The 72,089-nt window shown below is 41.1% G+C and overlaps 1 protein-coding gene across 1 annotated transcript; it reads left to right on the plus strand.

Moving 5' to 3' along the window:
- Positions 1 to 3,977: 3,977 nt before the first annotated feature.
- On the plus strand, positions 3,978 to 38,299 carry C9H8orf48 (chromosome 9 C8orf48 homolog). The gene is given in 7 exon segments (XM_050901689.1): positions 3,978 to 4,114; positions 6,504 to 6,765; positions 9,052 to 9,174; positions 15,921 to 16,153; positions 18,696 to 18,848; positions 19,995 to 20,089; positions 38,104 to 38,299. Coding segments are annotated over 7 exon segments (933 nt in total). The 5' UTR covers positions 3,978 to 4,096; the 3' UTR covers positions 38,153 to 38,299.
- Positions 38,300 to 72,089: the final 33,790 nt, after the last annotated feature.

The following is a 72,089-nucleotide window of genomic DNA, read 5'->3' on the forward strand; positions in this document are numbered from 1 at the left end:
CTTCCCACAGCTGTGTCTGTTCTCCAACAGGCCTTTATGTCTCTGGTGAGGAGTTCAGATGCTTCCATATAAATGGAAATGTATATGTATGTACATATATGAATAGATATTTTATAATGCTGGCTAATGGAACTTTATTGCATTTTCAGATGTTTTCCCATAAGGTTACTGCAATTTCTTGCTATTGTAAGGAGAAAGGACTCGCAAGGAAATCTGCAATCTATGTGTGCAGTTTGCATTGAAATGCACCCAAACATGGGAAGGTAGATGTTTGCTATTTACCACCACGTTAGGACACACAGTGAGTAAGAATATTTATCCAGCTGAAAGCGCAAAGCAAAATTAGGAAGGTAGAGCGTAGTTATGCTAACTGGAATCTAGCCTATGCACTGAGGCTAATACCAAACCTTGGAAATGCAGCCACGGCTCCTTCACAATCACAAGTGGCAATTTCTTTTTTGCGTCTCATCCTAAGGACAACCTTTTCCTCAGGTTACACTGGGGAAAGTGTACAACGCTCTCCAGCAACTCACAGAAGCAACACATTGTACAAAAGCTTGGCATAAAAAGACACTTGTCACGCTCTTCACAACCAGGATCTTCACTGGATATTTCTCCCCAGTGCGGTTACCAAGTCTGACAAAGATGACAGTACACCTGCCTGCAGAGATGCTACTGTGACCAAGGACAAGATCATAAGAGACAGTTTATCTTTTTTTCACAAAAGATTTTTAGTCCTCTTTTCTTCACCATGAAGCCTAGCGAAAACGCAGCTATTGTGGTTTCCTACTACCAACTGAAGCATAATTAACAACAGCTACCTACAAATACAGGTCTACATTTTTTCTGTCTCAAACTCGGGACACTTTTAACATTTAATTTGTATGCGCACTTCTGATCTGCCATGGACACCAGCCAGTCTCTAGCAACTTTAAGCAAAGATCAATCCATTTCCTAATTACAGATGTGAATTAATGGAAACTGAAACGACCATTTTAAATACGGCAGGGCCTAAACAATGACTTCCTGAGATGCTGCATGCCCTAGAGCATTTCCTTTTAGTACTTTCAAACTACCCACTCTCATCAATGATTTATGGTGTCTAGGTGCTACTTGGCAGTACTTGCAATGTCTGTGCTGATAAAGAAGAAAACCTTTATTCTATCTTGAACTGTCAATAAATGCTTTTGAAATTTCATAAGAGTTCTTGCATTTGTCCTTCTTATTTCCAGACCAACCAACCTCAAACTACCTGCGTTTTCATATAGAGTAATGCTTATGAGCGTCTCATTGATGAGTCACATTAACTTTCCCCACCATCCGAATATGCTTAATTCCATTGGCCTCACACCATAATTCTCCAACTGGGTACTGAACTTTGTTGTGACAGCCCAATTAGTTCTGCTGGCAACATTAATGAGATTATCATTATTTGACAAACATACCTAGCAAGTATGAATTTTTATGCAGCCCTCTGGTTAAAAGGGATATTACAACTTTAATAGAAGGAGACATCAAAAAGCATTTACCCACACAAAGGAATTCAACAATTGTGTTTAAATTTAATATAACATATGATAAAGAGACGAGCCGGAGTAAAAGTCTGTCACTGCTTCTCACACAATATTATTTATGGCTCTATATAGGACCAACTCCATGACATTAGCAGACGGAAATCTTAATACCTTCTGACACAACTGGGTTGAGCCATCTATTATCACCCACATATCCTTTAAAAACAAATACTGGTTCAAATAATTATGCCGTTCAACATATTAACTTCCTAGACACCGACAAGGGGAACCACAGTGATAAAATGACCTGTTTTAGGGAAGACCAGTGAAAAGAATTATCTGTATCCTGGGCTTCAGATCAAAAGCCTTTAATATTAGGATCACACTCTCCACTGAATAAATGTCAGAGAAATAAACTTGATAGAACAATGTATTTTCCATGCTCTAAAATCATGAATTTTAAAAAGGACCAAGAACATGAAACTACAAAGTCTTTGACCTCTAGGGAATAAATTCAAATACCAACCAGGTCAGTAATAATCTAATGTCAACTGTTACCATAAAAAAAAGGACGATGATAAATAATGAAGTATCAAGCTGCCAGAGAGGTATTTAGTGGGAACTCTGAGGATCTGTGTCATTCTTAGTTATTCTGTGTTATTCTGTGTGTATCTTGATTAGAATTTTAAAGAAAAGATAATGTTTCTCCCAACCTTATTTCACCACCATTTATAACCCAGAGCATGAAGACTATCAGCCTACCTCTTAGATTCTTCCAGATACTGATCTTATTCAGCTCGGGTGCTTGCTAGCTTGTTTGCAACATTACTTTCCTGAAAAGGAAAATACAACATAGAGCAATCAGTGAAAGGTGAATCTTTGGGTTGGAGAGGTTTAGTACACAATGCAGATTTTGCTGATCTAAATGGCATATATTTTCTTAATTACATTTTTCTCCCTCTGCAGTGTTGACAGCCTAAGTCTCATTGGTATTCAGCTGACTCCCACTTCCTGCAGTACGGATAATTGCCCCTTCCATTCGCAGTTGCACACCTCTCTGATCACTACTATAATTTGTATCGATGGAAAATGTAAAAGAAATGTTTAGCACGTGTAAATTATTTTAATTTCTTGTAGCAAGCTAGATGAAAATGAAAAGGGCCAGCACCAAGCAGTCCACTCTCTGCAGAAAGCAGCGAATGACTGAATCTTAAAGCATTTGAACAACATGTAGGCAGACCTGTTTATTCCACTTTGCTTTACACTCCACTGCATCAATGCATTTATTTACTCTTCTGCAACACTATGGATCTATCTCATTATGCTGGCCAAACTTTATATTATAGGTATAGTTGCAGCACACAGAGTTCTCTCTTTCAAGAGAAACAAGATCACTCGAGCTGCTAACATCATGTGCTGCACTTAATCAAACATGAGAGAAGACAAGGTCTCTGTCCTAAAGATCTCAGCCAAGCTGAGACCTTGGCAAGTCAGTCCAAATACAGCACAAGGTGCTTAGGAGGATAAAATACCTCAGGGACTTATATGTGACACATAACACGCTGTGCATCCCAGAATTGAAGAATAAGCTTTTCTCGATAATTACTTCCCTAGAAAAAAAAAAAGTGGTATTACTTAACCTGAAATAGCAATATTAAACCAAAATCCCAGTACACAGAAGAACTGCTTTTATCACGATGTACCTACTGAAATTGGACCTCAAGCTACAGGTAGATTTCATCGCCTGAAATACAAACTTCTTGCACCTTATTTCCATGACAGTGTCGCACCCAAGGCTGTAGCTACACTACAACTAGCAGAAACAGGTAGGCACCAGGCTGCCCACAAAGTCCTTGGCACCCCAAGCCAACGGCCTGGCTCTGCCATTACTCACACCAGCACCCGGCCTGGCTGCAGCTCGCTCGGCTATGTCCCGCCACACCGTGCTGCCTGCCTCAGCCGGCACCTCCGAGGCCGCGCCTTCAATATAAAAAGAACAACTCTATAAAACCAAGAACTATTTTAACGAAAGGTTATCTCTACCCCTGGCCGCGTAAGGGGCAGAGAGGACATGAGGCAGATGGAGGTAGGGCCAGCGCCGGGAGCACTGCCAGGCCGGCCCCTCACGCCGCCCCACAGCACCCTTCTCACACCGCCCCTTCGCCGTGACAAACCCCTTCGCCCGCTCCCGGCCCCGCCGCCCCCTCAGCGGCCCCGGCCCCTCGCCGGCTGCTGCCGCCCCGCCGCGGGGAGACGGGGCGGGAGGGGGCGGAGCCCCGCGAGAAGGGAACCGGCCTTCCCGCCCACCGCCGGCGCCTCAGGCGCAGCGCGGCGAGATGGCGGCGGGCCCGGGGTCCCTGCCCCGCTCCCCGCTCCGTGGGGCCGGGGTGAGTCGCGGGGAGCGTGAGGCGCCGCGCACGCCCAGGCCGCCCTGCGGGGCCTCGGCCTGCCAACGGGGCCGGTCCCGTCAGCGCCGGTCCGGGCTCAGCGGCCCATTCTCTGACGCCGCGGCTCGTAGCGCAAGGCCCCGGGGCACCTTTCTGTGGTGAAGCGGGGTCGGTGTGGCAGGCTGCCGGTTCTCGATGTGCTGGTGGGCCTGGGTAAGGAGCCCCGTCTCTGGCGGCGGTGTGAGGAGAGGTGGGCGCCTTCTGAGAGCCCGCGTTTGCCCGGAGGGGAAGGTGCCGGGTGTCCGGGGGGCCTCAGGGGGAGCAGGGAGCCGGAGGAGGCCAGACACGGATCTGGGTCCCTTCTGTGTGACAAGTTACTTACCTTGCGAGCAAAACTCTGGGTCACAGCTTGAGCAAGTTAATGTGCTGGGGGGGGCCTCGTCCCTGGGGTCGAGCTTGTGAGGTTGTAGGAGGGCCTGATGTCGGTGCTAGCAGTGTAGTGAAAGGTAGCCTAAGCATCTGGTTCACCTTAGGGTTTTCTAAAAAGGAATTTGTAAATTAAAGTGTATGTTAAATAGTTTTGAAAAATTCATGTTTTCAGCCTGGAAATGCAGGATTGTGAAACTAAAAAAAAAAAACCCACAAACCAACACCCCATCTCTGTTGCCTTTGGGTTTTAACTAGAAAGTGCATGGAGAAGAGTTTAACTGGCTATTACTTGGTGGAAGTGCAGGTTTTTCATGAGTGTGGTGTGTTGCAATCAAATTTTTGCCTACTGAGAGGACAGAGCTTTGTTCCCTCAGGTTTTCTTCTAACATGCTTCGCATTTTCAGTGACACTATATCACAGCAATCTCTTCTCAGTGGTGAGTGAAGGTTTTGTCGCCATGTCTGTAAGACAAAGTGATTCTTAGAAAAGTAATTCAAACAGTTCTGTGGCTTCTCTTTTTCAGAACCCTTAGTGAAGCACTAAGCTTGCTTTCTGCCAGTCTGTTAAGGTGGATATTACCTCAGCCTTGTGAGGAATAAAAGCTGTATGATAGCAGATGCAACTTTAAGTCTGTAAACGTGTTTTATTTGCTAATTATAATTATACTTGGGGCTCCTAAGTTATTTATCTGCTGATGTTGTAACAAATACCTATTTTTCCACTGTGAAAATTAGCTGATATCGGTCATATCTGATGTTATGAAGCATTTCTAGTTGAGCCAGTCGTGTTACTTGCTGAAATTCATCTTCTCGCTCCTTAACTATCCATGTGCTGCTTGTGCAGCTGCAACTTCTTAGGTCAGCTGTGGGCTGGAGAACTAATTGACTCTCTGTTTGCATTTCCTATTGTTTTTCTTCAGTAGACCTGATCTTAATAACCAATCTGCAGCCTGAATCAGTGGTGGTATAACGAACAAAAGAATTACTTAGTGTTGATTAATATTTAAAGTTTAGATCAGAACAAATCTTTAATTTTGGGGGCCGTGTTAAAACAAAAAGAAAACCTTTGGACCTAGAAATTTGGCAGTACTGATTACTTTTGGAATTCTAGCCTTGGGAAAGAAGTCTTTAATTTGTTTTAGGGGCACAGGGTCTTTACATAGTGCGCAGAAAGACTTTGGCAGTAATGTGGCACGTAAAACAGGCAGCAGAGCATATTCAGTAGGGAAATGGCCAAAGTCAGCACCTTTAAAACGAAGTTGCCTAAACCCCAGTAACAAACACCAAGTACAGTGGCATACCTGAATTTCAGGCATGACAGAAAGTGCCTTCGTCTACCCACTGTTATCACGCTGGGCTTCCCATCCTTCTGATGAAGGAGCCGTGACTGACTGCTGCAAGCATCTTTCCAGAGGAATGTTGCCCATACATTTACTCTCCTTACTTTATGAGAGTAGGGAAGAAATTGGAGCAAAAGTATCCAGGACAAAGTTATTTAGGTCCTTAGATTCAAAGGAAGAAGGGGTATTGCATCATTCTAATAAAAAAGGGTAAAATAAGTAAGAACAAAGCTTTAAAATAAATCCGTTACATGATAGGTAACTATCTGAGGTGTGTTTCGTTCCTGGAGCTTGAATTTGGAGAACTTTATTTCTCTTTTTCACATTGGGAGCATGACTCCTCATTTGAGACCATCAGCAGGCTGATGCTTGTTATGTTTTCTTCTTAATTTTCTAGACAAAATCTAAGCAGAACAAGGAGGTTTTGCATTTCTGAGTGGTGAGAGGCTTAATAATCTGAAGGCAACCCCCCCCCGTTTTTTTAAATTATTTTTTTGTTTTCATGAATGATTTTATTCAAGCGTTACTGTAATTCACTACAAATTTGAAAGGAATGCTGCTCAGAGTTCACTGCTAATGTTCAATGATAATTGTTATTGTGCGCTTACCCAGTGGATCTTAATGTGCACTACTTTGATCAGCAGTAGTGCTTTGAAGGGTTTTGCCTTGATCCAGTGCACTGATTAAGTACTTATTTCATCCCCTTGTTGTGGTAGCTAAATTGGGTGTGAGCTGAGCTGTAATAGTCCTCCATATGTCCCCCATTGCTATAAGTAAGCCAGTCATTCTTCCTGTATAATTGAACCTGTTATGTGTTTTTGCTTTTGTTTGCAGGGCTGCACCATGACGACTGCCTCAGCAGATAGCTCTGGTAACTATGAAAAGTGGCGGACAGAATTGAGCCAGAGTTACAGTAGCTCTGGTTTGGACTATTCAGAAGATACCTTTGAGCCCTTCAGCGAGGAGGAAGAAGCCTGTTGGCAGTGAGGGAGTGACCCATCTGAACTGTATTATTGTTCCACAGAGGATTTAGAGGGGTCTGCTGTGTCAGATGTGTTGGAAAGCATGTCACGGTTGGCAGGCCAAAATCATGCAGGTATGCAGAGCTTACCATGCTTGAGACCTGTCTTTCACAGCTTTAAGTCAGTGCAGTGGAGACTTGAATCAGAAATAAAAATGTAAAAATTGCATACAGTGTTCTTGCTGTGCAAAGCAGCAGAACCTCAGTATGCTGACTAGATCTGTGTTTTGCACTCTCAGGATTTGCCGACAGCTACATGCAGCAGGGTATGATTTGGCCATGGAAACCTTTCCCTAATAATCTCGTGATGCTGAAATTCTGTTGCCATGTTAAAAAAAAAAAAAATTCTGCAAGATACCTTGACTGAGTTACCGTGTATGAAAAGTAGCTGGGCTGTAAAATCATTTCTCTGAGGGCACAGGGAAAGTTCCAGGACTTGAAATACTTAAGAGGGCTAGATAGTACCTTAAAGCTGCATCAGATGAGTGATAAAGAAGCAGGCAGCAGGACATAAGCTAAATGCCTTAGTGTCTTGTTAGGTTTTCTTCTGTCTCTGTGGGGTTCTCTGTCATTCTTCTACATTCTCCTTTTCTCCAGGTTTGGTCTGATAAGTATTGTGAGTACTTGGAGATGAATTTTTTTTTTAAATCTCTTTTTAGTTTAGGAGCTTGTCAGCATATATAAACGTTATAGCTTTAAAGATTAGCTACAACACTTTTAATATATTTTTAAAAGTGTAGACATAAAATATATTTTAATGTTTATTAGCTGTTACTCTTGTAATCTGATTCTACTCAGTTCAACTTGATCAGCTGGCATATACCAATATATAATTAACCTTGTCTATACTTTAAAATTGGCAAGCTGTTTCTTTTCCTACTATAGACAAGTCCAGTAGAGATGTTCCTCCTGTCCGTCATCCATCCAACATTTTACTGTGGGTTGGGTTTTTTTTCCACTCTACAGTAATAACCAGCACCATTATCATTAGGAATCCTTTTTAAATACTGTTTAGGCATGAAATCCCAACAATGCAGGACAAAATATGCTGTCAGATATGTATACATGACTGTAAACCTTTTTTATCGTAGCACAGAATATAGCATTAGATATCAGTGCTTCAAAAATCTGAATAAAGAGATGATCATTGCCTTGGTGTCAGTTCATGCTACATTGATATAATTGAACAGTGTCTAATAGATGTAACCGTTTTGCTTAAAATTTTTGGTTTTTACAAATGATAGGTTTTAATAAATCTTTTTTTTCTGGAGATAAACCAAGGTTTTTTTTTAAATTATTCCACGTCTAACCATTGAAATCCTTATTTCAGGCATCAAGGAGTACATGCTAGGAGGAAGTCTTGCTGTGTGTGTAGAGGTTTTTTTAATAAGTGTTACCACTTTTTATCTTTACAAGGTTAATGTTTCATAAAATTATGGAGTCTTCTGAATACTACCAGTTAAATGAGAAACTAGGGAATAATTCATAGAAAAATACTTCAGGAAATTGATCGCCTTCTGTGGTATATATCTTACAGAGAACAGCATACATAAACAATAAAAACTATAGAAAACCTGTCATGCTGGTGTCCCCGTAGGGACACATTATTTCCTTGTATAAGCCCACTGAATTTGCTATTAGTACCCTGAAAACAGAGTAGAGAAGTCAGGCGCTTCCTGAGCGTGCTCAGTATTTTGAACTGGGACCACGCCGTATGCATCTTGCTGTCAGTGGCAGTGACTTTTCAGACCTCTTAAGTCTTTTGTCTTTTACCAGCTATTCGCTTTCACATCTTTGTTTCCTCAGTCTCTGCAGAACTGGAGTTGTACTGGAACAAGCTGGAGAACAGGGAGCTAACACAGATTTATTTTTTTTTTTTTTTTTTTATTTTCCCTGTCCCACATTATTTTTCACTTGGATCAATACCTTGAGACAGTTCACCTGAGCTCCCGAGAGTACTTGTACTGCCACAAATGAAGAGCCTATACAGGGCTGAAAATAAGTGATGGGGCTGAATGAGGGAGGAGGTAGATTGAGGTTAAGTTAGCATTACAGGTAAAATTGAATGTGTCAACAAGCTCTAAGCAGTAATCTCTGTTTTTCTCAGTGTATCCTATATATGTCATTCAGTGGGGTGATTAGAAATGAGCAATGTGAGATACTTTGTGGGACAGGAGCTTGCTCAGCATTTCACCCTGAAATCACTGATATCATCTGTATAGTCCTGTGGCTTGGGGTTTCTTTTCCCTTAACAGGGAAAACCGTCACATTCAAGTGGAGGATTATTTGCCTCCCACTTTGTTTTTCCTCAGTCCTGCTTTCTTTACAATGTATGTTCAAAGCTACCTTTTTTCATTGTAGATGAGCGGTCTGAAGTAGTGGATTCTGCAGCTATAGAAAGAAATGTCATGGGAAAATGGATTGATCTGAAAAATAAAGAAGGTGGCATTAAGCAAGACAAATCTGTCATCCAAACTCATGTTGGTGAGTTCAGTAACTTTAGTAGAGGTTATAATTCTTGTTTCTTTTGAAAGGGGATGTAAACTTTTAACTAGACTTAAATTTTATATACAAGCTATTAAAGTTAAGCCAGGTAATTAATTACGAAGTTTCTCTTTTATGCTTTCCTGGAAAGCAGTTTGTCTCCCATATCACACATGGCTTTGACGCTCCTGATGTAGTGACGTTATCCTAGTGATGCATTATCACAAGATCTGCATAAATACATTAAAAAATGTATCCACATTTTAAATTTAACTGTAGTCCTCAAAATTTTACGGGACTGTTTAGTTTTTCTCTTTTTCTTTCGAGCTGTACAGATACTAGGAGTGTCATTTTTTTCCCTCCAAAATAAACATGACTTCAGAATTTGTTGTGTGAAATGTTTTTCCTCCTGTTAATCAGTTGTGTTCATTATTGAATTACTTGTTTGCCATGTTTTAGTTCCTTTCCCAAGCTGAGAGAGGCAGCAGGGCACCAATTTTGGCAAGAACAATGGAGCAGCTTTAACCAACACAATGATCTAGTGTATGGAGGAGGAGAGGGGAAGGGAGGAAGGAAGGATGCTGCTTGCATGTACTGGTTATGCAAGCAACTGTGAGCAGATGGTGGGATGCAAGTCCTGCTTAAGTCTTTCTGAAAAGTGGGTCAGAGATACTATTTTTAATTAAAAAAAAGGCAAGAAAGCTGTAGTTGAGCAAAAAATAATTGAAGCAGAAGCGGGATCTTCCTCCGTCTGTATGTACATGAAAAGTGAACAAACTCAAAGTTTTGTAGGTCACCTATAAGACTGATCAACCAGGGAGATCCTCCTGCCTAGGTACTTCATGGCATTGCATTTGCATACAAGCATCCTCAAACCGTCCATGTAGGACGTCCATAGGAAAACATGACCTAAGATCATTTTTAGGCTATTCTTAATTGTATAGCTCATTCACAACAGTGGTGAGGCAATGTTATGAGTTCCGGACTCATCTTCAGCATTTATCTTTCTATTACTGGTTTTCCAAGACTGCCATGCATTCAAGTGAGAAGACAGTTAATGTAGATCATCTCATCTATAGTAGAGAGGCTTCTCCTGGTGAGCTCCTCTGAGACAGTCTTCCTAAAATGCATCAGAATCTTGTGACCATGTGATTCACAGAGAAATTGAAAAGGACCTGATGAGTTCAGATTCATTGAATGAACGATAAACAACAGTATAACGCTGAGGAAGTTTTCCATCTCTACAGAGCTTTCCCTTGAAAGTTGCACTTGGGAAGATTTTATCCTCTTAATCAAGTTCAGATTTTTGTAGTTCTGCACAAGGTAACATTCTGCCTTTGGTTTATGGACTTTGATAGGCAAGGAGAGTCAGAGTGGTCACTCAGTCTTGAGTAGCAAGTTCTGTTTTGTTAGCGTGCACTGATGTATGAAGTGACGCATTGTCTTCTCTCTGCCTGTCCTGTGGCTTGTTGTCTTAGTAGCTAAGTGCTTTTCAGGTACATTGTTACAGTGCTTCCAACCACTATCAATATGAAGAGCACAGAATAAGGTTCATGCTTATGCTTCTTTCATGCAAACACAGTATGCTGTCATGTGATTGACAAGTTATCTCCAAATTCATCAGCATTGATCGTACTTAGCGGTGTACTACATTTTTATTGCAGAATATTAACATATAAACAAAATAAGCACAGCAACTTCTGTATGCTGACATCCATAAATGCCTGCTTCTCCTTGACTTAATAATTCAGTACTCGGTAGCCCCCAAGCCTCTTATTATTTTATCAACTTGGAGATTTTTTTTTTTAAATACAGTAGAAGATGAGCTCACCTAGAACTAGATTGCTGCACAGTTAGTCCCCTCAGTAAAGTCAGCAAAAGGAATGATGTGTGCACTGAGCATGCATGGTACTTTCGAATTTGTCTTCGGGTAATGAAACAAAAATTGTTTTTATTGTCTTAGTACTGATAGGGTTAAATGTGGGAGACAAAAAAAAAAATCCTGGTTTGCATATGGGAATGCCCTGGAATGTGATTCTTATTTTTCATAGTTTTCTGTGTGGGCTGAAAGAAGCAAAACCTAGATGCTGGCCTCAAGAAAAGTGAGAAATTTTTGTCATAGTTGTCTTTATCTTCCTCTTCTCTGGCCGTCTACCCCAGTGTTGTAGCAACTAGCTGTTGTTAGACAAATGCATCACAAAATGACTGAGTCCCCAATTCCATATAGATTATTCCAAAGACCATTAATCATCTTTAAAATTTACTACAGGAAACTGCAGTTCTTCAACTTAGATGTATCTGAAAGTTCAAGTGGGGCTTTTTAAAGCTCTGACTTGTACTGTATTCAGAAGTTTGCTCTCATCTTTGTTTGTAACGTGTCTACGTTAAATGTTTTGCTCATTTATTTTTCTGCAGTGTTACTACTGCGCTATTGCTGGCAAAAGTGAGAGAGCTTTAGTTGTTTATGTTATTTAGAAGCATGGAAATGTTTGAGCAGCATCAGACGTTTTATGGCTGAAATACAGTTCAGTCAGTATTACCAATTTAACCATTATTGTTATTGTGATGGTGGTGTCAATGATGGGAAGTCTAAAAGTAAAAAAGCCAGTGTAGATACAGGCAAATAAATACCTGCGGCTCGTGGTGTTAAGTTGAAAGGCACTGGCATGTGCACGTAGACATGTGTGCACTGAGGGAAGTATAAGTGTTTATTTTTCTACATCAGATTTTTTCCAGCTTGTCCAGAGTATTTCTGAATAGATCTAGTTTATGTTCACTTTGTGAACAAATTTTCATATGTCCAAGCATTTAATTATTGACTTACCAAATAGGAGTAGTAGTTTATTAAAAGTATTTATTAAAAGTAGCAGTAGTCTATTTATGAGAATTGAGAAAACATCCTACTGCTCTGTTTGGAGAAGGGAGCAGGTATCCAATAGTCTATACTGGCTCTCTTTCCTATTCCTGAGCTTTTCAGCACCCAAGCTTACTGCTTGATAACATGCACAAGGTTGTGGGATTCCTGCAGACCTAGTTAGGTCCTGAGGTTCCAGACTTCTCTGCTGATTCTGTAGTAAAATAGTATTAATGTAGGCTAGACGGGGAAATTCCAACCAGCAACATCTAAATGGAAACCCCTGCTTCTAAAGAAAGTTTGAGTTCATTAATGCCTTTGTGGAAGTGGGAAAGAATGAGTTTCTTCTGAAAGACATGGATTCTGCAAGGTTCTTACTGTTGTCTCCTCTCACTAATGTTGGTGGAAACTGAGGGTATCCTTCACCATGCTGGAGGAACTTTACTTGCTTTAAATTCATATTTGTAATAAATAGCCTGATATTTCAGACTGTTTATATCAGTTCTGTGTTATCTGCACAAATCTTTCAAGCGCTATGTTTGCTCATTGGGCTATCGGCATGTTAAGTCTGAACTGCTGCACTCAATTGTACAGATGTGATTTAGATAATTCTGAAAATGTTATCTTGAGATGCAGAGTTAAAATCTTTCTGAAGAGCAGTTGTCAGTTACTGCCTTTCACAATTATCTCTCCTTTAACTGTTTTACATTTTTTCCTCTTAAAATAGAGTATTAGTAGAGCATAATAACAACAAAATGGCTGCCTATTTTCCTATTAAATCAAAGTTAGACATCCAAGGAAAAGGAAACTCAATAAAGATTTTCTTTATTTTTCTCCCTCCACTCATACAGATTTAAAATGTCATACTTAAAGATGTAGTTGCATACAGAAAGCAAAAACTATGTAGGTCACTTAGTTATAAACCACACAGCAGGATTTAGAATATAGACATGGAGATTAGCTTATCTCCGTTGGTACACACCGAGTGCTTCTGTAATCAGAGCAGCTTCTTGGTCCAGTTTGTTGTGCTTTACTCTCTAAATATTCTGTGCTTTGTGACCCTACTGCTGTATGATACATGGCTCTGACTTGATGTCTGTTCTGGTGTCTGGTTTTGCTGCTCTTGTCACCTGTTCCTGCCTTCTTCCTCTCCAACGAAGAGGATGTGGGAATGCAGGATTCGGGGCAACCAAGCATCAGCAAAATGTACGTCTGGAACAGTAATTGGCACTGGCAGGGATTCTCTGTAGACAGATGTGCAGTGACATTTAAGTCTGCGGCCGCAAATGGAGATTGAGTGTTCAAGCGTGTCTAGTTCAAAGATGGAAAGGAGGGAATATGTGAAAGACACAAGAAATAAAACCAACCACCAAAGCAAGTGCATAGATCCTCTTGTATGCTTATCTTTTCCTTCAGCTGAAGGACAGGTGAACCTTGTGTACCTAGAAGAAAATCTGAAAGTGTCAATAGTCACTGTGCAGTTAAAAGACTAACTTTTCAGAATTTAACTGTGCGCTGAGTTTTCTCATCATTTTTTGTTCTTGTTTCAGTAAAATTATAGTCCTTGATCCTTGATAGTTTTTATTCTTTCTGAGCTTATTTACTGTTAAGCATGAATTAATATTAAACAAGTAACTTCTTGAAATTGGTTGTGCAGTCAGGTTTAAAAATTGCTGTTCTCTTTGCTAGTGTTTCTTCTAATATCTGTAGGTGCAAATGAGCAAATGGGTGGGTGTATGGCAGCACACAATTCATGCACTTTTAGAAACCAATTCTTCGTTAAAATGCGCTTCTATATGTCAGGAGAAGCTGAAGTGAATTAATTAGGCTGGTATTAAATTGTCACAAAATGTTCAGCAGACCCCATGTGTTATGCATTTGAGTACTCAACTTAGTATATGTAAATGCTTTGTTCTAGGGTTTTTTCCCCCACAGTAGTAACTTCTTAATCTTTTTATTCATTCTACGTGCAGCATAAATGAATATGCCACTATTTTATTAGTGCAATTAAACCTAGTAGTGGCACATGATTTACACTGTTTGACAGGGATTCTACATTGCAATTGTAAGGAAAATGACCTGATGACTGAAATGGTGGTTTCCACTCAAATGTTTATGATCCTACCCAAGAAAAATTTTTCGTTAAATTGCATTTTAAAGTATCGTTAATTCTTATTCATCTGCCTATAAACTGTCACTATGTCTTTGTCTTTAGCCAATTTGATACATCCTCTTCTAAGGAGGAATAAATTGCTTTACGATGCTTGATGCCGAACTGTGGTAGTTGCATTTAAATTATGTCTTTTCCTTGTTGTCCATAAAGCAAAGCTCACTGATTTCTGCTTTGCTTAGTCTTAACTATAGATCCACTTATCCTTTATACAGATCGACTGCATTTCTGAAGAGATACTCAGTTTCCTTGCAAAATGCCACAGCTCTATCTTGCGTGCTTGCCTAAATAGGCTGCGATGAACTTAGTCTCAAAGTTTTACATTCATATTGTTCAGTGTTTTAAGGATTTGTGTTGTGGTTATGCCGAGGTACCCCACAGGACTGGAATGCCAATGCACTAGTTGTCAGCAAGCACCCTGAAATATGCAGTGCAATATGCAGTGCCTGTCTAGAAAAAGTAAAACTGAATTTAATCACTGAAAATGAGTAAAACAGACAATATGGAGGGATTGTTTAAGTTACATAATCATACTTCCCAGCTAAATGGGCAGTATAATTTGTTTCTGAATACTTTGAGTTAAAACAAACTGACCATAGCTTACCTCTGTAGTCATTATCAGTTGTCTGACTTTTTTTGGCTGTCAGAGTGGAGTCCTGAGAAGGGAACGCTGTGTTAGCGTTAGCTATATGCAAAGGTATTCACAAGACTTCTAGTAATGCTTACTGTAATGATTTGTCTTCTCACTTCTCCTTTAATTACACACATTAAAGTGTTTAGTTGGGCTTCAGTAGTTGCATAAAAGCGAAGTCTGTGTAATAAAGGTAGAGAGGTACTCTCCCCTGATTAAATAGTTGAAAACAGTGGTATCTCTTAAGGCCATGTAGTACTACACAGCATCATGATAGGCTGATGCTTCTGAAATATTGTATTGATTGGCTGTGTTTAAGCCTGTGGAAAATCTCCCACTAAGCATTGAATGAAGTTGTAAATCCATCCTTACCTGCCCATCTAAAGTATAATCTCTCAGTTTTTATTTATTATTACATGCCACTGGGAAGGATAAGAGAAGATGAAAGAGTGAAAGATATTATTTAAACAAGGTCATATAAAAAATTTAGGAAGTTACTGAAGCTTTAGGGGAAAGTATTTTCTAATATAATTGCATTTCCTAAAAAAAAAAAAAAGCCTAACTATAGGTTGTAGAATATATTTGAGGTGTTTTCCAGAGTTAGAAATAGACACTGCCTCTAACTTTTCAGTGTCTTATGAATTGCTCCTTAGTTACTAGATGAGTCGCTCTCTTTAAATGTTAATTCATTTTGTTTTAGCAAGTTGCAGTTTCAGGTAGGAAGAAGCTAAATCTGTATTAGGCAGTCATTGAAACTCAGTTTACTTAATGTCATAGTATTTAAGTACTTGCTTTACTAATATATTTGTGCTGTATCATTAAGTAGTCTAATTCTTTAGGGTTCTTATCCCCTCCCCTCTTTGGAGACTATTCATAGAGACGTTTATTGTGCAAGTTCCTACAGTTATCATCCAGATTTTTATTTAAATTCTGCACTGCTCTTATTACAGTCATTGCCTCTAGGCTTGACATTGGGTTTGGGTTTTTTATTAAATAGATAATACGAGGTTGCACAGATGTAAGACCAGTAGTTCTTCTTTTTCCCTGATACAGTAATTGACACTTTTGTTTTGTTGATTTATGCCTGACAGAAATTACTGAATTATTAGATGGAGAACTGGATGCTCTCCGGTCTTTTTGCACCATGAAGATAAGCAAGATGCGTCAGCAGCTGATCTCTAAGCAGGCAAACGGTGGCAAGTCAAGAAAGCTGCAGCATGGATTCACAGCAAAGAAACCGGAGACAAGTGACTTGAACAGCATTGTTCCTGATCAGCTAATGAACAGAATCCGCCTGAAAAATATCAGAGAGACTGTTAAACAGGTACTGCAAGGAAGAAAAAAATTTAGATTTTGCCTACGCTTTTGGGAGAACCACTGGGAAAAAAAAAAAAAGCCATACTATAAGGATCAAATCAGGCAGACCTTAATGATGCCACGCTCAGGCCTCTGAAAGGGATTTTTGCTTGCTATCTCAAGATTTACCTTTCTCGTTTTTTTGTTAGACACTACTGCAGAACTGTTGCTAGTAAATTATCAAATCATTATAAAATATTGTCTAGTGATAAAATAATGATTTGTGTGATTGAGCAAGGCTGGGATGGTCAGTTATTGCAGTCCACAATAAGCCTGGATCAACTGAAGAAAAGAACCTTGTTTTCTGGTTACATTTGTACCCGTTATTTATAGAAGTATTCTGCATATTATTTGATTGTGGAGTCTTTGTGACTCCAGTATTAAAAGTATTCCAAAGGCAAAACCTCACCCCTGCTCCCAGCTTTCTGAGGCATTAGGTAATATTAAGAATTAAAGCATGTCCAATAGAATCTTGGTGACATCAGTTCCTTTGTTAAGAAGCATGTGTATCATCTTCACACAATTCAAAGTGCTTTTCTTTTTCACCAGCCCAGTGTTTTTTCCCCACCATAGGATAGGCATTCTGACACAGCTCCTCCTTCAGCTCTGCACCTAATAGTCTCAAGACCGGTATTTTTTTTTTTTTTGGCCAATGATACTTGCATTCTTGCTTTGGGCTTGCGAATGGGTTTGAATATGTGGTTATATGGATTTGAGTAGTGACCATTACCTACAGATGCCTTTACCCATAAATCTGAACCTTGGCAAATGTCTATACTTTGTTTGAAATTGGTACAGAATGTCTGCATCTGGGAAAGTATTTCTGATAAAACAAAAAATGAGCTTTGAATAGTAATTACAGTCATTTATTTTGTTTTATCTCTGTCACATTTGCTGGCTTTAACTTATTGCCATATAGCATAGTAAAAGTGATAACATATTCCTCTGCAAAGCCTGTGCCAGGTAAGCAGGGAGTAATACTTTTAAAGTCAGTTATTGCGTGATGATTATTACAGGCTTCTTGTTTGTTTAAATTGGTTTGAAATGTCAGCAGTCTGCATTCTTTCATTGTATTAATGTTAACCAACCCACCATCCAAATTTTGTAGAGTTTTTACTGCCTCTTTATTTGTCTTGCAGTGTCGTAATACATTTTCTAAGAAAAGTAACTTTGACTGCTACGTCTATTTGCTTCTGTTTTTACCTCCACATAATAACATTTTTATGCAGAGGAGAAGAAATCAAGGAAGAAGACGACAGAGGCTTAAGACATGACTTTCTAGGATTGATTCCACTGCTTTTGTAGCAACTTATTGTGTTTATGTAACCAGATGGAATCTGTGTAAATTAAATCAGATAAAATTATTGATATTTCATAAATGCACAAATACTGGGATTTATGTAATGCTATTAAATATGCTTAAGATTTCATGGTGGATAAACTAACATTGGAATTAATAAGTAGTGCTGTTTATCTTACATAGAAAACGATAGAATTTTGTTTGTATTCTCAGCTGCATATAGATACTTGAACTAATTGCTTCAGAGTTTATTTACCTCTTAGAATTTGTAAAGATAATCATAACCTCTTAAAATTTGTAAAGATAGTCATAACGTCTATGGTTGGTATTTAAGGCCTTATGTATACTGTCAGCATAGGAATGCTGCTGTTCCGATAGCCTCATTACAGACAAGCAGTTATATATGGTGGAATTGTTGCTGATTAACAATTGCTGTTACTGAGTTGCGATGATCAAGTATTTGAAACGTGGAGTAAAACATGTTAATTTAACTTAATCAAGCCTTCAGGAATTAGTGTATTTGCTGTTGTGGAAGACTGGTTAGCATGCACAGGCTGGCTTCCTGGAACATCAGGTACTCATTAAGCAAGAGTAACTAAAGGCTGGTGGTGCTCTGAACATATTTAACACTAGTAAACTATGTCTAGATTTACATTGGCAAAACTGTAATTTGTACTGAGCATCCACCCAGGGTCAAATGAGTTATACTAATAAAAACAAATATTTTGCCAGTATAACTGTATCCTGACAGTTGGTATTGGCTGGTCACCGATGTGTTGCTTGGCAATCACATGACTTCTTTTTTTTTTTTTTTTTTTTTTTTTGACCATTACAATTTCTGTGGAAGAAGTCAGTAATGTCCATGCAACCTCAAGCATCAGGGAAACTTTGCCTATTAGAAGAAGAAATAGTGTATTACAGATCAGTGCTGTGGTTCTGAGATACAAGTAGATAATTTTAATGAAACTAAGTTATCAGTGCTGGAAGGGGTAATATGTGGGGAAAAGCAAATATATTTAGTGTGAAAACATTGACAGACACATCAAGATGATACTGTGACAAAGATTATGAAATAATTTGCAACTGCCTACAAAAGCAAATTTTTGTCTTTAGACAGTATCTGTGTCTGTATTTTTATTGATTGTTCTGAATGGAGTGGCCATCTTGCTAGGACAGACATTGCTCATTGCATCAAAGTCTCATCTTTCAGGTGACACAAGCGCAAATCCACGAATCTTCAGTGTGCCCTGACTGTCAGAAGAAGGAAGCAGAGCTAGCCAAGATTACCTTTCTCAGAAGAAAGAAGATTCGAATGGAAAGTGCTTTAATCCAAGAGAAACTGGAAGAACAGATTTACTCCAGAGTAAGCAAATGTTGTTAAAAAAAAAAAAATTGTGGTACATCTTATACATACTGTAACTAAAGAATCTGTAAGCCAGATTTCCCTCTGATTTATGGCAATGAGATCAGATTGACCTGAATGCAGTGCAAGTCAAAATAGAATTTGGCTCCATATCATTAATAAAATGCTTGGGACTAACATACTGATCAAGTCATTTGAGCTTGCCTGATTTATATAAGCTGAAGGTCTTTCCCAGGATGTCCTAGAATTGTTTTGGGTACATCTTGATTATTTCTCCACAGTTTGTTTTCTGATGGGCTATCCAAGACAAAATGGTAAATAACAAAATGATGTGATAGTAGGTAACTATGCCCATACTAGTCTTCCTTACTCATCCTTTGGTGTAGGAGTCTCAGAATAGGACACTGCAACATGTTATGGAGGCTGAGGCCCCTCAGATGCACTGAGGTTTCCTTGTGGAAGAACTGTCTTCTGTCTGTGTCTGCTGTCACAAAGTTTCAACCTTTATTGTTAGGAAATACCTCTGGAACAGATGGTAGGCAATGTAAGCTGACACTTACAGAATTCCTTGGGTCTTCTGTGGCCGTTCCTCAGGATGATCATCTTCCTGAAGGCAGAACTCTTCTCTCCCTTTTTGAAAGGGAGTCAGATTGAAAGCAGGTTGTTTCTGAGCAATGAACAAGTAGTGCTTCCTGAAGCCCCGAGATCTGTCTTTCTGTGTTTGTGAGCAGGGTGGGAATCTGTGCGCTGTAACACACATTCTTTTTTCACCTAATAGTGCCAGTCTCCTGATTTTTGACTGTCATTCACTCCATACCTAAGATTTGAGAACTTCAGTCTCAAGTGAGGCTTCACTTTTTTTCCCTCTTGTTTTTCTCCCAGCTTCCCTGAAAAGGCCAGCTGCTTTTTCTGTGCCCTCCTTAGGGAAGAAACCTGCTTTATGGGGCAGATCACTGGCCACACTGTTCAACAAAGTTTTTAAACAGAATGCTTTAAAAATCCAGCAAAATTGTGCTGATGAGTGCTGCCTACCTAGTTGCTTTTGAGGGACTGGATGTAGCTGCCAATAGTAGACCTGTGATACAGGACATGAGAAATGGCAGGAATACAAACCCAAGTAATTTCCATGTTTCCTTTTTATTTCAGGATGTGCTTACACTTATAGGAGAAGCACTCAGAAGCCTTCCCAAACCTTCAGAGGATCCCCAGAACTTATGGCAAAGGCTGAAAGGTCAGAAAATGTAAGGCCTGAAAGTAGTAAACATAACTCAAGGACATAAGAACTGGGAGAGTCTTCTGTGGGCAGTCACGTACTGAATGCCAACGATTGTGGATTTAACCTGTTTTGTCAGTGATGAATTGGGTGGTGGTTTAATGTTCTTGCAGGTGGAACCAGATATGCTGGCGTCTGGGTTATGATTCAACTCTTCCTTCTTCCTAAATGCAAATGTTGCAATATATTGTAATCAAGCTATATAAGTTTTTCAAATTACGGAAGCCAACACTGTCTGTTATTAATTTGACAAGTAATAAGCATTGTGTTTTGTGGGATTGCTTGTGGGATTTCAGAGCAGCTCACAGCTGCTTCTGTCCATAAGAAAAATAAATGATTCTGTTTTTCAGGGCAGGGAGGTGTAATTACTGGATTTCAGCTCAATCTTAGCCCACTGTCTCATGTTAAATTGAAAGTGAGAGCCCCAGGTAGAGGAGAAAAAGAAGGTTGCAAAGTTACTATAGAAAGGAGTAAAATGAAATGGGGTATTTATAGAACTGAAATAATGAGACTATAACAGAAATTAATCAGCAAGACTGAGGATGCCAACAGGACAAGAAATGATAATAAATTATAGAACGTGTATAGGATAGGTGTCTAGGAAGAGAAAAAACAACATAGATTAAAACTGGAATAAGATGCCAAATAATATTTTTGACCGTTTTTTGAATATACTTTGGAATTTATTGTAACTTTCTGTGACTTTTCAAGATGGCAAAGTCACTATCTTTCAAAGAATGTATCTGGGTGAAAGATTGGTATTCAGTACACATCCAAATAAAATGGCGTTATGCTGGGGATCTCAGTGGGTTAGGCAATGAAATCATCTTCATTGTAGCCTCAAAAGATGTATGCTGGTCTGTGGGCACAAATGCTGCCCACCTTTCTGATTATTGCTGACAGCAAGAGCTCATTGCATTGCTCTTGCAGCGACCTCGTGGCTGTTGGACTCAGTGAGTCATAAAGTTACTGACTCTCACCAGTCTCCAGTTTCCTGACTTCTGTGCATTTAGGTCTCTGAAGGCTGTGGAAATCTTGAAGGAATATCCTTATCTATGAACTCTTACTGAATTTGTGTTAGAAAGCAAATAGGATTAAATCTTACTGTTGCATTTTGTTTTCCCATTTTGGGACAGGAATATGTATTGTTGAAGTTGGTTTTGTATTTTGTACCCATGTAGTTATTTTCTTTTGTATTCTATATATCATTTATTAGAGTGCTTGAGGGGTGTTTAGCCACTTGTTTTCACTTTCCACAAATCAATGGAAAACCTGAAAAGAAATGCTAGGATATAGAGGTAGATAGGCCCACCTATGTCAGCAGCTATCTACCTTTTGGTGCTGAAAAACCTACCTTGAATGATTTCACTGGGAGTTGATCCTGAGTAGGTCAAGCCCCAAGTGAAAACATAATGGAGCCCTAAGTTGTTCAAAGCTAGTTGTCCTCACGGCTTCATTGGCAGTTTATTCTGGTTTCTTGTAAACAGCAGCTTTAATAGTCCATCGAAAATACTCCCTTAAGCCTGGCTTTAACTTTTCAGTTGTCACTGCAGATTACATAGCTACCTATATAATGAATAAAATGCTGCTTGTTTCTTCCCATTACTCTGTAATCCTTAGAAATGTTTAAATCCCTTAAATCTCCTACCTTCGAATCTTACAAACCTTTTCTTTTTAGATACTCCATCTCTGTTCCTTATTTGCTTTGGACTACACTCCCTGTTTCTCTCAAGTCTTTCGAAGTCTCTAGCAATCTGCCCCACACTAGGCGAAGGATGCCCATTATTCCATGTGAAGTCTCATAAGGGCTGTCAGGTATAGAAGGTTATGATCAGGCATTGAATCCTTTGAAACTGTAATTTTGTTGTTATTGCCAATGAACACAGGTTTCAGCCCTTACAAAAAACACAGAAAGTGAGTTCCAGGACTCTAAATATAGATTGGTTATTTTTTTAAGTAAAAGAAGACATTTTGATATTTTTGCTTTCAGTACATAGATGCTTTCTAGAAGTACTGAAATATTTCTTTGCAACTCATGTCAAGCCTTTATATAAATACATTGAACTATGAGCGATTTGGGTTAGGCATCTGACAATATTTGTCTGTAAAATAGTATTCATACTCGCGTGGCACAGTGGCTGTATGGTTCTTGTTTGTTTGCATAAATGTTACAAAGACAATTCAGATAGCTCCTCTGAAAAATCAAAGCATATTTTGCTTATGTCTGTTGCATGCGTTTTCCTACTGCTCACTACAGTTCTTTCCCTTTTTATCAAGAATGACTCTGAGATCTGAGTGTTTGTCTTCTGCTTTCATGTAGCAGATATTAGGGATGTACAATGGAATGAATGATCTGAGTCTCTAAATAATTTATTTTATAATCCTGCAGTGTTGGAGACTAGAGATCCAGACATTCTGACATGGAGGACGTAGGGGGGAAAAAAAAAAGTAGATCATGTCTCTTCCTTTTTCCCCCTCACAGGAGCTTTCCCCCCGCCCCCTTCCTCAGCAGCAGATTTTTCTTTTGATCCAAAAAACCACTCTAAAACTATGATCAAGAGATTTATTCATCTGCTGCCTTGTTTGTGCTTGCTGGGGCATAAAAGGAGCGAGGTGGATCAAGGGTGATTCGTATGGTAAGCAGCCGTAGTACTGAACCAAATCAATCTGCCTATTGAAAGTACTTAGGAGCTTTTGCTTTCTAGCTTTCATGCTACACATAGTTGCATTATTTACGCTTCTGAATGATTTGTGATGTAGTAGAGTTTATTGCTCTGAACTTTGTGCAAATACAGAAGGGGTTTTCGTATATACATTGTTTTATATTATGTGTATGCTGATAACGCTTTTGTGATGTTATACTTTATAATTGACCCTTTGGATAAAATTACATTCCTCAAATTGTCATTGAAATCAGTTTCCTGTGGACTGCAGCAATGTAATTTCCACTTTCATTTGCCCTAGCTTTCTCTATAAAAAAAATTATCCTGGCTTCCAGGCTCAGTCATTCCTTAGTCTTGTTTCGAACCATCTGTTGGGCCATGGGACTTTGTATTCGTTTCTCCTCTAGGATAACTTTCCATCTCATTCACAATAGGCTACTGGCACGTGTTTGAATGGGAATGAAGTTTTAGTGCAATTCACTTGCCTGGATATGAACTGGGAACAAAGATAAGCACATTTGACTATTGATTCCCAGCTACTTGTGAAATATGTAATCACAGAATGGTGGAGGTTGGAAGGGACGTCTGGAGGTCATCTAGTCCAACCCTCTGCTCGAGCGAGGTCACCTAGAGCCAGGTGGGACCTGGTCCCACTGGTCCAGTGGTCCTTACGTTAACCTTGAATCTTTTTTCTGAAGCTATACTAAAAACTGAAATGCTTCAGGCCCCCTTGGGGCCACTGCCTTTTCATAAATCCATCTCCCAGTCATGGCTTTGTGTGGCAAGAGTCACGTTTTTTTTGGGGGGGGGGGGGGGTGTTTTTTGGTTGGTTTTTTTTTTTTTTTAACCATAGCCAGTTTGATCAGCTTCCAAGAAGAGAAGCTGAACCCATTTATTCAAATTGAGAGCTTGACAAAAATTTTAAACTGGTGGCACTGATGACAAGGTTTTGCTGCTGGAAGGGATCATGTTCCCCTGCGAAATTGTTAGCTGACACAGCGCCCAGATGCTTCTTCAGTATAAACCTGAATTGTAGCTTTCAGTGCAGTTATTCCAAATCATACAGGCATACTCCAGCAAGAGCTGGAGTGCTTCCAGCTATGTATTTTTAAAGCATTTTGAAATATACTTGCATTCTTCAAATTGTAATTTTATTACCATTCAGTATGATTTTCAGAGAATGACTTTTTATTGTCTCTACTCAGAGCTAACCTAGACACTACGTGCAAATTGTTACTGCCTGCAACAGAGTTGGTATTCTAAATGCCGCTGTGTTTAAAAAATGTTTTTTTAATTTTGTGAATACATATATTAATCTTATGAATACTACATTTGCAGTGTTTTTATGCAACTAGCTAACTGTTCCTTTTTCCTCCACAACTGATTCTGAAGATCTTTGCCTGCACTGACAGCAGCATGATCTGTATGGGGGGAGGCTGGGAAACGAGGGGGAGTGTATACCTTCTGTCAGTAAGGTACTAGGTCCTCTGTCTTTCAAATTACCTATAGAATTGATCAGGGTACCTTAAAAAAGCATTTTCCAGCTTCTGGGCATGGATATTCACTGCTTATTTATTCATTTATTTTGTAATAAAATAGTACTGTTTGTTCTCACATAGACTAGTATGTATGATCCATAAATACGTTTGTAAAATATATCTGTAGCATGTAACAGAATCCTTTAGAATATTCTGTGAAAATTCATATTTTTAGTTGATAGCACTTTAAGAACATTTACATCCTTCATCTTGACATTTTTAAATAGAACATTTCTTGCCTACAGAAGTAAGTTTACAGCATCATCACAGTATTATAGCTTGTTTAAAAATATATACAGCATTAATGGTAATTGCAAGCAAGCTATATACTTGAGCAGGGTTTTTGTTTGTAATTTTACGTTTTCTACTTTTTAAAACAATTACGTATATTAATATTACATCCATCACTTTGTTAGAAAATATTACTTATATATGCTACTCACAATAGATTTGTCATTTTTCTGTGACATAATATTACAGGCTATGAAAATAGAAACACACCATTGTATGGTTGGCTTAAAAATAATTACAAGCCTAGTTTAAAAAGTGCATTAGGCTTGCTCTTTCCTTGGTAAGTTAGGTTCCACTAACGTTGGATGTCCTTAATCCACTTATGGTTGGAATGCCAGTAGCACCTCTTGGCACTGAACCTTACGTGAAAGAAATACTGACTTACCACCTCCTGACAAATTTAGGGCTTGATCCTGCATGCTTTCTGCATGGAACTGTTGCTGAAGACATGAAGAGTTCTTCAGCTACAGGTTTTCAGGACCAGGCTGCTACTGCTGAGTATCTGTGAATCTGATTCACTTAAGACTCCAGTTGGATTTCAAAATCTTCAGCCAGATGATTAGATCAGTGCAAGACAGCACAACTCCACTGATCCTTATCGGCTGTGTTGGTTTGCATTAGCCAAAATCTGACCTTTTGCTTTCCACGGGCCAGTGGATTTTTGAAAGAGTGCGAGCAAGAGATTTAAACTTACTGTTTTAGTAATACAATAGAGATTAAAAATACATGATTGTGTTGGTTTTACTTTGCACAAATGAGACTAAATATATAAATATATATGTATGTATAATAAAGCTGTAGGAAATCTCCAAACTGCTAACAACTCTTAGAAATGAGATAAAACAAGGATATATTTACTTGGAAATTTCATAGTTGCCGTTCTTTTATTATTCATTTTCAGGTAATGCAAGAGTATTTCATGGTGGATCCTTTTTTTTTTTTTTTTTTTTTATGAAACAAGTCCAGGCGTGCTTTGAAAAACGCTCTTTTCGTGGTCTTTCTGATACTCCTCTTGTGCTTTCTGCAGTTTTTTACCTCTCAGTTTCCACTTGTGAAAACAGTAGGTTACTAGGGATGTCATTATCAAAGAGAAAATAATAATCAGCACTATTATCAGTGCAATAGTGGATGAGAGGGACCCCTCTAGCTGCTTAGTTTCAGTGTCTCTTGTTGTGTTTAGTTTAGCAAAGTTTTCATAGTCTGTTGAGGCCAAAAGTGTGGGTACAGGAACTTCTTTGAACTTGGGCCTCATTGGGATTCAGTAGTTGTTCTCACTCAGTCAAATTTCTGAAGAAGCAAGAACTATGATTCCCTTGTCACCTGTGTCATTCGTAAGACAGTTTTCTCCTCGGGTTCTCCAGGCATAGATGAGGCTCAGAAGCTTTGTTTGTTTATGAAGCCAGGGACCGTAGGAATAACAGTGTGTGTCACAAAGTTTACACCACGGGTCATCTACATCCCAAGTTGTGTAAGTCAGAAACGTGTGTGCACTGTTGTCGTCTTTATCGAGGGGTGGGGGAAAGCTGCTTAGCTGACTGCCAGTTTGTGATTCTTTGTTTTCTTGAAGAGATAATTGAAGAAAATCAAATCAATTTTCCAGTAACATTGTGGTGGCAGGGCTTATCCTCAGGCTTAAAAGAAAAACAAGCACTGCAACAAGTGTAGTTTATACCTTATGAATTTGTTCAGTGAGAGGTTTTTTTTTCTTCCCCCAAATATTCCCAGAAGAGAGTGAAATCAAAGGCATATTTTTTTACTGAGGGGCAGGCTTGGTTTTGCTAACATCATAGGCATTAACAAAATCAGCTACAAAACAGGAGCTCTCATGTTAACGAAGGGTTTTTATTTTCCCCTCTTCTTTGATATTTGCTCTCAGACTTGGCTTGTCTGGAGAGGATTTTGATTTGGGGTTTTTGTCCTCGTTATACTGGAGTTTAGGAGATGTCCTCACTGATTGCAAATCTGGAATCTGGAAAAATGACCTGGGTGAAAAATGACACAGGATTATTTAAGAGGTGAGCTCCCCTAAAGGCAGTGAGCTGTAATCTAGAATTTAAAACCCTTACTCTTTCCTAATTCTGATAGAATTTCAAATACATGTAAGTCATTTGGCTTTGATACGTGCTGTGTGTGACAAATCCTAAAAAATTGACTCATCTGAGCAGTTCTGAAGTTAAGAGCTGGTCTGGAAAAGGTGAAGAGCTGGTCTGCCCTCCCCCTTCCCTCTCCTGTTCCAAATCTCATCTTAGAGTTAAATCTGACGAGGAACAGGGCTGGTCTGCTCTTACTGATTTCTGCTTCCACTGAGGACAGTAGGATCTGGCCCCGGGATATTTTACTTTGAGGAGCTGTAAGCACTTTCAGAGCTATTTATTTCAAATAACAGATTGCTCTAAACCCCCTCCACCCTACTCCCAGATGCTTTGAGGCCAAAATTAGGTTTCAGAGATCTTGCAGCATGACTATTGGTTCGGAGATGCTCTGTTTGATAGGATGCAATTGTAATTCATCCTCTTTATAGAAATCTGTGGTTCGTCCCACTCAGGCTAGCAGAGAACTGAGGGTCTCTCTTACTAATTAACAGCACGTCCTTGTTTGTAATAAAGACTGTTTACTATAGATTAGCATTCTGTTGATGTTAAGATGTAAATGAGCAGTTCTTGCCAGTTTGGAACAATATGTTCACATAGTCAAAAATAAGTGTTGATTTTAAAGAAAGTTTAAGAGCCAGATTTTACTGTAGTTTAGGACAAAAAAAATATGTGTTTGTAAAGCTGATTGAAAGTTCATTTCACATAAGGGAACAAGTGCAACATACCGCATCTTTGATGAATGTCTACGTGTTGCACTACTGGCAAGTCGTATATCAGGAGGTTATGACAACAGAATATTGTAGTGCTACTTGGCTATGTATTCAACATTTTTCTCAAGTAGCCTAAAGAAAGAAACTGCAATAAAAGAACTTAAGAAACTGAGAAATGCCCTTCTGATTTATGGAGTAGCTAAGTGTCCACCACCCACGTGAAAGTCCAGGAGGGTGGAATGTCTCAGCACTAATGAAAATCAGATCTTGTCATACTTGCCTGAACCTGTATCTCATCTCATCTGTATCCACAGCTATCAGATTCCTATGGGGAATATAAAATATAAGATATAAAATCATTAGGCATCTGGTACTGTACGGTACTGTTCCAAGAAGGTGAGTGGGTGTTATTTGTAACTCCATTTCACCATCAGTTCAGGTATGTGTATTTTCAAAACCAAAACAGGAATGCTTTTAAAATCTTAAGTCTGCAAAGTACTGCTTGTGCTTCAGCTGCATTTTGGGAGAAGGAGACTGCTTTTATGGACAAATCCCTGCCCTTCAAAACAATGTCTGAGGGTTCTGTTCATGGCTCTGCTGCAGACTCTTGAGTGACTATGACCAAACCCCTCAGTGTCTGTGGGTAATACGGCAATGCTACCGCCACTTTCTAGTCTGCCTTGCTTTTAAGCTTCTTGAGGGCAAAGACTGCTTCTTCCTGTTGCTTGTGAATGAATTGGTGAACCAGGTTGGCAAGCAAAGGGTGCAGGGTGATGTGGATGAGAGAAACCTCAAAAATTGCAAAACACTGCTGAAGGGGGCCCACCTCAAATGTCTGCACAGAAATAAGCAAGTGCCAAGAAGAAGGTTTATGGGAGAAGCTCTTGCTTTTTCCTGGGAATCAACATGACTGGGTGTCGATCTGAAGTGCCTGCACACTAATGCATGGAGTGTGGAGAAGAAACAAGAGGAGGAATTAGAGGCCTTCATGAAGTTGCAAGGTGATGATCTCACTGGGATCACAGACATGGCTCACACAACCAGAGTGCTGCCATGGAAGCTCAAGAGAGCAGACCTTGGCCTTTTCAGGAACCTGCTTGGAAGACTGTCATGTAGGACACTCTTGGAGAGGAGAGGGGTCCAGGAGATCTGGTTGATTTCCAGGGATCGCCTCCTCCAAACTCAGGAATGGTCCATCCCAATGTGCAGGAAAACAAGTGATGGTGGCAGGAGGTCTGCATGGATGAACGAGGAGCTCCTGACAAACATAAAAAGGAAGCATGCAGGAAGCATGCAGGTCACGGACAGGTGACCCAGGAGGAATAGAGTGACGCTGAGCATGCAGGGATGGGATTAGGAAAGCCAAAGCCCATTGGGAGATGAGTATTGCAAGGAACATAAATGGAACAGGAAGGGCTTCTATAGGTATATCTGCAGCAAAAGAAAGGCTAGGGCAAATGTGGACCTGAATGGGGCAGGGGACGTGATGACCAAGGACGTAGAAGAGGCCAAAGCGCTCAATACCTTCTTCACTTGGGTCTTTACTGGTCAGATTTGCCCTCAGCAATCCGAGCCCCCTAAGACCAGTAGAAGAGTGTGGCACAGTGAGGACTTACCCTTGATACGAGAGTATCGAGTTAGGGAATGCTTAAAGAAACTACTGAACATTCACAAACCCATGGGAGCTGTTGGGATACACCCATGAAGTGCTGAGGAAGCTGGATGGTGTCATTGCAAGGCTGTTCTCAATAAGTTTTTAAAGGTCATGGTGGACTTCAGAGGACTGGAAGCAAGTAAATTTCATTCCTATCTTCACGAAGGGCAAGGAGGAGTATCTGGGGAAGTACAGGCTGATCAGCCTCACTTCAGTCCCTTGGGAAGGTAACATAGCAAATCTTGGAAACCATTTCCAAACATATTAAGGACAAGAAGGTAATTGGGTGTAGTCAGCATGGATGTATGAAAGGGAAAATAACCTTGACCAACCTGGTATTATTCTACAATGAAATGATTAGCCCAGTGGATGAAGGAGAGCGGTGGATGCTGTTTATCTTGACTTTGGAGAGGCTTTTTACACTGTCTCCCAGACTATTTCATAGACAAACTGATGAAATATGGACTGGATAAATGGACAGTGAGGTGGATTTAAAACTGGCTGAGCTGCTGGTCTCAAAGGGTTGAGATCAGCAGCACAAAGTCCACTTGGAGGCAAGTCAGTAGTGGAGTACCCTAGGGGTTGTTATTGGGGCCAGTGCTGTTCAGTATCGTCATTGATGACTTAGATGATGAGATAGAGTGCACACTCAGCAGGTTTGCAAATGATACAAATCTAGGAGGAGTGGCTGCTAAACCAGATAGTTGTGCTGCCATTCAGAGGGCCCTCAACAGGCTGGAGAAGTGGACAGAGAGGAACCTCATAAAGTGCAACAAGGGGAAATGTAAAGATCTGCCCCTGGAGAGGAGCAGCCTCATGCACAAGTACATGCTGGGGGCCAACTGGCTGGAAAGAAGCTTTGCAGAAAAGGACCTGGGGGTCCTGGTGGGCACCAGGCTCAACGTGAGCCAGCATGGTGCTCTTGTAAAGTCCAGTGGCATCCTCGCCTGCATTAGAGTGTTGTCAGCCAGTTGAGGGAAGGGATTATTCACCTCTACTCAGGACTGGTGAGACCACAGTAGTAGTAGAGGTAAATGTCTTAGGATCAGCTCGTATTGCAACATCCTACTGAGATTTCAGTTTTTGAGAAAGAGTTGGACCTCTAGTACTCTGCTTAAATTTCAAGAAGACTGTTCATGTTATCTGTAATCACTGTATTAAGTATACACTCATACACACGCACAAAGCACACATTTCAAGTTGAGTCAGGTTCCATCTACTGAAGTTTCAACGTCAACACATTCTCATGAGGAAAGTTTCCATTAAAAAACCCCAAAACATTCTTCATTGTCCATGCTCTAATTTAATTCAAACAGTAGAGAATAAATTATTCTTACATTGTTTTGTTGGTTTTGTGTGAGTCATAAGTCTTCAGTATATTTTGTCTGAGCATTACGAACATGCCAACTAGTATCTCAGGACTGCACACATTTACTTCCCATTAACATTTAATAAAATATATTAGAAAGGTTCGGGTATTTACAAAAATAATTTGAGTGATTTTTTTTTTTTTTTTTGGTCTGGAAACACTGATTTGTTGGAAGAAACTTTTCATGAAAGCATATTAGAATATCTGTAGGCTGAATACATTTCTAAACCTTTTAATGAAATAGTAATGTTCCACTTTGATACTTACATAAGCATAGGCTATTGATGTAGTACATGTCCTTACCTAGAGATGGACTTTGCTACCGTGGCTCATGTTTTCATCTATTTCTGTTTAAGTACTCTAATGTTTAAAGTACAACTCAGTATAAGATGGGGAGGACAAAATCTGCTCCTTGTTTTGTAATATCCTTAGGAGAGGCATTGTCTTTCCTTTTGTTCTTCAAGCTTGACCTCTGTGCCTCTAAGTAGAGTACTCCAACAAAGTAGAGACAAATGTATTTTTGAGGTTTTGTGTAGTTTTTGAGGGTGGAAAGTAGGAGCAGGTTGGATGCAATTTATATGAGAGGAACAAAGGAAATTACAGTAACAAAAATCAGTGTCTCAAATATTAATTCAGGTTATTGGCATCTGTCAAATACTGAATTACTGAAAAGAGATAAGAATGTTGATCAACAGCTTTTTGATTTCACTGAGACTCCTCCCTTTTTATAAGGGCAAAACTTGCCTCTCTTTGCTAGTGGCTTGGTAATAATGACGTTATGAGTGTTATATTACAAAGAGTAACGATGATTTGCATTGAATCCTTAATAAGTAAATTAAAAAGTTAAAATGCCAGGTGGGAGACCAGACTTGTATGAAGTTTTAATTGGCTATGGTTTGTTGGTTTTTTTATTGTTAGGACGACTCTGTTTTCTGACTCTCTGTCTCAGTTAAAGGAAGGACCGAGTTTGGTGAATGTCTGAAATCTTCAGCTTCATCGGAAGGATGAAGGCCAGAAATTATACGTGAGCTACTGCAGTTTTGTTGTTTTAATAGGAAGCTGATTGTACATACCTGACCCTTAGGCTAACTCAAACTTCCTTTGCCTTCCTGATGATACTGATTGAGTAAAAATGGTTGATAAGGACATATAAACCAGCAGCAAGTGAGGAAAATGTATAATGCTGTTCTCAGATGAACACAAAAACACCTTTCCAAAGTAAAGACGACTGACCTGAAAATATAAACCTGCTCCTTGTGCATTAATATAAAAAAGCTCTTCGATTTCAGTAGTAGGAGAATCTTTGGTTTCTATCTTTGTGTGTGTCTCTCTCATGTACTCATCCATACGTACACTGTGCATTTTCCAATGTTGAATTACTTCCAGTGTTTCTATCATCTTAAATATCTATTTGCTTTTTAATATAGTTTCAGGCTTGCTTGCTGGCTTGCTGCCTTCAGCTTGCTTGTAAATTTCCCTGCTGCCTTTCAAATTGTCCCTTCCGTTTTTATTGCATTACGGAAGAATGTGCCTCCTTTTTCTAAATTTGCATCTTTTTGATGTAAAAATTTTTGTATGAAATGTATCCATCATGTTGTAAGCCTGATGTGTAAATGATTCTTTTCTCCTCCTCCAGAGCCAGTGTAGCAAGACATCTACTAATACACTTGTGCACAAAATTGCAGATGAAAGCCAGAGTGGGAGTGAGAGCAAATGAAAAAAGGGACAAGGAGGAGGGAGGGAAAGGAGGAAGGAATGGGAGAAGGAGAGAAGGCAGGAAAGGCTTCAAAAAGCACGTATGAGATGTTTTAGCCTTGCTACTTATTTTTCACTCTATCTTCTATAAACTCATGTGTAAGAACAAAGGGCCAGATTTTAGGAATATTTTAAATATGTACATAAGACCACCTTTGCCATTTTCAAAACCCATGTACATACTAGTACACATCTGTCTTTATCTTTGGATGCTTAAAATACTTTTGGAAATCTTAAGGTTTCAAGTCTACAAAGTGCTGATCAGCTTTCAGCTGAGAGCCAGCGAGGCTTCCTGCTTCCCAGTAGGTTCTGTGTACTTTAGGGGAATGGGCTTAAATAATAAACATCGAGTTGTTACAGCACGACACTTTAGGTATGTTTGTAGTGTCACTGGGTTTGTAGGTGTTAAACACCATAGATTTATCTGAGAAGGCCTAAAATCAAACCACCTCTTTCTGCCTTTGTCTTCCGTATTGCTAATCTCAAAACAAAATAGAAAAAATGATCTATATTAGATTTTTACACCTTGTCATCCTTAGAAACTTAATTTGTGTAAAACCCTTGTGATTACATTCAGTGATATAACTGGTAACTTAGATAACGATTTAAGCAAGTCAATCTTTTAATTAAGTGTATAAAATTCTAGCCCTAGTCTCTCAGAGTGCTTTACACTATTTTTATCCTAGTGAGCAAGAAAATTCTGCTTTTAGCAGTTGTTCAGCCTGTTCTGTCTTCATTATACCTGAGGTTTTCTCCTCCCTTATGCAAGAAGAGAAAAAGACAGCACGTTTTGGAAGCAGTTGTAATAACTCATTCCAGCATTGGTGAGATCCGTAAGCCAACGGAAAGTTCAGTGTTGTTCCTATAAAAGGAACAATATCTAGTGGGATCCTGATTCTCCTTAAAGCTGCAGCGGGCTTGGATAACTTTGAGGGACAGTCTATATATGAGAAAACCAAGTAATTTTAGAGCAGAACCTGATACCATCTTACCTCTGCATTGAGAGCTGCTGAGCAAAACAGCTCCCGTTGATTCAGATGGAAGTTGCAGGCTGTGTGACTGCTCAGGACATCTGCTTTTATGTTCCAGAAGAACTCGTGTGGGCAGGTGTCTGTGCTTAGTGTGGACCATAAATGTAATGTACTGTTTTCCTGGGCATTTAGTTTATAGACAACCCATATGGAGCTAATTCTGGTTTTTAAGGTTTTAATTTTAATTAAGTAATCCCTGAAGTGTAGAGTAATTGAAGCAACAGACCTGTTGTGTTGTAGATTTAGACTCTCTCTGAAATTGATATTCATCCCACTGATTTTATTGGTGACTTCTCGTGATAGTATAAACATGTTAATTTAGTATAACTGTGATTTGATAAACATCAGCAGCTTTTTAGGTGTGACTACAGCCTTCTTGTAACTGCCTGTTTTGGCAAATACTATCTTTTGTCTGTACGAAGTCCGAATCCTTGTGGAAGTTGCTGGTGCCTGTTACCAGGATCAAACTACACCTAAGTCATGCTATAGACTGAGCGCTTGACGAATTCCCTCCTTAAACCAGCGTTACTAAAATGTACCTGTGATACATATTTTAGCCTTCTTGTCTATATAGTGGTGTGAGGAAAGTTTATCATCCCGATCAATGAAATCCTTGTATGACATTTTTAGGGTAGCTTTGAAACTGTATATTAAATGCTCCCCATAGGTGTGCTGACTGAGGCTTAGGCATGCTGTAATAAAACATGTTAGGAAGAGACATTGAGTCTTATTCCTTTCACGTGCTTATATTTGGGCAAGGGTTTGGATTTTTTTCTCTTTTAAACTTGGAAAACAGTGCTGTATCAAAGTGCTATTCTCTAAACAGTTGAACAGATCTGTTCCTTCATGATGTTCACTTCGAAATAGGCTTCACTGCATTTCAAAAACTATGAGATTGTTTTTCTCGAAACAGCACACACTATTCCTCTTTTCAGAGGGCAGGTTTTCCTGATAAGCCATTCTTTGTTTTTCCTACTAAAGGAACATTCTTATATCATCAGCTAAAAAATGTACCCCAGAAAATGTGGATTCTTTTTTCCCTTTGAAATTGTCTTTCATGGTTAACTTTTTGCTAATTTAGTTCATATTCATTTCTTTTGCACAACATTCTATGCTGTTCTTCCCACACACCGTTCAAAATCAGGGGCAATTTGTGTGATTACAGAGGCAGCCTGTGAATTTTTCTATTAGTCTATATTTTAAATGTTATTCTGTGAAAACACAAATCCTGGAGCGCAAACAATTCCCTAGCCTACACTGATGCTTAAACTTGCTCAGCAATTTTTTCCATTTGCCTGTTTCTAGGATCAGTTTGTCCTAATGCTCTGTTACGTGTTTTTTGGAGTCAGAAGTAGTACTTACCAGTCCAGGTACAAGTGGATGTTTAATTGTTCTCTTGAGTTATAGGATAAGTGAAAACTGAAAGCTCTTTAGAGCTGAATTCAAATGAACAAAACCAAAACCTAAGAACCTTCATAAAATAAGATCTTAAGACAATCAGTGGCCTTTTCATTAAATTCTCATTTTCTTTGCAGGTGAAGGAGGGTTCTGATTCTGGGCTAATCGGTTCTGAAAGGGAGATGAACAAATGAGATCTGCTTTCGTATCCCCCTCCCTTTTTTAGTCTCTCCTCTCCTTTTTTCTCCTTCCCTACTGCTAGCAAGGGAAGTAATTACGGATGGGACGCTTTGCAGCCTTTCTCTCGGATCTAAAATCTGCCAAGATTGAAACTCCTGCAGGGATAACTTTTTTTTTTAAATGTGCCAAAGAGCAAAAGATTGTTTGAACATTCAAGTATTCATCCAACTCATTTAAAAAGAAAACTCTTCTCCTTCCAGCCAGTGTGCCTGTTCTTGATGAATAGTTACAATCTAGGACTACAATATATTCAATACTCAGGGAATTTCACCTTTAAAATTGTGCAAGAAAAGTAATAAGTTAAAGGGTGGGAGGGAGCAGGGGGCCGAGAGGGGGAGTGATGAATGTCATTTTAGATGCAGCTACTTTGTGTCTGCACATTTTTGGAATAAGATCACATTTCTTTTCCCACAGCATGGACTGGGGACGGTCTCTGTCTAATTTGAGAATTCTAGGTAAGCGGAAAGCACCCTTCCTTCCTCCTCACTGCCCTCCTCTCCCAATCTTAAAGCCCAGGTAGCTTGTCTCTGGGGTGGGTAGAACTGATGTGCAGTAAGCTGGTCCCAGCACTGAGGCTAAAGGAGTAGGCAAGGAGGGAGAAGGGAATAAAGATTTTCTTTAAGCATTCAGTGCTTACTGGTCAGCGTTGACTTTCCTTTTAGCTCCAAATCACATTCCAAATGGGAAAAGTTATGTGAAATGCATTTCAGATCAGTTAATGTGTTAGAGATCAGTGGGTTACATGGCAGGTGCCTGTGCACTGCTTTAGCCATGGGTGGAAGGGGATGAGAGGCATGTCACCTTCCCCCTGTTGTGGGTTGAGGGGTTCAGCCTTCATGCATAGGTAGCAAGACATACTGACCAGGGGTATGTATGGAGGGGAGGAAGGGGTGTGCTACTTTTGTGGGTGAACAAAGGGGACAAGTAACGTCGGTAACTGGGGACGGGGGGGCTTATATGCATGTGGAGAAGCGGGTGCATGATGAGTGGGAAAGGGTGAGGGGTCCCTGGGGCCCCGGTGCGGATGGAGAGGAGGATGCACATCGCGTGACAGGAGGAGAGTGTGTTTGTAGGGGTGTTCGGCGCACCTTTGTGCTATGAGGGAGGAGGTTACATATGTGTTTGTGAAGGGTGAGGGTGTGGTGGGTGTATGCATGGAAAGCTGCTGGTACCCAGGGGAGGACAGCCATGCCTCTGACTAGAGCTGGATAAGCCCCAGTGGGGGCCGCGAGTGGCCCTGGGCTGGGCCAGGGGCAGTGGGGTGAGCAGTGCAGCCCTGGATGCTGCTCTGCTCCGCGCTGTGCCGTGCCAGTCCCGCATGCTGGTACCGCGCTGCCCGGTGCGGTGCTGTGCCACGCCAGCCTGCGTGCTGGTACCGCGCTGTGCAGTGCTATGCCGTGCCAGCCTTGCACACTGGGTATCGCGGTGCCGTGCCGTGCCGACCCTGCACGCCGGGTGCCAGCCATGCCGTGCCAGCCCCGCACACCAGGTGCTGCGACGCCCGGTGCCATGCCAGCCCCGCACGCCGGGTACCGCACCGTGCCGTGTCCCCGGTTGGGAGGCTGCGGAGGGCTGGAGCAGGATGCAGCGGGAGCAGCCCTCTGAGCTGCTCCCGGCAAGGCACCTGCCTGCCCAGCCGGACAAACGGCACGTCTGCAGCAGGCGGTTTCCGATGTTTGGGCTTTTTGCTGCTGCGCTCTGCGCCCCGCGCCAGGAAAATGAGCTTTGTCGGGAAATCAGCTCATTAGGCAGATTCCCTCTGAAAGGGGCACATGTGCCCTTTGCATAATGGGGAAGGAAAGGAAGCTTTTGACTGTGTCCATTTAAAAAATTGCGACCGCTGCCCCCTCCCTCCTCCACTTTCTAATGAGCCTCCGGTTCCACACAAAGGATTCATCATAGCCATGCAGCACTCACCTTCTCCGGCCACATCTTCCTCGGCTCGCTGGGCTACTTTCAAAAGGGGAGAGTGATCAGGGAATGGCAAGGCTGGGAGCCTGTGCTGAAGCCTGACCATGGAGGTAGCCTGAGACCTTGCTAACTGGCCCGTCTCGTCCCCCCTTGGTCTTTAAAACCGAGAGGCAGATAGTGCTGAACAGGCGTGTTATTTGTGCTGCAGATGCGAGGAGGGTGGAATAGCTCCACACACCCGCTACCTCAGCAGCACTCACTGATCCCAGCCAAATTTTTCAACTTTATTTAGGGGGAAGAATAGATCACATGGGGAGCTTCACCAAACTGGGAGGAGCATGTTAGTGCAGAATCAGGTCACTAACATAAAAACCCAGGAGTTAGTCACAGACACAAAGATTAATAGTGTTAGCATAATCCAGGCATAAAAGCAGGCTGAGACAAAGACAAGAGATGCTTATGGGAATTAAATGCTTCTGTTTTCTTCTCTTATCTGTGTCATTAAGCAGGGTAATTTCTTGCTCCTTTTATCAGGTGAGTTTTCCTAATTGAGTAAGAAATAGAGCAGAATGTAAAAGAAATGTTTTCAGCTTCCAAGTGCTTTTGAGAACATTCTTCTTGACTGTCAACCTAGCATTTCTACAGGCTTTTTTTTTTTTTTTTATATTTCTGAAATGCAGTCTGTCTCTGTCCTGCCGTGTTGTATCGATTCAGTCCCAGACAAATAGATGCTACAGACCCATTCCAAAACATACACATGCCCGCATAAAATAGTCTAGGTTGAATAATTGCCTCTGACTCCAATCTTTAATTTGCATCTCCTGCTCAGACAAAGGCAAGAAGGCTGCTGGCTGATCCCTTATTGTCCCACTGGCTGAGAAATCATTGTGGAATTAAGTTTCTACAGCGCCTTTTTCTAATCTCTGTCTTTCATTCATTAATAGATGGCAAAGCTCCCAACAGGAGCATAGGTAATACAAAAGCTGTCCCCGAGTGCCGAAGAGCTGATTGCTGCCAGGACCGCAGCGTGATTCTTACGCCTTTTAATATCTTTGTTTATTTAATCAACTGCACATTCCAAAAAAAACTGTGATGGATTTAGGTTATTTAGAGGCCAAAACGCAAATGCGGATGCCTAAATATGGGTACCTAAATACATACATATCTTGTGAAGAAGTGGGCCTGACTTTTATAGGTGCTAAGCAACTGTTCTTCTGCATTTCCATCTGCTTTTAAGTCACATCCCACCCTCTGCCACTTTCCTCATGTCCACACTTTGAAAAAGAAATTAGCTTTGAAAAGTAGGCTATCTTGTTCCTTTGCTTACAGAAGCATCCTGCCCAAAAGAAGCTCCATCCTAAAACATGATACCAGATGAAGGGGGAATCGGTAACCAGGTGGATTGCCACAACAAAGCCAAGAAGCCTGATGTGTCCGGTTAGTATAAAACTACAGGAGAGCTTGTCTGCTGCTCACCCAAAAATGACTCAAACAGTCATCGAAGAAGTTGCACCTGCCTACAGAGTGACTGTCCTTCCTTCAGTTTGCAGAAAAATTAACCAGCTTTGGCAGTTAAAGGCTGAAACAGTCAAAATGTTGATTCTTGGCAACTTCTTAATGAAGTGCCTCTGGATTAGAGATGATATCAATCAGGATATCGCATCAAGAAAAGCAACCTTCACATTAGTGTAGATCAAAATATGTAACTCTGAGTCCTTTGGTGTGCAGTGCAGTTCTCTGCTGCGTTATCTGTGGAGTATAACTTTATGCTCCTTGCTTTCATTTCCCCAGCCTGGGGTGCAAAGGGGTAACCTGTGCCTACTGCAGGCTCCCTGCTTCCTGCGGGTCTCTTAAAGGAACCGGGGGAGTGCAGCTGCTTACACTGGAGGGGAGAAGAATTGCAATTGCAATCGGTTCTTTTTATAGGGCAAATCAATGGAGTGGAGAAAAAGCACTTTACATCTTTACTACAATACAGGCATGCTGAAAACACAGCTAGAACCTGTCCCTGTGCTTTAAACTTGAAAATGGTGTATTGCTGAGCTAGTCTTGAAGAGAACCTGAGTTTTATTACCTGGAGATTGACCTTTATGTGTAACTTCAATTTCAAGTGTGCAGAGGCCTGATTTTCGACAGAGATGCCATCCATTCCTCTGTAGGTATAGTTTGAGATATTTTCTTTGGTTTTATTTTTTAATACTTTCTCTGTATTGCCAGCTAGCAATGGAAGATAAGATAACAAGCCTAACAAAGGCTTTTACGGTCTGGTTAGCCCTTATTTGTATTTTCATCCCCAAGTTCTTTTTTTCTTACTGACTGAAGTTTTCTGTCTTATGCATTTCATAAAACTTCCTTTTATATTTCTTTTTATACACAGCTTCTTACTGAAGTATCTTACGTCAACTGAAAAAGCTATATATAATGTGTATGTATACATACATATTTATATATATGCATACATATGCAAAGACCTGGGAATACAAATTTCTACCGGTTTGTATTAGTGCAAGGGTAGTTTTTCCTTCATTTTTATTTATATTTAACTCTCCCCAACATTTTGCCTATGAACTCATAAGTAAGCCAATAAGGAATGTCTGAAAATGTTCTAATATATTTTTATGCTACATTGAATCTTTTTTCCAAATACTTGTTCTTAATCCTGTATGACTAATACACTAAAATTTCTCATGCACTCAAATTTGCCACTTCCTGAATCTTCTCTATTTCAGGGCTCGTAACTGGTCAGAAACTGTACCAGTCAGTTTGAAGATTATGGCTGTGCCAGAGGACTGTTGACCAACTACAGGAACAGTATTTATATAGTATAGTCCTATCTCCTCCAGGAAAACTTATACTTCCCAGAAAATCAGTAAATACTTGATATCATGGTTAAGCCCACAGATCCGAATCAGCAGTGGCATACAAATGCCCAACTCCCATTGATTTCAATAGGACTTAGACCAAAGTATCTTTGTGCTGGTGATCTCTTGACAATGAATGCTCTTCGAAGTTCATGGGAGCCATTAGAAAGACCACAGTATGTTCTGACAGTAATTGAAGGGCTAGAAGAAAAATGAACATTTGTAACTCCTTGAGAAGTTCTTCAAGCTTGAAAAATGGCCCAAAGCTTCTCTCCCAGTCTGCAGTGAAATGTTCCTTATTCATCATTGCAAAAATCTCTGATGTCCCGGTCAGATTGTTGACATTTCCGTTGCTGCTTCTATTTTAAATGTTATAATTAGTAATTTTTCACACTTCCAAATTGTCCTTTCTCTTAGAAATTTAAACTACAAACAATGACAGATTAAAGCACATCAGATACCACTGTAAGGTAGGTATGCGATACAAGGAGATTACTCCCAAGGTAATGTTTTCTTCTCTTCTGCCTTCAATGGCTATGTTGTTGTCAAGGTGCTATTCTCGTTATGCAGAGATTGAAACAAGTCCATTACGTGTAATGGGTCACCATTTCACCTTGGTGCAGTGAGAAAGGAATATGGCTTTCCTGATTTAGAACTGAGCAGGCATGCATTAAAAAAAGAATTATTAAAAGCAAAGTTTCTTGTCAAAGCCAGGCCATCAAATTCCTCTTCATTGGATAAAGTTATAAATATTGACTGTAGGGGAAGAGCAAAATTTATAGCCAAACATAATGAAATGAAATCACGTTACGCAAAAAGTTTCAGTGCTTGTGTGTTGTTCTTCTCTTCAATCCTAACCAGAAGGTTTGATTTTATTAGGAGAGAGAAAATTTACTTAATAAAAAAAATCAGTTAACAGTCTATTCCTGGATGAGCACATAATGTAAAAATGGCTTACCCTAGTACTGCTGCTGCATCTATCAGTATCACTAATTTTAATTGAATGCAGCCTGATCATAAAATGTGGAATGAGTTTCGAGATTTCAGAGGTATTGTTGGTGGGAATTATCAGACAGTTCCACCAGCGTTGTACATGGGTATGTATGAAATGGCTCCTGAAGAAGACTGACAGTCCCTGAATTCTTTATTCCAGAAAGAAGGCAGGCAAGAGGGGGTATGGTAGGAGTGTATAAAATACATAAAACTGTGGAAGTAAGTCAGAAATTCCTAATTAATCTCTGCCATTTTTTGAGAGTAAGGAGAAATTCAATGAAATTGAAAGGCATTACAGATAATATTAATGGAAGGAAATGCTTCTGTACATAGCACAATATTCTCCTGTAGAATTCATTTCTGCAAGTGTGCACTGAGGTTGAAAGCCTTGAAGGATTTCAATAAAGGTGTCAGTGTTCATGTGGGAATGAGAGCATCCATAATTGTAAGCAGTACCTTTTTATTGTGGCCTGCGGTTGTAAGACAGACACTACTCAGCACATGTAAAGAGGAAATTCCCTTTTGGGCAGATTTCCTGTATTAATTTTTCTCTGTAAGCGTAAAACCATTTTTAAAAGCATCTGGGACTGACCAGTGTCAGAATCCTGGGCTACATAGACAACTTGTTTGATCTTGTATAGGTCTTTTGTTTTCTTACCGTGAAGCAGTTCTGGTTTCATGTCTACTAGGTGAGGAATAAATTCTGGTTCAGCAACAGCAATATAAATCTAGATTTTTCCACTGAGGTCAACTCCTTCTGTGTGTATCTGCATAAATTTCTAGTCCTAGCACTAGTGGCTAGAGAGCCAATGTGTTTCTTTTACCAGATCAGAAATCTCCTCAAAACAGCTTGAACCAAATAATGAACATTCTGGAAAAGTGAAATATAGTAAGAGCATTCTAATGCATGTAGGATAGGTACATCTTATTTTACACTGCTGTATTGCAAAGGTCAGAACTGTTAAAGAAGCTGACGTTCTTTGAAATGACCCCGAGTAATCCCAGAATAGATGTCTGCCAGCACCAACCTTGTCATTTCTTGGATTTTCTTTTGTTGCCTCTCTTGCCGCATGTAGAGCGCTAGTTAAATTTAAACACCAATCGTGTCTCTGGACAGTATCTCCCATTCATGAAATCCATATGTACTCTTGTAAGTGGACTTCCACGTGCTATACATACCCTCCTGTGTTTTGCGTCTGAGGTTCTTCTTCCTCTGATTTTCTTTTAAAATGGAAATACAGCAGCTTTGGTAGCATAAAAAGGCCCCGTTCAACAGTTCGCAGACCTAAGGTTAACAGTCTCTCTCATTTTCTTTCAATAGGGAAACTGCAGCAGCCGCCTCCCTTCCTGCGGCGATTGCCTGGAAGGCCAGCCAGGAGGCATTGGAGCTGGGCTCTTCTGCAGAGAGCTGCTTTCTGGGATGGAACTACCCGAAAAGGGAGTAAACTGGTCGCTGTGAACTCCACTTTTCCATCTTTTTATCTTGCTTCTACCATCACATCAATATATTAGGACACAGAACGAGGTTAACGTTTTGGCTTATTTTAGACAGGAGAAGCTTGTTAGATCATGGCCGGTCTCCAGTGTAAGGTGCTGTGTGCTGATGGGCACACGGTGCTTTAGCGGTCGTGCTGATGGCACTAGCCTGAGAGGAGTCCAGATTTAAGAAGGTGCAAAGAAGGCTGAAAACACCTTAATTCTCTTTGGTTTCTGGAGAGCAGCTGTGTGTTTGTTTTCTAGTCACTTGCATCATTTCTTTTGAAGCCTGGACTGGCTGTTCCTGCTAGATGCTTCTGCCCGCAGTAATCTGTGCGCCACCTTCCCAGCCCATTCTCTCTCCTTACATTTCAGGGACAGTCTGCAACCAGAAACCCTGTGTTTTCTGCTTTCCTGTGTATCCCTCTCTGCTCTCTCTTCCCATGCCAAAAGATCTGTATACCTCCTCTTCTCCCTTAACTCTCATTCCCACTAAGTCAGCGTCCCTTATTCTTCTGTACCACACCATGGGCTTCTGTGTACCCTGCGCTGTACCCTGCTGCTTTCCTGATTTCTGCCAGGGGCGATATGGTTCTGTACATTGATGCCTGGAGGCAGACATCCAAACAGAAAAGCATCATTCATTTGAGTGCAAGACCTGATATCACTTGACTAATTATCATCAGTTAGTTCTTCTGTTCCTGAGGTTTCCTCAAGCTTTTTGCTTAAGCTCTGTTTTTCAGTTGCAATTGTTTGGCAACAATTTGCCGAATGTGTAACACTGTGTCAGCTGTGTATGTCTCGGGGTTTTTCAGTCTTTCCCTCTAAGGTATTAGTGCTTCTAGTCCTGAAGTGTGGAACTAAAAGCTGATAGAGTGATGAAATTTGTCACCATGAGTAGTTTTTTTCCCTCTTTCTTAAAAATCACCTGAGTTTGGCCAGTTATAAGTGCAGTACAGACTATGAGTTGCTCAGAAAAGTTAACGTTAGCCTGTGAGGATAAACATGCTAGTCTCCTACAAATCATGGCAGACAGAGTCTCCTTCAGAGGACAGTTGAAGGGAGAACCCAAATTTAGGAATTGAGGAATCTTACCTCCAGCCAATGTCAGGAAGCTCAGGAAACTAGGTTTTCTAGAGCAGTGTGGACAGCCTACCCTTAAGCCCAAGCACCTGCAGATTTTATCTCCACAGACCATGCAGTGGCCTGGGTCAGAAGAGGTCTTTTAGGACTTGTAACTCTGGATTTTGGCAGGCTGAGTTGTACTTGGAGGTGAGGTGAGGGTAGCCGAGGACTGATCAGCAAGGAGACTGGGGTGGGAGGGAAGAAACGCTGCTTTTGGTTAAGGACTTTGTAAAGGGTGATTAAGGTGGGGAGCCAGTACATACAGGGACAGTGGAAAAGATGTGCTTTACACATCTTTTGAGCACGTCATTTAGGGAATGTGCTTCTCCAAGATGAGGGAGGAACTGGTTGGGGAGGATCTAGGAGGGAAGCAGCTGGGTCCAGGAGCTGATATGGGAGTGACTGCAGAGACTAGAACAGGAGTGTGGACACTGATAGTGTCTGGTGAGGAAAATGGGGAATAGGATGAAGAATCAGATGTGAAGACAGGACTGGAGCAGAGACAGTTTGGCAGTGATGGAAAAGAAGGGGACCTGAAGGAAATAGGCAACGGGCTCTGAACACATGCCCCTCCACAACCTGGCGTGCAACCAGAGACCCCTTGGCATTCCTTTCCTCCCAACTAAAACAAGTGAAGCCCACTGACAAGGAGTCTCATCCCTTCTTGCACTGGTCCACATAAAGCTTACCAGTTTACTGATAAACTGGAAGCCTGGCAGGCTATGTTGTGAAAAAGTCTTTGACTCTCCTATACAACTTCAGTGGTTGCAGAAGTTGGGAAATACAGACCAAACAATGATTTAAAGTGCAGGAAAAAAGGAGGTGGTCTCAACAGCGTAGCTGACATACAAGAGTATGTCTGACATTGGTTTTGATGGCAGGAGAGTAGTGAGTCCCCTTACCCTGGTAACGGTAGGTGCTTCTCCCTCTCTTCCCCTTATCTTTCTGGTCTGGCACTTGAGTCTTTCGGGTCTGTGAATCTGGGTGCATTTGCACTGCTTATTCTGTCGATAGCCACATCACTAGGTCTCATTGTTAGCACAGCTAAATGCAGCCTTGGAAAACTTGATTTAATTTCTGCCTTTACTACTGAGATTCTAATGCCAAGTTGCTGCAAATGAAACCTTTTTTGAAGTGTTCATTAACTGAATGTTCCTCATTTTCTGGATACTCAATTTGAGGCGATATCTGATCTGCAACAGCATCATATACTTAGAGCTGCAGCTGGACCTGAGTTTTCAGCATTTAAAGCACCATATAATGCTAAGCACTCTACAAAAAGCATACTCTCATTTTCTAAATTGGATATCCCAAATTAATGAATACTTTTACAACACAGAAACTTTCTAATCATTTTTTCACCAGTCTAGATAAAATGGAAATGTTGGGACAATAAGTTCATCAAAAATGTATTAGTAATGTGAACCTTAGAAAAGCCATGAATAAATTAATCATGCGCTCAGAGTAGAGTCTGAGTTTGGTGAAGTGGGTTAAACTAAGCAGAGATGAAATAGTCTTGTTCTGTAATAAAGCATTCAATCAGGGAGTTGTTCAACTGTTTCTGAGTAACCCCCTGTGGAGGCAAGCCATCAGAAATGGGCTGCACTCTAAACAAGAAGAAGAAAACAAATATTGAATAGCTGCTCATTAGTTGAGAATCATCCACCCTCTACACGGAATGAGGCAAGGGTCCTGCAGAAAAAATAATACGTGATCGTGTAATTGAAGGCAGTAGCATACTGCATAACAAGAGATTCAAATTAAGATTGCGTAGGCAATCTTAATTCTGGAATTTCTTAACTTTTGAATATTTGACTTAGCATTTTTGATAATGTTCTTTTCACTTGGAATGTTGTGTGTAATATATATAAATGTTGTTTTTAAATAAAACTGGTTTGTCTCCAAGTCATGTCATTTTCACACTGCCTGCTGTCACCGTTGCTGAAGGAGAAGCAGCTGGTGTGCTAAAAGAAGTTATGGACTTTGAAATCCTGCAAGGTTAGGAACTGAGTGGTTGGAGGCAGATATTTACACAAATGTCATCTTTTTTGGCCTGCTAGATTCCTCCCACTGTTTTCCCCACTGTATTTTATGGAGCAAAGTGTAAACATTTGCTTTGAGGTGTTTTGTGGCTCTAGTCTGCGAGCGATCCTAACAGTAACTTGATGGGGTTCCATGGTTGTGGTTTCTCAGTGGCTTCTCTATCCGGTATTCTCACTTCATAAATAGAAAGTTGGGGTTTTTCATAATTGCCAGCTGCAAGCTCAGCGTGGGATCTGAGAGTCAAACTGAGCTCTGCTGGCTCAAACGTTACCAGCAGGAGAGATGCTGTGATCAGAATTTGGTTAACTGCTCTGTTCGTCGTGTTTGGGCCAGAACAGAATCTAGCTCCCACTCTGATAGCTGTGTCGGTTCTGCCATGCTAAATAAAGACTGAATACCAAAAACGGGTGATAATCGTTAACGTGAGCAGGTGCATGTTTGACTACAGGGAACAGGTCTAGTAAATGGGAATTTGAGGGTTTTACTTTGAAACAAATGAAATTTTAAGACATCTCTTTAGTTAAGGAAATTGTAATCTTACAGTCATTCTGTTTCATTTATTCATAGTTACATAGAGTGTAAATGAAAACTGATTAGTTTCTCTTAATCTCATAATCTTGACACAAAAGAAAGGGCAATATGTTTAACTCCTTGAGAAAGACCATTAGATATAATACTGTAGTAAGGCATAAAAATCAATAACGAGCGGTTTAGGTTTTTTAATGAATCTCCCATTTAATAATGGGTGATCAGTGGTCAAAGAGCTCATCCAGGGTTGCTCCTGGCAGTGGAATACAAATTGATCAGGAGCGGGAAGAGCCAGGAGGAATGTTTTGCCTGGTACACAGCACTGTCTATCTAGCTAAATTTGTTGGGTTGAAGGTTTATCTTCCTCTAGTATGGGTTTCATCATCTATGATAACATATCCTGGAAACATAACCAGCTTTAGACCGGTCAAGATTATGGTGATATCATTGAGCCAATCTCTATTAGAATGGGATGAGAACTGAGTGATCATTACACAACTTGGTCCGTTCTGTGTAACAAAGACTACATACATATGCTTTTTAAGGTGTTCTTTGAGCAGTATGGGATGTTTCCTGTGCTTTTGCTGAAGTGAATCTCTTGCCTTTGGAACTGGGATTCTGGAAGTCGATACTTGATTGCTGCAGAAGACTTAGTGCTCGGTTCATACCCTGGGACAGGAGTTGTAGCTGGAGGGAAGAGAAAATACAGCCAGAGAGGTGAGTTTTGGAAACTCACAAATTGCATGTGCTACCTTGTTATGATATATGCGCATATATATCAAAAAGAAAGTGACTTTCTTAGGAAGTGTCTCATTTCAGTAGGTATTTAAAAGAAACTATCATGCGTATTTGTAAGTTACTAAGACAGGCTCTGAATGGGAGCTGCATGCTTCAGGTTCTGCCAGTAGCATTCCACCACAGTAGTTCTTAACAATACTTTCCCTGTTTTGCCTTATTTCTAGGCAGAAGTAGAATTAATGTTGAATTTGACCACCGTAGAAGAGGTATTGGCTTAGGGCTCCAAACAGGACTTTAGAAACAGATTTAAAGTACACGATGAGATCATATTGCTGTTTTATCAGGTTCTGTTAGCAGTACTGTATTTGTACTCAAGGCGATTTAAGCCACAATATAATCTTACACCACATTTCTGTGGATAGTTTTTTAAGACAAGGGGTGCATTTTCGTCCCCCAGTCGTGCGAGTCGTCAGGTGCATTGCAAATGAGCTGATGCTGATTTTGTTCTCTTAGTCAAAAAACTCGTTGCTGTAAGAGGTTGCTGTAAAGAGACTGTTACTGTTTCTTTGCTCTATCCAGCCTCTTTTTTTCATGAAAGATGATTTTCTCTGAGCCTTTCTGAAATTGAATTTGAATTGGCCAATGGCTTCAGAAGTTATTATCAGTGGGACAGTTCTAGATGGACATACGCAGACGACCACTTGAGGAAACAGGACTACAAATACAAAATGGTTGGACTAAGCCTGGGTATTCGTAAGAGAGTGATGGGAGGACATCTGAATCCTGCATTCCAGTTTGCTCTCCACTCCGAATGCTCTTTCTGCTGTGTGATAAATGAACGCAGTTAAAGTAGAATTTCTGGGCAGTTGCCTTCAGGTCTGCTACATGGTGTGTAGTGTGTTGCAGCAGTAAATTTCCAGTTTTCCTTCCACAGCAGTACCTATCGCCCTGGGAAACATAGCAAGTGTGACAAGTTTTTGATCCATTTCTGGTTTGGTTCCCCCCCCCCCCAACAGCTGGTCTAAAACTTTTGTGTTGCTGTTTAGATATGGAGCTTTAATGGATTTTTAGTCCCAAGTGCTAGACGTATGTACCTTATATCTGCATAAGCCTTTGAGTTTATGTGTTTGCATGTGTCTCAGTCTGTGTATTCACAATTCTGTTTCCTCATCCTCAGGGAAAAAAAAGTAACTTCACACCTGTGCTAGTGGTGTTACCTTGTGAAAAGTTTTGTTGGCTCATCTGTGCATCTATCACTTGTTACGTTTCACAGACCCTAGCATTTCTCCTCCTTTCAGTTTTATGCTGAAAAGCTTTGTTCCTACTGATCCACACACCAGCTGCTACTGTATTTTCTGGATGCCTGAACTCTCCACTCAAAACCTGTCAATGTCTTTTGTATAGCTATTATGCGTAGCTAACTTGAAAGTGGTATTTGTGTACCATGTCACTCCGTGGTATGATTTTTTTATTCTTTTAATTTTGTCAGTAGAAACTCTTACGCAGTTGCATTTGTGCTGGGAAAATAGTGGTTTTACTGGTGTAGCTAAAGTCAGGTCTGCATAGCAGCTTTCTGATAACTGTGTCATTTGAGAACAGGAAAAGACGTGTGATGCCAAAGCCCATATGTCAGCAAATCTCGCCTTTTTGTGGCGTGTGTTTTCCTCAAGCAGATAAGTTTTATTACATTTGTACCAAGTACAGCTTTACTGGTGCAGTTTCATTCGCCTTGGAGCTCTTTGCCAGCAAGGGAGACTGTAATCCTATCTCAGCAAAGTGGTGCTAGCACAGGGCTGATCTTATGAGGATTCCCTAGTGTATGCATTTTTAAACTTGAAAAATGAATCTATACTAGAGAGTTTTGCTGACCTTGATATCGCCAAGCTGCACAGTTCTGCTAAAGGTAGAATTAGTACCAGCAAAAGGAGCCTTTGGACAGTTGGGAAATTGGGTTAAAATTACCACAAAAGGACACAATTGGCTGGTATGAGTGTCACCTCCCTGAAAGGGTTTGGGTATAACTAATAGATAGCTGTTGATATGTAGTATATTACATTATTATTGATTATGACTTCTACTGATAATAATAATTCAAAAATATATTAATATAATAAGGTATAGCTAAGACTGGGGTAAAGCCTTTCCAAAGGCTGTATCTGTTAAATGCCAGGAGAACGTACCTAGAGTAGACAAGTCTGGATACCTACTGGTTCAGAATATTTTTGAAATAATAAGTGACACTGAGAAATTTTATATAAAACTGCAGTGCATTGGGATGCAGATCCAGTACTTTGCAAGGAAAGCTCCAGCAAACAAAAGTTAATGGTTTAAAAGAATCCTGTCAAAATGCCACTTCTCAGAAGGCTGTTTTTCCAACCTTCTGTTGTAGTGGTTTTAAGTTTCGTTAGAAGCTAAGGCAGGCTTCATCATGACAGAGCCGCTTAAGCTGGTATTTCACATGCACAATTCATGTCTCAGCATCTGCTGAGCACCCAAAATAAATGATCTAGACGTACACCTCTTTGAACCTAAATCGGCAGGCTTTCTGAGCAGATTGGTTTCTCTTCATAGTTCTCAGCGGCAAGAGGTACAAGCCTTTAAGCGGTTTAAACTACTGCTTCCTACTGCCCCCCTCAAAATTAAATCACTTGACAGTAATTGGCACGTCCTCATTGCCTGGAGCCTTAATACTTTTAATGATGTCCAAACAAATTAACTATTAAACAAGTTATGAAGCAGCTCAGTGGGAACTGACTGGTGGAAGCAGAGGATCAAAGCACAAAGCTGCAAAATGACTCCTGAAGTGCTAATAACTTCTAATAACTTTTAAAGGGAGAGAATTAAACTGTGGAAAGAGCAGCTCTGTCATATTCTGATTATTTAAAGAGAAGCATGGTTGGGATGTATAGCTGTGTTTGTATTTTGACTGGAGGAAACTAGTGAGAAAGCCTCGAACTAGCTTGGGTGGTTTAAGGAAGTTCCAGTCCAAAAATGAAAGAGAAGAACCAGATAGGATGGATCTGTCTTCTGGGCATGAGTGGTGTCTGCATAGCTCACTAAGAGACAGCAAAATGTGTTACTGCTTTCTTCCATTCCTGCTTGCCCTCAAGACGCAGCACCAGGGGAGTGAGCTGGAATCCAGCCTTTCCAGAAGAGCAGCTGAACCTGGGCAAAGCCATCCCTAATAACGTGCTTACCTGGCTGTCAGTGAGTACTCAGTTTGACCTGAAGAACCTGAATCTTTAATAATATGTGCAAAATGAGAATCCAGCTGGTCCCTTTCTGTCGTACACGTTTAGAAAGGACCGTCCTTTTGTTTCTGTGCTCAGTACATTTGATACAATGCTCAAGGCACAAGCAACACAAAACCTTCCTTTCCCTCCCCCTCCTCTTCAAAGCTATCTCAGAAACTGGTGTGGCCTTTCCTTTCCTGCCTTCATTCCTCTTCATCTGCTTTCTTGTCTTTGCTCCCTCTAGTGTTCCCGTGTAGGTGCTGTGTTGCTCTCCTGCTCTAGGGAGATTGAACTATATATAGTATTAAATGATTCAATTTCTTTTCCCTGCATTTCGCATAACGTGGGAATGACATCAGCCTACCTGTCATACCCTTCAAAGGGTCTCTGCAACCTTACTTCATCTCCTTATATCACCATAGCAGCGCGCTAGCACCAGCCTTTCACAAACCTTGAGGCCAACTTAAAATTCATTAGATTTTTCAAAAATACACCTGTATCTTTGTGATGATTTCCAAGCCTTTAATTCATTCTCAGTTCATGGTTTTGGGATTTCTTTTACAACCATTAAAATTTCTTTCTTTACAACCATTAAAATTCAGGGAGCTGGGAATTTAGGAATAATGTAGGATATGACACTTGGGATTAGAGCCACAAGTTTTAGTAACACTGCAACATCCATTGCACCTAGATATTGTGCTAGTTCACTTTTGACTCTTGGATTTACTCTAGCTACAAAAGCTTTCTCAGCCATGAGATGTACTGTCCTGCTTATTAGTTGAAAATCAGAAAGTATGAAAGGGGACTGGAGATCCATGTGTATCTCTGCATCACTGGATCACTGCTGCAGAGAGAATGTGTAATTAAACATGGGGACTCTTTGCACCACATAAAAAGATTCTTTACAGAGTTTTTACTGGAACTTAACTGTTCACTGTGCTCTAAAACTGTGTGTTACTTTCATATATATTCCATTTGCATGAGAGTATCTGCGTACTTTTATGTGCACATAGGTATTTTGAAGATGAGAGAATACTTTGAGGCCTCCCTTTTTAACTAGGAATCCAGATCTAGACTGTAGAGACTAGTCTTTCAGGTTTTGGGATTACTTGTTATTCAACAAATAAGTTTGGAAGGTTTCAAACAGCCCTTTTAAAAACCACACACAGTCTTCCATCACCACTAAAGGTGAACTGACATTTCTTATGTTAGGAAAGAAGACTACAGCTAAATAAGAGCAAAAACTGGGCTTCCCGCTTTAGTTTGAGGAATGATCCATTCCTTATTTAAACTGTATAAGATTAACAAGGCAAAGAAGAGAGCCTGAATTACTGTAACTTGCATGTATTCTATGAATAACTGGTACAACAGAGATAGGTGAGTTAGATCAAATATACAGTTCTCTCACTAGTACTAAATTTAGTAAAAAAATTAAAGGATATAGTCAAACTATAACAATTTGAAAATCAGTCTGGCAGAACATGATATTAACTCTCTCTGGACCACCCAGCACCCTGATGTTGAAATCTGACATGATCTTTGGTTGGGACTCAGATTTATAACTATGAGGAGAAATCCCCCCTGACGCTGGGCAGATCGGGAGTTGGTTGGCTAGGGACAAGGAGTCCTCTGCTTTTGCAGGAAGAGTGAAGCGGAAGAGTTTCCTTCGCAGATGTCCGTTTGCACATTACGTGGAGGGATGCTATCCCCAAGAGACAGGAACGTCTTTCACAAGTTCCCAGGAGTGCGTGAGTGGGTGAGTGACAGCTGAACACGGAGTCCATGGTGAGCCGCGGATCTGCTAATTACCACCTTCCTCCACTCACCCTTCCAACTAGCGACTTCCTGAAATCTGTTTCGGGGAGTTTTGTATTTTTGTCACTCTGCATTAGGCTACAGCGCAGCGCAGCTTGTCACTTTGTCTTACATGTGATCGTGCTGTCTGGAATCAGACCCAACGTAATGGAAAATGACGTGGTTATAGTGGGATTTAACTCATCAGGTTTCTTCCAGCACATCTTTCACGTTGTGTCATCGGTCTGTTGCAGAGCTGGGTGTTGGGTGCCTGTTGCATCACAAGTGATATAATACCCCATCTAGACCAAAGTGTTTATTCTCCAGGAATACTTGGACCTGTTGCTTCCAGCTCAACGGAGTAACGTTACTTGGTGGTAGACACTTCCTCACACACATTAAAAAAGTAGGAAACCAACGCTTTTTTGAAAAGCCCAAAATATTACCGTATAGCATATGGCACCCAAGATGCGAGTAAACTTGCAACATCCGCTTATGTCTGTCTTCCTGTGGCATGTTGAAGGTGTTGCTTTGGGATTTTTAGTGTAGAAATGGAGTTGCTGCAGGGCAAGGAAAGTGTTTTATGCCCTGTCATCTGTGAAGAAGAAGAAAGCAGATACTCTGTTAACTCCTTAGAGACTGTATTGCATGAGTACCCTGTGAGTAAGAGGACTGGATATGGTGATCCATAGGGAGACTTGATTCCTAAGTACCCGTGTCAGATAATGCAGCCCACTCCTGGTGACCCTGGTTTTTGGGGGTGTCTCTAGGGTAAGCTGAAGACTGAACACATTGCTGCAGGCCAGAAGGTGCTAGAAACCTTCTCCTGTCACAGCATACTAAAACACCACCCCTGGTCCACAGCCCTTTCTACGCCCAGGCCTGGGGAGCTCAGGAAAGAGGGCAGCTGGGCGCAAGCTGCTGTGAATTTCTTCAACGTCAGCAAATGTGTAAAGAAAAATTCCAGGGCTTCATTCTCCTTTCACAAGGTTTTTACAACAGTGCATATCCAACAGAGTTCCTCCTAATTCACACAGCTAAAATGAGAGGAAAACCAAACTTTTCCTATCTATTTGGTGAAATTACCTGACTACTTATGTAGATGCATAACTACCCCAGTATATTTGAGATCATAATTGCACGGAGATTGTGTAGCATGTGTAAATTGCATGACATTGCTGAAGACACCATTTGCCTTTTCATTGAAAACTCTTTTACCAGAGACGGACGTATGATATTTTGGGCATTTGGGAGCCTGTTCTGGAAGAGCGGACGGTCCGGACTGCACTGAGGACAATGTCTGTTACAGGCCCGATTGTGCAGCATGCGTAGGTTTGCGCTTGCAGTGAAACAACTAACATTTTGCCGATAATAGTCGGTGACCTCGCTGCTTCCCAACAGCTGCCTTACAAAAAGAAGCACATGGTGAAATGGCACCTGCTGAAGCCTGAAGCATGGAATGACAGTCATAATCCAGGAATGTCTCATTATCTGATCAGCAGTAATACATATTTTCCTCTCATTGCTGCACCCTTGAAGAACATGGCTAAATACAAGGTGCTTTAGGAGTTCAGGGGGGCCATTTTCAACAACATTAATGCTGCCAGCAAATTGACATTATTGAGATACGATTGCAGAATCCTGGCAACAGGAATGAAAGGCAGCAGAAGTGCTGCTCCTTCTGTTCCACCCAAATGATACCAATCACTGGCCACGTTAATGATACCTTCATTAAAACGTGCCAATAGAAAATCACTGTCTTTTTTTGGCATATGCGTTCCTAGATCACTTTTTTTCAATGTGACCATAGGGGGTTGACACAAATTACTATGCTGCCAGCACAGCTGTCGTACATAATTTGTTGTTGCATAAAGTTAGAATTAATGATTTTAACAAATATCAAGGCAGGGATATTAGGAATGCGCACTAGAGAGCTGCTGGCTCTTTCATAAGACCCATCTGTTATAAACCATATACAGTGTAGCATGAGTGCTAAACAATGGGCGGCTTGACCACTTGCGTAAAGAAGACCTTAGTGGGATCAAACCTGCTTCAACATCTGGCTGAGGGCTTTGCGGCTTGGTCACGGCACTAGCTATGTCAGGACGTGCTCATCCATCTCGGAAGAGGACGGTGTTGGGCAAGGAGTTGAAGTTAGCGTTGTGATGCATCTGTAGTTGGTCAGAATGGTACTTGCTGTCTTTGCGATGCCGCCTGTGAGGAAAAGTGTATCCTGGCTCCCTTATTGCACCTAAAGGATGCTAGGAGCATGTGGAAAGAAGAAGCCTGAACCAGTATAACTGGAACTCTTCACTGCAACCTGTGAGTGAACCAGTATGATGGCAGCCAGTGGATCCATAAACCAATCAGTCCCATCTAGAAAAGAGAACACTTACTTACTGTGTCCCTTTATTCACTGATTCCTTGAAAAATACTTCCGTTGCTCACTGAGATGAATATTCTAGAGTTCTGGGAAAGTTTAGGATCGCATCCAGAATAAGCAGGTCAGGTCTACTGATGCACAGCTTGCACTCTGGAAAACCTACAGGAGGTTGCAGGAACGTGTAGAAACAGTAGCTAAACCAATATTTACATTTTCCACTCACTTCTGATTAATGGAAATACAGAAGAAAAAGGATGGGAGGTTAAATTTTTTGTTCACTCGGTGCTTCCTCGTATCATAGGTCCTGCCAAATACCAGCTCTTCACAGAGAAAGGGAAATCAGACATGTTTAAAATAGCTTTTTTCTTCTTTAAACAGAAGAAAATAACAGTCCTAGGAATTTGACTTTATTTTGCTACATCTGAACTTTACTAGACCACAGAGAAATAGCAGAAGAAGCTTTATTGATTTGGAGTTTAGGCCAAAGCTCAATGAGTCGTGACTCAGAAGTCCTAAGGGAAGGGGAAAAGCCAGTGAATGGAGAGGAATAGGTTACTTATGTTCAAGGTCCAGTCATGGAATTTGCAGAACTTGTGTCTTCCATCCCCAAGATGGCTGAGCACAATATTCTCATTTTTGTAAAGAGTTTTGTTGTTGCTGTTGCCGATTAACGTTGGAGTCTGGTCTCAAGAGGTGCTGAGCACTGCTTGCTGTAGTTGGTAGAAATTCTGAATGCTGATAGTTCACAAGATCGATATTTTTGCTCTCCAGGGCCTTTAAGTCTGATCCCACATGAAAAGCATTTTTCTTTAGTCATGCATTAGCAAGTTATTGCTCAGTGGGAAGAGGAGGTAGAAGTTTAAGCTTGTGAAAGGTGTTCCAAAGGTCCTAAGGAAAGTAAATAATTCCAGTGAGTCACATTGCGAACTGGCCATTAGCAGGATTACATCTTTATATCCACAGAGCAAATAAGTGGAACTGGAAGCAACAGTTTCAGAGGAAGGAGAATCACTCCCTGAACTGCTTTAGATGTTAGCAACAGCAAGACACACGCAATGCAGACACATTTGAGAGGTAAGTTAAAAGCCTTTTGGTCATCTTCAAGCACTTTGTTGTAGGGGAAACCAGCGTGGTATCAAAATGGGCCTTTTATACAGAGCTTGTTTACTCAAGCAGCACAAACCAGGAACCCAGCTTGGTAGTATGGGATGTGCAGAACATTGCCGTTTTTGATCTGTTCACTTTTGTCTGAGACAGTAACGTAGTATTCTCTGGTTCTTCCGATCTCTTCAAAGCAATGTTGCAGTCACTGTATTAAAGGGGCCTTTCTGCTGGTGCAGCGAAGCCTGTGACTTAGTCCCACTGCTGCACCGATGGGTGCAGATCTCTAGTTGTCCTGTAGTACCAGACCTTGTGTCCTTACCGTCAACAGAGAAAGGCAGAAAGCACACCGGAGGAAGGCAGATACAATAAGCAATCTGAGAGCTCTCCTACCTCTCTCCTTTGTTACGTAGTCTGAAGCACATTTGTTCTCTTTAATGTCGGCGCCACTTAAGTCTGCAGATAAGTGGTTTGAATTCAGCTTAATGGCAGTAAAACTTTTAGCAGAGACTGAGCCATTTCCAGGAGATGTGATCCTCAGTGGACCAGATATGAAAGGGTGCTCTGGTGTGTTTAGGGCAGAAGAGAGAGAAAATGATGGAAGTGTCCAAGGCAACAGGTGGCTTCCTATGCAGCTGTAAGAACAGCAGAGGAAGAGCCCTTGGCCTGATGAGAAATCCTACTGGAAATTTTGCCAGTGGTGATACACCCCAACCTCCCAGTGGGAGATCTTCTGCTGATTATATTTCTTTGGTGGCATGAGGACCATTCACCACATCCTCTCGGCCTTACAAACAGCAGCTATCTGCCCTCTACAGAACGAATGTTAAATGGTAGCAGATGCCGAAAGGTCAAATTTGATTGTTGGTCACTGTTACTGACACCTTCCACACTTAGAGACACACTATAGCATCAGACTATTGACTGATGCTTCTTAAGATTATCTGGTTTCCTCCTCCTCTTAACTTTGCTGTTTCCTAGTTCGTGGGAAAGGCTCCTAATATCAGCACCAATATCCTGCTTGTTCACAGATGGTTGCCGAGAGGAGACACCTGGCACTCTCTGGGTCTCTTTGCATTGCTCAGATAATATTAATTACAGCTCCAAGGGAAACAGCCGCCTGCCAACCTTTGACTCGATGCTGTTTGTATTATGAATGGCACAGAACACAATTCTTTCTCCGCAGACATGCAGTTTACCCTGCTGAGAGTAATTCATTGCCACTTTCCAGGTTTCCGGATACTCCATTAGTGTCCCTTTCCCCAGCCTCAGGAACACTCTTGCCGATTACAGCACAGGGTGAGCGTCAGGGCTTGTGACTGCTGTCTGCTGCTTTGTTCTAGCTTCACTTGCCTACATTTACAGAGGTGTCATGAGGCTGAATGTATTGATGTGTATATAAAAAGTGGTTTGAGATCACTGGATGAAAGGTAGCCAAGCATATATTTTATTCAGAGCTGGTTTTTTTCTGTGCTTTAGAAGGTCTTCATTAGCTTTATCCAGAGCCAGGGAGCTAAATATTTTCCCAGGTCCTTCTCCTGTCCTCTTGTTAACAACCCTTTCCCGTTGCAGCTAGAACTTCTACAGTGATGATGACAGGGCAAGGGGATGGGAGGGAAAATGTGGAGATTTGAGATTTAGCATGCTGAACAAAGAGAATGAGCACAGTTCTATAAAAAGACTGAGTTGGTTACGATTGCCCAAACACTCCTTCCCTTTCTCCACACCCCTGCTTCAGCTTTCTCCATGTATTTTCTCAAATGATTTCTTGCATTTGCTGTACAACTGCAATTCTCTCCCATTAGTATCTCACAGCCATTCTGTATTTATTCTCCAAGGGGAGGTTCTTTCATCTCATTTAGGAAGGGTTTAATTTATCTGTAGCAGGGTACATTTACTGATCTACCTGGTGTGTTTGTGTGACTGTATTTGTCTTCGCAGCCTGGAACCGGGCATCTTTCCCCTTCCCCAGTAGTGACATTAGACAACCCAAGGGCTTATTCCTGTGAGTGCACATCAAGTAAGTGCTTAACGCAGGCTATTTGCTACTGAGCATCTAGGTGCAAGATCAAAAGTTGTTTTGCCTTTCTCATTCCTCCATAGTCAGATTGCTTCTTAGGCAGAAAATACAGTGACTCACTGACGTGCAAGACACAGCCAGAGACTTCCAAATCACAATTATGGGTTTGAGGGAAAGCTGCGTGCTTCAGAACTGTATTAATAGACTTGAAATGATCTGGAAATTTGTTGCCTGCTCAGTTTTCCTGCATGCTGCTGGAAATCAGAAGTTGTTAATGTCTCCAGGCCAGTGGTATCCTCTAGGAAGTCAGTCGCTGATCTCTATTCACAAATATATCACAACTGTTCTCTTTACGTTCAGGAAAGGGCCATAATCTCAAAGAAATGTGTCTCCCTGCTCATTTTTCAATTCCCTTTCAGGACTGACTGCATAAGGTTTTAGATGTCACTTCATATGACCAGTTTAGAGGAAATGACACGTGCCCATCACTTTGGTCTCTGAAGGACAAGCCAGCTCATTTGAAAAAATTGATGAGGGGAAATGTACTGTATGTACAAGCTGAGGAGGGTAGCAACGTTCAGTGAAATCCCCTAGCTAGTTTTAAAAATCAGAAACAGAGTTTAATGAAAGATTAGATCCAAGTATCCTGTGTGCAGCCCTTGGATTTAGGCATTCTGGGACTCCCTGAATTTTGGGTCGGATTCTTCTTAGCAGGGGATGAGCTGACGGGCCCACTCATCCCCAAATGCAGCACTGCACTGCAGCATCTGTTTGGCATTTCTGCTTTGGGCCCTCCTCTGACGGCAAAACCAATGAATTTCTGCTCCTCTGATATTTTAAAGGGGCCAATGAAATGCCAACCCCCTGCTTCGCATCTGGCCTCCCTTCGGTGCTATAGCAGTGCCCTGTTCAAAGTGGGCAGCCCTCGCAGCTCTTGCACACAGGGGGGTTTTTGAGGGCTTAATAGTCTCATGGAGCTGCCTTTGCAATCTCATATCTCACACGCCAGGTCCTCGCTTTCTCATCTGCTAAGGAAGTTGCTTTGGTTATGACTTTTCTTCGATACTGGAAAAAAGCAGAGCTCTCCTGGCTCCCTTGGCCTCTCAAGGGATACTTGCTCTGGAGACATCTTTTTTCCTTCATTTTTTACTCTAATGAAAACCACTATTCTATGTCCAGTGTCTTCTCTTTGATTCTACCCCCTTATTCTTCCATGGTCCTAGTGTTGGATTTGGTTGAAAGATTTCTGCTAAAGCTGTTTTCCATTAGAAACTATTTAGCCACACCAAACCACTTCACAGGAACATCTACTTATACAAAACTTTCAACAAACATTCAGACATTCAAGACCTCCTTGTGCTGTGGGCGTGAGTGTTTCACACTGGCAATGTTAGGCTGTTTTTCGACTTCTTTGTGTCAGAGAGTAATTTTTTTCAGAATGGTAAAGCTGGAAAGAAATGCTTCCACCTAGGAAAGTAAGGCAGTTCAGTGAGGCTGTTTCCAGATCACCCTTCTTGCATGTATTTATTGCATGAGGAATTTCAAAACTTCAGTTTTCTGTTCCAGTTTGGGACAGAAGAAAGTTTGTGGAGCAAAAATCTGAAGTTCAATCAGTTCTTAGTCCTAGATTTAAAATATATCACATTTAAATGAAAAGAACCAAAAAAAATCTAGAATATCTAAAGCTCTTCAGGATCTTTCACTGTTGTACCCCTGTCCTCCCATACACTCTTATCCATCATCTTCCCTTGCTATACTCTAATTATAGATTCCTTGAGGCAGAGACCTGCTAATGTTTCCGTCAGTAAAGTGCCAAGCACATCTATGATGCTTTACAAATAATCATAGAGAATGCATATTTTGTGAAATGTTTAAGCTTTTCCTGTTAAAAAAAAAAAAATCTATCTGCCATATCAGGCATGATTAAATTTCAGTGTGCCATCCTTCCTTCGGTAAGCTGCTAAATTAACATCCTTTTCCTCTGTCATTCTTGCTTCTTGCAAATGAGAGGCAAGGACCCCTCTCCCCTCTTCTTCCCACATGTAAGAATTTTGTTTCAAACCCTAGCAGATTAGATACCAGCCCCAGTCCCGAAAAAATAATTTGAATGTCTAAGGTGTGTAAGAATAAGGGACAATCATCTCAGATCTTCTTTAGCTGCCCATGGAGTCTTTGTGCTTACTGAACTTTAACTCTTTATTACCTAAAATGACACAAAATACCTAGAGTATAAGAGACACCATGTTCCAGGCTACATAATTCTCACTGTCTTCCTTAGAACTCCCCAGGACCTGAGCACATCAAGCATCTTGCAAAGGGATAACTGCATCTGACAGATCATCTTCCGTGCTTGTAGAAGCCTGGTTTTCAAAAACAAGGCATTTCACAGGTTACCAAGCACTGCAGAGAGCTCCTACAAAATGAGGCTTCTCAACTTTCTCTTTCTTCCCTGCACAAATTATTCATCATTAAAAGCAAACAGGCACGTAGCACTCAGGAGACCCAGGGCCTCTCATCACCAGATGTGTCATTATAAATTTGCCTGCAGGGCTCTCTCTGGAGCTGGGTGGCCTGCAGCACAGACCCCTCCTTGGCACTCAGCTGGAACATAACACCGCAACTGCCAGATAAGCCACTTAGTAATTTACTGAATTTACAGTGGGGGATGGAAAAACATTTCTTTGTACCTTAACATAGAAGCAAAGGAGACCAAGATTCAGTGAAGGAGCTGGCAAAGCCTTTCTTAAGTGTCTGTGTGAAATTATGACTTGTAAATGTTTCCAGAGGTCCCCAGCGCTTTTGCCTGCTTCTGCTTTCCAGATTGCTGGGCCTGCCTTTATTCTGTCCGCCAAAGTGCCTGTGGAAATGTGCACTCCCATCTGCGCAGTCCCGCTTGTAGTGATGTTGGCTCTGTTTGCAGCAGCGTCCGGGGTGGTCTGTGCCTGTTGTGTTGCTAAATATGCATCGCGCAGGCTCAACAGTTGAGATTTAAATTGCTTCATGTCACTGTTCACTTAAATCTGAATGCAGATGTTGCTGTTTACCGTAATGAGGTTTACCTTTTTCCCTACTCGCTCCCTTCCATCTCATGCCTCGTATGGCTTTCCTTTGCAAAGATGACACACTTACACAGTGAAATGACAATTCTTAGGGAAACAAATGGAAGGAAAGACTGAATGATCTCAAACGAAGCAAGAAGCCCACCCGTGATAAAAGCTTCCTGCGATATCGGAACTTACGCATTTGTGCGTGCATGGGTGTGGGTGTATAAGAAGGGAAAAATCTTCAGTTTTGAGGTCTCAGATCCTTTGCGACAAGATCATGATTTTAGGCTGAAAGCAGCATTCGACTGATCTTTAATAGAATTCTTGGTCAGAAAAGATCTATTCAGAGAGGTGGAGATCAGAGACAACCAGTAACAACATTGACCCTGTATTACATTAGACCTAAGGTAAGTCTTCGTGGACACAGTTCTTTTTCGAAAACAGAATGTTGTTTTCTGGTTACGAATCTACATATAGTTGCTCCAAATTTTCTTCATCAAACGGGAAAAAGCATTATTGGCTTTTTCAAATTTTTCTGAAGTCTGCTTTGCACGAATTTGCCTTTCTTCATCTGTCAGGAGTCTTTCTTGAAATGAGATGATTTATTCCTCTCTCCACAGTAAGGATTTGGGAATAAGTAGTTTTTCTTTAAGATCTTTAGGGATTCAATAATTTTGTATTAATATCACTGTGTTACAAACTATATTATACCCAAACATGCTGAAGGAGCTTTAAACAGATAGTGATTCCCTTCGTGTCATCACAAATGGTTCTGTGGATATTTCCAAATCTGTAAAATTTGACTCTCCAGCTCAGAGTGATTCAGGATAGTGACATTAGGAATATCAAAGTAGGAAAAAATTCCATATGGAAATCAATTTTATTGCTTGCCTTTATAAAAATAATTTATTAGTTCCATGAGGTATTACCAGTGAGTCCTTGCCTCACTCACTGTTAGGTTACATAGCTATTAGCTGCCCGTAAATCCAGCCTATTAACCATTTCTGCTGCTGATCTGCAGTCATGGTATAACTCTCAATATCCAAAGAGGTTGGTCTGAATTCAGGGACATGTAGTGATCATTTTGCTCCTCTCTGTGATACACAGTATCCATAAGTCAAAAAAATTCAATGACCCGAGCATTATTCCATGGAGAGATAAAGAGACATAACTGTTAAATCAGGCAGCAAAATCAAAACATGTGGTGAAGGACGATGATGATCACAGAAGGAGACATCCAGCATCCCAGCAGAACAGCCTCCTCCTGAGGATAACACATGGTGACTGCTGCTGGTTAGGGCTTAGATGTTATTTGTCTTAATAAGCAGATTATTAAAATTTTTTTTGCCTTCTGAAGCATTTGTCACTGCTCCATTGCTGGAGACAGGGTGCTTGAGGAAAGTATCTGGACGAGATGCTGGAGATGAGCTGTCAGCTCATCTAGTGAATCGTTTCCTATAACTCTTTCTTCTGTTAGACGCTCGCTTTCCCCAAGATGAAGATCATGTTTTCCAGGTAGAAGCCTTTCATAAGCAACGGGGTTTGACCCATGGGATCCAAGTCTATGAAAAATTAATGTGATGGAGTGAGCTCCTAAAAGTGACCAAAGGAGGGAGAAAAGGGTTGGACAAAGCATCTCGAAAAAGCCTGCTTTGTCATCTGTCTTAATAATGTTTTAACCTCCAGTCTCCCTGAAAAACCTAGGTCCTGCTGGGCTACAACATTGGCAAAATTGTCATATGAGATTAGTGGAATTGTTGAATAATGTTATCATCAGAGTTGTGCTTTTTATCATTTATATCATGACGGTCCTCAAAATGTTGTGGTCTGCCAAAAGGCCGTTTAAGCCAGAAGAAATCCGCTAATGGGAAGAGTGCCACTGAATCGTAAACTTGGAGAAGTTTCACCCCAACTGTCCTGAACAGGAAGGGCCATTCTGCCCCAACAGATGGAAAGATGAGCAAGATTAACAATATAAATGGGTGGTAATGCCATTTTGAACAAGAGAAGAGAAAAGAAATTGAGCAGGTTGCTACTGTGTGTAGATGTGGTGGATGGAGGTGTCCAGGTTCACCAGCTTTAAGGTCTTACTCTAAGAGAGAGTACTCAAGGTGAGTTTCAGTCAATTGTGCCTTGAGTTTGTATGGCTAACGCATACCTCAAGGATTTGAGATGACAGCTGGGAAAGAAATTTGATGCTAAAATTACATTTTGGTTTATTTTCCTCTTTTTGTAATCTTCTTTCTCACTTATTATTAAGAGCCTAACCTTTTTCTGTGCTAGAATTAAATTATATGCTTTCACCTTTGATCTGCTTGATGTTGAGTGAATTCAGCTGAAGCTAGCAAACACAAACCAGATTACTTCTCCAGAGGAAACATATCCATTTAGAACAGTAAATGTAGGAAACCTCTTGATGTGTATCTGCCATTTGAGGTGAACCCCACAATGGAATACACGTCCTACTCTTCAAGAATGAGCTTGAAGACTGGTATTACCAGCTGTGGGGTGCTAGGAACAAGTCTCTGTATCAGCAGAGATCAACAACTTACACGTAGGTATTCTCCAGTCATCACAGTGAGCTCTACAATTGCAAAGATAATTGATCAGAATATGAGACTGATGAAAATTAGTCTTGTATTTCAACAAAATATGTGGATTCTATACGAATAATGGTGGAGCCAGTAAGGTCTCCATTTCTCACATGTGGTTTCCATACCTTATACAACATCTCATCATCATGTTTTTTCATTAAAACCTTAATAATTAGATCCCACCTCATTGGGACTATATGCTCTGCTTGTCTTCAAACAATAAACAAGACCTTCCTGCTGATCACAGTGTGGCTCTGTGCTAATATGCTAAGAAAACCATCCAGGCAGAATAAAGGCTAGTAAAAGGATTTGACAGAGTTGTAGGATCTGTGTGGGGTTGGTCTGCAGGCTTATTACAGTAGCAGTGACTGGAAGGAGAAATTCTCCCCCTTCTCATGCCATGTCTGCCTAAACTTGAAAAATCCTCAAGCAAAGGTGTGGCCCCAAGAAAAGAAATGTGTAAGTATTGTAGTTCCAGTGGGATAAAAAATTAATTCTCTGTGTGTGTGTGTATTAGGAAAGAAGAACAAATCTTCACCGTTGAATGTAATGCAGTTTCAAAGGCAGTTGAAGCTGGAAGATGCAAGTTAAGACCTTGAGCTACAAAAATAGTTGTAGAAGCGAATGCATAATGTGACATTACACAAAAGGATTAGTGGGAGTGAGAATAGCGTTAAACTTTGCTCTTTAATAGGCAGTGTGGGACTCAGTCATGCTCAAAAGAACCAGACTCAAATATAATCACTGCTTCTTCATCTAAATGATGGACCCCATGCTTGTAGTTGAACAGAATAGCTCACCTTTGAGTAGAGGAAAATTATACTCATCAGGTTGGAAGTTAGAGCGCAGAATAGGGATGGGTAGCTGTGAAAAATGCCCTTGAAGCTTGAAGACACCCAGAAAAGCTGCTGTGACGTGCTGATAATATTAGCTTAGAGTAACTGCCAGCAATTTCTTTCCTTATGTAAAGAGGAAAACATAGGTATGTGAACAATGATCTCCAGAGGTAAGAGAGGAAGAACCTTCAGGCTGTAGAGAGGCAAGCCAAGCAAGAAATCGGCTGTGAGCCCTGAAGGCACGGCATGGTGGTGTGATACTCAACTGCCTCGTCAGACAGAATTGTATCTCACCACCTATTTGGAATTTTTTCACGCAGCTGCAGACCTCCTGGCTGCCTTTGATTAAACAAGGATTGTCCCATAGACAGAGCAGTGCCCTCCTGATAACAGTTTCAGGGAAATTACACTCGACAGATCCATGGACAGATGGGACTTCATGATGTAAATGCATGGCGGTAACGGGTCTCTCTCATCTGAGCTGATGGAGGACCTGCACTAAAGACTGGAAGCGTAGAAGCTGCAACTCAGTAGGTAAATTCAGACGCCATCCAGAAGGGTCAAGGTAACTCAGACGCACTGGCTGTTTTATTGCAACAGTTTACAAAGGACAGGGAAGCAGGAACATAATCGTATTCCTCCTAACCTCTTAGCTATCCTTTTGACTGGAAAGTAGGGATTTGCCCCTTCTGCATGATCCCTCTTGCTCCTTTCTGGTCCAGTAAGAATCTCCAGCTGTGGCCTGTTTGGGGAGCAGAAGCTACAGACAAAACGTTCAGACCTGTGTCCCCCAAAGCAGCTATATCTGTATGAACACAGCAAGTTTCAGCAACTTAAATCTAATTCTGTATTTGAAAATGAGCTTAAATGCCAGTGGTGATGTAATGTTCATTTACATTTAGATTCTGTTTCTATTTATTTTTACTCCTATTAACTGAATCTCAATTCTAACAGTTTGATTTTTTTAATCCATCCAGGCTTTCTTTGATATGAACAGCTCATTTTTTACTTAAAGCCTGCCAAATTTCATGCCTTATTGATTCAATAAATGAAGAAGAATGACAGGTAGAAGGGGAAATGGATGTTTCCTCCCCAAGGGAAGGCTTATAAATTTGATGTGAACTGTTTCTCTAGGAAACGCTTCCTCTGATTGCCACTAAAATGGCTCTGGAAGGAAGTTAAAGGGTATCATTCACCTCAGGTTTGTCCTGGATATGCATAGCTGGAGAGATGCTTTGGTTTTAAGATATCTCCTGCGCCATCTTCCATAAACATGAACTGCCTATATGTGAGAGATGGCTTAAAAATAACTGCACGTCTCTGATCTGCAGCCTGTCTCTCTGCGGTTCTTTGCTCCCGGTGCTGCTGTGTACTCTGCCACTCCCGAGGACTGTCCTGGAGGTAGGAGCTACCAGAGCACACCGCGATTAGTTGTGTCCTCATTTGCAAACAGGCACACTTCAAATGCAGGAGTTCAAGTAGTTTCTCAGCCCCTTCATAACCCCAGAGCATGAGGCAAAGACAGAGGAGCCAGGCGTAGATCAGCAGATGGCATCTGGAAATCCAGACTCAGAAGAGCAGGCCTGGCGATTAAGGCAGGGATCTAAGCACTTCTGAGCATTGGGTTCGTTTATTCTCCCAGAAAGATCAAGGAGATTTATCTTTAGAAGAAACAGAAGTAATAACAGCTAGGGTCATCAGCAAGATTTCTCCAAGTACTTACTCCCATAAATATCCACTGGGGTGACAGAGTTCCCTAATGGGATGGTGTTGAAAGAACTGGCGGAATAATTAGTTTTCTATTAGGATACACACGACATTTGATATCTCTCAAAACTATTGTTTCAGGCTCTCCACAGACACAAACACACTGGTTACACTGGATTCGCCTACTCACACTTTCCTTCAGAACAGAGAGGTTTACAAGAGTCCTATTTTTTAATTTAAGATCCTGAGATAATTACATGACCCCAGGAGGCAAGAGACTTGTTGTGCTGTGACTCAATCCAGGCAGGCAGGCATGTGAGAGAATAGACAAGCCACAGCTAATAAGCAAGCTCTTTATTGTACACAAAAAGTTACATTAAACTAATATCATAAAGGCTGCAAATTGAAGAACTCTGCAATCAGAAAATAGCAGAATGGATGTTGATTTTATGAATTTAATTAGCCCCTTTGGCCGTTTACATTATGATATACTCCTTAATTACATGATCACATCTTTTTCCAGAGGAATGCTTTCTTGACGTTCGATATTGTTGCCAGCTTTATGTATCATTAATTTAGTTTTTTAATAGAGCACACAAACTGAACGTGGCAATTGCTTTCCACTCATTTTTTCTGTTACAGTGAACTGCTCTTACAGAAGAAGGCTGCAGGGAATATCAGAGTGCATAACATCCTATAGGATGCAACCTATCCTGCAGATTTCCACAAGTCTAGCAGAAGAGGTATGACTTTCTTTTATTTACTAGCAAGGTGGCATCATGTAGGTGAGCTCAGAGATGCGGTCTCTTCAGTTAACCAGCTTTGCTCATAACGAGGAAATTTGCTGTGCAATTACTTCTGTGCTGGGCGTTTCCAATTTTTCAGACACAATGAGCCGTATTTACAAATGGTCTAAGCTGAAGTAGCTCCAACAAACTTTGCAAATCCATATACCGGGATGAAATTTGATCCTTTAAATAGATTCAGTCAGATTCACAGGCAGGAATTCATCAAACCCTGAAAGAATTTTTTTTGTTATAGCTTTTATTTCCTCACAGTTACTCACTTGCAATTTTAGTATTTGTCAAGTTAGCTGCCTCTTCATTTTCCACTTGCCTCTCTTGCTCCCTTCCCCATCAGGACTAACAAGAACGACAGGCTTTTAAAAATACCCTCTGTAAAAATCCTCCTTGTCAGAAATCGCTCCATGTCCACTGTACATGCTCCTCTGACGAGTATGTGAACAGGACAGTCCTGAACACGGACACACACAGTATGAGATGTGATTGGGAACTTTGTTCACTACATGCTGGCCTGAGACTGGTCACATACTTCCTTTTGCCACTAAGTAGGCCCATAAAATAGCTGCAATTCTGTGGTACTTCTTCTGTCATGTATACTAGTCCCGAGTCGAAGTGGAAAACAGCCGCTGTTCAGGATAGTAGCCTTCACAGCAAAGGAAGCCTGATCTCATCCTTCTTTGGTGGTGTTGGCCAGTACCGCTCCCAGCTGAAGGGTAGGAATAGAAGTCAAAGCAACTTTGCTTCCGAGGATTGTCTTCTTTTTCTCTATTTCAACACCAGCTTGAGAGAACCAGCCATCTTCCTTTGATCCTTACAGATACTCCGTCAGAAGCAACTTCGCCTTTCATTTGACGATCATCTCTGCAGACAAAAAAGAGAAATGGACTGTGGCCTTGTTGTGCCAAAAGCCAAACGCAAATAGAGCAACGTGTGTACGTGCAAGGAAACGCCATGTATGTGGACTAACAAAGCAAGTGGCAAGCAAGGACATCTGATTTATGGAAGAGTCGTTGGGACTCGTTCTCTTCTTTTCCCAGCTCTGCACTTTGTAGAAATGGGCCCTTCACTTTAGCCTAATAATGAGTCCGGAATATAGTATAATGAGTGCTACCACTGTCAGACAACAGACCTTAAAGTTTTCTCAGCCTTTTAACAGACATGGACAGACTTCCAGCCTTTTTGTCTGAAGCTTTGATTAAACTCTTGGTGAAGTTTCCCTTTGTTGATACATTCCCTTTCAGGCAAAGGTGAAGAGTAGGGGAAAAAAACCAGCCGATGTCTGAGAGCTTGTAGGCTCCCATCTCTATCCCTAATAACGCCATACAGATCTAAGCCACTTGTAGCCTTTCCCTGCTCAGTGTCTTGACTGGTTGGGTCATCTCTCTTATGAAATGCCTTGCTTAGTGAGGGCACTGACTGAGATGATTGACAGCTTTTCCATGTCAGAAGACCAAACTGGCTCAATCCACGGCAGGGAGCTTTAAAGCCATAAAAAGAGCAGAATCTCCACTGCTCACAGGAGCCCATTAGTGATTTTTCTGCTTTTGAATCTAAGTTTAGGATGTACCATTAGGATCCCAGATAACCTTATCAGAGATGTCAAAAGCAGTTAGCAAGAAACTGTCACTGTTTGATTCCCGTCTGACCACAGAAGCAAAAAAAAGGAAGAAAAGAAGATGCAGATAGAGGGGGAAATACTACCACAGGGAGGGTTCTCCTAGCCTCTAAAGGAGCGCTAACGAGCATTAATGATAGTAGATGGCAATATGTTAATAACAGAATATCAGTGTTTATCAGGCACTACATGATAGGTGAAATGCCTGATCGCAGTGTTGATAACGAGTCCGTCCAAGAGAAATGTTTCAAATTGGCTGCAGATTGTAATTAGCTTTTCCCCCTGCCTTTTTTTTTTTTCCTCTTTCCTCCTCCCATTCTGATATACCACTCTCACTACTTCTTCCTGTCAGGATTCAAGAGTAAAACGAAGCCATTTCTGATCTTTCACCATGACGAGCGGTTCCTGAATCTCGTTAATACTGTCAGATCTTATCAGAAGAGCGACGCAGACGTCTGCATCAGCCCTCTGCCTGACCGCGTCTGCCACCACACAGAAACATGGGAACAGAAGGATGTGGCATCTCTGTCTATTATCTCTAGCTAGCACAAGTCATGACACAAAAGATGTGTTAAACTTTTCCCATACATACTTCTTGCAGAACTTACACGGTGCTCTAAAATAGTAGAAAGCGGAGAGGTGACTTTTGATTTTATTTGCAATTAAAGGTTTCTTCTTTTAGGCAGCCATCAATGTGAAATGCACCTGCTGCTCCACTGCAGTCTGCCGTAGCCCGACATGGACTGACCGCTGCTTGGCTGCAGTCATAAGGCACATGAGAATGCCATTAGCATTTAATCTTAATTACAGGGTAAGTGTTACTACCTAATCTTATCCTCATTTCATCATACAGCCATACCTGTAACCCAGATTTCAACCTAACTAGTGTCTGATTATTCTCTTCTTGCTACACTGTAAGGGGTGCTTCCATTAAGCTCAGCAGAAGGATCAGGCTGGCCAGTTGAGGCAAGTAATGGGCTCTCAGCCTAAGCCTCTGCTTACGTGCTTTTTCTCTTTTTGAAATCTGCTTCTCTTCAAACTAATCCAAGACCACTGATCTTAATTTTGACATGTATAAGAGCTTTCAGCATTAGGATCTGAGTGTAAGAGTCTGGTTACCCAGCACTTTGCCTACAAGATGAGATATCTCTTGCTTCTTACCTCCCATCCATGTGTTTGGAAGTTTTCATGATCCAGTGGAGATAAAGAATGTAGCAGGATGATGAAGGAAGATAAAGATATAAGAATAAAGGTTAGGAATCTGTGGGCAAGGGCCTCTCAGGCTGCTTATTCCTCTGCCTGCTTAGTGGAACGTTATGGGAGACTTCCACACTCCCAGCCTGCCCCAGGCTCCTCTTTAAAAATCTTAGAAGAATGTTTCCCTCTGACCATGTTAGGGCAATCTCTCAGACCTGAGATACATTCCCAGATATTTGCGGGGAATCTGGTAATTAATGATAGTCATGAATATCTTAAAGTTTAATCAGAAGGCAGATAAAAATAGTAAAGTCAGAACTCGTGCAGGGTGGGGCTTCTAAAGCGTGTAAAGAATTGCTGGTACTTTCTCAGGAAGCAAGCAGCCCGGTTCACACTGTCCTTACCGTAGGCCATGGAAAAACAATTGATTTTCATGCAGTTCCCTGCTATGACTATGGATATTCCTAGGGGGGAAAGACAGAGAAAATCAGTGTTTTTTCACTTTGCGCTGAAACGCATAATGAAAGCATTGAAGATGAACAGTCATAGAGGTTCTAAAAAACCCTGATTCTTCTACCTCTGAGAACAGAAATAACATAACCATACCTCAACGCATTATCCTGATCTAAGGCAGCAGACACAGCTATTGAAATGTCTGCACGCATTGCAAGTGTCTCTCCACTGTCATCCTGCCAGAGCTGCAGCTGAGACCTCAGGAGAGAAATGAGTTCAAAGCAGTGCCTCACGTTTGTCTCCTTCTCCTTGTCAAGAATCACGACTGCAGCCTTTCAGCCCCTTGAGATATTTGTTTCTCAATAGCCAATTAACCCTGACAAAGCATTAGGACAGGTCCTTACAATGAGGTGCTTCATCCTCAAACAATCATAGGGCTGGCGTTCACTCATCTGCCCAGCCAAGACTGTCCAGTGACATGATATAGTAAAGTCATTTGATTTCATGAGAGAAGATTTTGGCATGATTAACAGAATGCTTATATCCTGATACAGAAAGGATAACATTGCACAAAGCTGTAACGGGTCTGAACCCAACCTGTTAAGCAGCCCAAATCTAATTGTGCTCCGACGGAAGGCTCCTTGGCAAACCCTGCTTTTCAGGATTTTGCCCCCCTCTCCTTCAAAAGCCAAATTCATGCCCAGACAACAACTCCCGGGTATTGTTATTTCTCAAGATGATACAGTCAAGAAAACCAGCAAAGAGCAAAGCCAGCCAGAGAGATTTTACAGGTCTGAGGAATGTAGGCATGTATTGATGGCCTGGGTGACCAGCCTTGGGATGGTGTGCTTGGGAAAGGGGAAGTACTGGTTTTAGCTGTGAAGTGTATTGTAAGGGAGAAGGTAACTGAGGAAAGGAAGAACTGTAAAATGGTAGGGATGCCATCTCTTAACAAAGCATGTGAGACAACTGATTTCCACTTGAGCAAGACCCTGCACAGGGGTTGTCCTCCTCCATTTCCCCTTTGATGTCTCTCTTCTTGTTATTTTGTCACTTCATCACTGGAAGGAATGTGCTGAGGTGCAAGAGTATGCTGTGTCTACCCACGGTGCAAGCAGCTGTTAGCTAAGAAATGAGATGCTCAGAGAGGCATTTTAAAATATGGTGTGATTTTGATGAACATTGAATTTCTGTTAGAGGACAGCATGCTTCCATACAGAGACATCAGATCTCTTCCCTGTGAATAGACAGCCAAGTATCAATCCTTGCTTTAAAAAAAAAAAAAAGGTTTTAATTGTGAGACAAATGAACATGAATGCCTCCCCCTCTTTCATTTTACAAAAAGACTGACTAGGAAACTAATTAAGTGGTTGGTTAACTTTATGCGTATAAGTAGCTTCATTTAATTTTAAGTCAAGTTGCTGCAGCTTCCTATTGAAAGCATCAGCAGAAAGGCGGGCAACTAAATCTCCATAAAAATGCTGTTAATCTTGAGAAGACCTTGAATGGCTCCTGCATTCCCTAATGGAGCCTTTCATGCTCTTTTCTTTTCACAGCCTCATTCCGATGAGGTGCACTTTTGCTCGTGCGCCAGTAAAAATACAATAATTCAGGAAGAACCATGAACCTTCCTTGAAGTAATAAACTGTAACTCCCGTTGAATAGAAATAGAAGTAGAAGTAGGATGCATATTATGAACCTGACGTTGGCTCAGCAGTGCAGCAGGCATACAGGACAGGGCCAGCCGGTAACTCAAATGAGACGCCTGTCAGGTTTCTTCAATGCGTGCTACGTAAATTTTAGAAAAACTGATTCATCGTGCAAGATTTCTGTAGGTCTACAGTAAAGTTATACGGCGTTTTTCATGATTACATGTCCATGATGTGACTTTTTGCACAGGAAGACACAAATTTGTGCATATTCATCATAAAGGAAAAAGAAGATTTTCATGTATTTAGGCTTGGGTTCACATCAGAGACAACAGGTAAATCTATACGATGTTTCGGGTGTGAGCTTGCATCAGTGCTTGAGTCCCCTTGTATCACACTGTTTGCACTCAAACCTACACTCAAGCACAGCTTTTGGTAAAGGGAGAGCCTTTGGGTGCACGCTGTTGATTGACACGTTTGAAGCAGGGACCTCCTCTCAGTGCGGATGGGCCAGGCTGAGCCCTTGGGTGAGCATGAGGGATTGCAGCTGCCCTCACGGCATTTTCACGTAGCCCGGGCTGGGCCCAAGGCTTTGGCTCTTTCAGGAAGGGCACAACAGTGGATGAAGGAGAAGATGAGATCCTTAGGCTCAGCCTGCCTTGTAGCTGTGCAGGCAGCCATAGCCTGCTGGACCTACGAGCTAAGCAGCTTGTGGGTAAGCAGGCGTGGGGGCCGTGACAGGTTTTAGCATTTTCAAACAAAATGCAAAACCACTTTAGATTTACATGCTCTTTTTCATGTTCTGTCTTGCACAAATCAAACTCTCCGAGGACAGATACCCTGAAAGTTTTGCCTCCCTCTTGCACTTCGCCCATCTTGTAGGACTTGTCACACCGAGACACACGTTCCTCACTTGCAGCAGTGTGGGTGGCTGCTCGTGTAGAGCCAGGGGCAGGTGGAGAGACTGTGGAGCCACAGATGCAGATACAAAGGCTCTGTAATCACCGAAGTAGAAATGTTAGCAGAAGGCAGACGCTGAGCCAGAAGCAGCAACAATGCAGAAATATATTCAGAAAGAGCAAAAGCAAAGGGTAAGGCAGGAAGAAGGTGAGGCATCAGCTG

Source organism: Gymnogyps californianus, chromosome 9 (assembly GCF_018139145.2).
Source record: "Gymnogyps californianus isolate 813 chromosome 9, ASM1813914v2, whole genome shotgun sequence".
NCBI lineage: Eukaryota > Metazoa > Chordata > Aves > Accipitriformes > Cathartidae > Gymnogyps > Gymnogyps californianus.